Source organism: Nicotiana tabacum, chromosome 15, assembly GCF_000715075.1.
Source record: "Nicotiana tabacum cultivar K326 chromosome 15, ASM71507v2, whole genome shotgun sequence".
Taxonomy (NCBI): Eukaryota; Viridiplantae; Streptophyta; class Magnoliopsida; order Solanales; family Solanaceae; genus Nicotiana; species Nicotiana tabacum.
In genome coordinates this window covers 57,005,966-57,078,054 of record NC_134094.1, presented here as the reverse complement: position 1 = coordinate 57,078,054, position 72,089 = coordinate 57,005,966, and the positions used below count along the sequence as shown (strand labels likewise).

The 72,089-nt window shown below is 38.8% G+C and overlaps 1 long non-coding RNA gene across 1 annotated transcript; it reads right to left on the bottom strand.

Moving 5' to 3' along the window:
* Positions 1-57,357: 57,357 nt before the first annotated feature.
* On the bottom strand, positions 57,358-62,205 carry LOC107771635 (uncharacterized). Its single transcript, XR_012699272.1, has 3 exons — positions 61,816-62,205; positions 59,081-60,033; positions 57,358-57,689 (listed from the first exon to the last, which is right to left on the bottom strand). It is a non-coding gene; the product is annotated as an uncharacterized LOC107771635 (long non-coding RNA).
* Between the last annotated feature and the right edge of the window lie 9,884 nt (positions 62,206-72,089).

Here is a 72,089-nt window from a genome sequence, read left to right as displayed (position 1 = left end):
CCCCCCAGGATCGGTTCGAATCCAAAAAATCTCGGAGGAAATTACCAGATAATCGAGCACGACTAACAAAAGACTGTGATATCCATGACCAGCCGGATGTCAGGCGTGAATCTCGGCACATATCGACGGAGAACCGTTGATTAGTTAAATAGAAGATTTTTACCTTTTATGGAATTGTACTTAGGGTAAAACTCCCCTACTATATAAAGGGGTCTGATTATTCATTAGGGAGACTGTAACACGCATATCAAGGCAATACACTCTTATTTTCTCTATTATTCAAAGTACTTATTTTTGTTCATCAATCCATCATTAACGTGAGCCCAGGATCAAAGGCAGGCATTCCATTAAGCTGTCACTAAGTCCGGGATCACTCCTCTTGATTGGTTTGGCAATTTATTATGTCCTTTATCTGTTTAATCTAATGCAATTTATCATTTGTATCGAATTAACCCGCGTATCCTTAATTGTTACAAATTTAATTGTTATCCATTTTTTAGGGTAAAAAATGACAATAAAAGTAAACAACTCAAGAGATATCGTGTTCAACTCGTGCACAAATATGGAAAATTAGAAATGCTTTTCAAGTATAACAGTCAACCCCAATCTTACCATTGAAATCACTAAAACATGAGTTTATCAAGAAAACTTTGATTTCCAAATGTTCAACAATAGGTAAGACATTTCATTTACCACCTAGCATGAGGAAAATACATCTATATGCCTACATGTCAAATATACATGTCAAATCAATAACATCACAGCAAAGCCATCAGGTATACTCACACTCAGCACGCCTACGGTGCCTAGCACAAGTGCTCCTCACCATCACACACACAACCACACTCAACATTGTACGGGTGCCTGACACAAATGCTCATCACCAAAGAACATATATGACTCTATGCATACGCTCACTGTAAATATCAGACTCTAGAGGGGAGGATCCTTGCCCAAGAGGTGATCAAATATAAGCCAACAATCAATAATTGTTGCAGCCTGCAATTCGACCCAAATATCAATCCGTTGCGGCATTCATAAGTGTGGATTTAAACCACTTATTAGTAGCTTCTTGCTTTAGATTTAGTCCATAAGTAGTGATTTTTGTTTCCAAATCTAATAAAATTGTGTGAATTGCAGGCATGCTGGAGGATTGGGGCTCAATGAAAATCTAACTCAAAAAGGAGTATTCCTACTCAACAAGGCAAAAAGGAGAAATGCAAGCTGAAGTGCAGTCCACAGAAGTAATTCTGCGGCCGCAGATGATCATGCGGTCCGCAAAAATTGATGTGTGGCAGCAGATGAAGCCTTGAAGCCTCTAAGGAGTTTTGTAGAATGGTAGTCCGCACAACAAATTGTGCAACCGCAAAAGTTGGTCGCACTAATAAAGTTTGATAGGTTCACAAGACCAAGTATGAAGCCTCTTGAAAATGCAGTCCGCAATCAAAATGTGCGGCCGCAGAAGCTGAGTGAAGCTATAGAGATAAATGTGTGGCTGCAGATTTCCTCCTAATGCAAGAACAGAAGAAAAGTGCGGTCCGCACATGGAATTGTGCGGCCGCAGAACCTCCCAAAGGGCATTTTGTCAGTGAAATTCTGGACCCTATAAATAGACGGAAAACACTTTTTAGGGCAACTTTTATATTGTATCAGCAGCTAGCGGTTATATTTAGCTATTTTGGGATATTTGAAGGAACAATTAGAGAAGACCCACTAATTTTATACTTCAATTCTAGTTTTATGTCTTCATTTACATCTTCTCTTTATTTTCTATGTCAATTATTATGAGTAGCTAGATTTTATCTAGGGTTGTGACCCAACCCTAGTGTGTAAAACTTATGGTTTGTTAATACTAATGCTTGTTTATGATTAGGTGTTTGTTATTTAGCCTTTTTTATGCATTATTTCTAGAATTAATGTTTGAAAATATTGATTCATGTCTATTTGACTTAGTTCTTACTTGAGAAAGAGGAACCTAGTCTAGGAAAACTTGGATAACAAGAAATTGAGCTAGTTAGGGTTTTGACTAGTTTGATTAAAGGATTTGAACTAGATATAGGGATAATCCAACTTGGACTCATATCAATTGCTAGATTGCTACCCATTTGGTCTTGAGAAAGTCAATTTGTATATAATCACTCTATGACCGAGAGGTATTGAGAGGGTACTTGAGAATTGAGAGTCATAATACACCCCGATCTACCAAACAAGCATTAACTTAGTATACCCATTAGGCTTACACCTAGGTGAAGGTTACATCCCTAGGCTTTTCCTCAAGTGATAAGAACACCAAAAACAATTTATTCCCTAGTTGCTTTTACTTAGTCTAATTTCTTAGTGTTAACTTAGATAACAATCACCCTCTTGTTTGGAAGTATAATTTATCTATTTCACATTCTCTCTTCAAGTATTTACCTTAATACCGATTGTAAACTCCCTGGGAAATTCGACCCCGACTAAAGTTGGGTATTATAATTGCAATGACCATTTTTCACTTATTATTGAATGTGGATCGGATGTGATCAGGCATACAACCCGATACAAATATCAAGTATCATACTCCATAGGGTTAATGTCATGCCCCAACCCTATTCCAAAGTCTACCCGCATCATGAATTCCAAAGTCTATTCCAAGAAAACACGGAAATAACGAGGCATGATAGAAAACAAGTTTCATAGAATTCCAAAGTCTACCCGCATCATGAATTCCCCGGTATACGCACACATGCCCGTCACCTAGCACGTGTGTTACCCTTAACACATCTCAAGTATCATACTCCATAGGGTTAATGTCATGCCCCAACCTCGGGGAGCGCGACCGGCGCTCCACCGAGATACCATGGTCAAGCAAGCCTACTTAATGCCTTCTATCCAATCTTACCCATGACCAATATAAAATCAATACCAAAAGATATACATGAGGAGAGTAAAGTGTTCCACATTCTTTTCCCATTATTCAAAAGATATCCATTTATGATTTCCAAACTATTACGAGTTTATAGATATGATGAAAAACATGTTTGCCAAATACCAACACTTAGTAGTTTAATTCCCAACATAAAACATCACCCACAACATGTCTACGGAGCCTCTAAGTACAACAGGAGTGAAGAAAGAAAGCATCGGTGACAAAGCCCCGGCTATACCTCAAAATATAAAGTACAACGTCAACTGACATGAAGCCCAGAATAGAGTAGGGCTCACCAAAATCTACTGTGTAGAGAGTAACTACTAACAAGGATCAAAACCGCCCGCTAACGAACCACCTGCATCCATTGAAAATGCAGCGCCCCCGGCAAAAGGGACGTTAGTACATATGGAATAGTACTAATATATAAAGCTAAGTGTTCTCTTTCAAAATAGAATGCCAATATAAGAAAGGGAAAACCCATAGAAACAGCAAGTTACCATCAACAATATCCAAATGCCCAGTTAAAACATAAACATTTTCAAAATACGAAAATAATATATACTTTTGGTTAGGAGATCATTGGCACCAATATACCACCGTGTTTTTAGCACGGAGTCCGATCACGCCCGATCGGTGAGTCCATCTCCCTACAAAAAATGTGGTTTGGCATGTGATACGAAAAAAAGGTGTTAACAAGAGTAGTACCACCATGTGCGCAACATGTTGTCCGATCTCCACCCGATCGGCTAGGCCGCCTTCCCACATATGTCATGTGGGTTGACTTTAAATCCAGGGCTATCAACAATCTCATCCCAATTAAGGGGAATAATCACAATAACATCAATATTTAATTCTCATCCCAAATAAGGGGAATAATCACAATCCACTCCTGCACCGGCACGTGTAGTTTTGGGTGTGGGCCTTGCGACCCACCCTTCCTCAGTTTGCTAATGATACTGCCAAAAACATTTTTATTTTTGCACACAAGGTACACAAAAGTACAAATATATTTTATATTCACCTCTTAACCTTTAACACTAAATATATAGCTTCGTTAGTACTTTCAACCATTCACAACATCATTATTTCCTCGGCTCTCTTAGCCATACTTATGATTTTTCATTCATGGAACGGTGGTCGTATCTCATATTCCACACATTCATTTCTTTACTTTCATGGATCATCATCATAAATATCAACAAATAGAATATTCCAAAAATCACGACTTTAGGTTTATTAGTAATGAGGACTTTAAACACAATGGATTTCTTTCCAAGAAATAGAGTAAAATGATTGGCAATCGAAGCACAAGTTAAAATCATAAACGTGTAACGCATCATTTGTTCTTGAAATACTTTTCCCCAAAATGGGCAATACAAAATTTCAACTCATGAAGATATAAGAGCGCAAAACACATTGAAAATACTTACAAAGCATAGCATTAGTTAAAACAACCACACTTGGGCATGACTTGGGTACATAAGCTTTTAGGAAAATCTATTTTCGAAGTCAGTTTGGAAGGGTGAAATTCCTAAATGTCCAAGTAGCCTCCTCATAAGAAGGACTCTACTAGACACAGCTCCCAGACATCCCAGGACACTTAAAACCTTAGGCTCTAATACCAAGCTTGTCACGCCCCGACCTCGGGGAGTGCGACCGGCGCTCAACCGAGAAACCCCTATCAAGCAATCCTACTTGATGCCTTCTATCCAATCTTACCCATGACCAATCTAAAATCAATATCAAGATATATACATGAGGAGAATAAAGTGTTCCGCATTCTTTTCCCATTATTCAAAAGATATCCATTTATGATTTCCAGTATATTAAAAGTTTATAGATATGATGAAAAACATGTTTGCCAAATACCAACACTTACTAGTTTAATTCCCAACATCGAACACCACCCACAACCTGTCTACGGAGCCTCTATGTACAATAGGAGTGAAGACTGAAAGTGCAAGTGACAAGGCCCCAGCTATACCTCAAAACATAAAGTACAATGTCAACTAACATGAAGCCCGGAAGAGAGTAGGGCTCATCAAAATCTGCTGAGTAGAGAGTAATTGCTAATGAGGATCAAAACCGCCCCCTAACGAACCACCTGCATCCATTAAAGATGTAGCGCCCCCGGCAAAAGGGACGTTAGTACATAAGAAATAGTACTAGTATATAAAACTAAGTATCCTTTTTCAAAATAGAATGCCAATATAAGAAAAGGAAAAACCATAGAAATAGTAAGTTACCATCAACAATATCCAAATGCCCAGTTAAAACATAACAATTTTCAAAATACAAATAATATATATTTTCTATTGGGAGATCATTAGCACCGATATACCACCGTGTTTTTAGCACAGAGTCCAATCAAGCCCGATAGGCTAGGCCATCTCCCCACGAAAAATGTGGTTTGACATGTGATACAAAAAAAAAAGGTGTTACCAAGAGTAGTACCACCATGTGCGTAACATGGCGTCCGATCTTCACCCGATCGGCTAGGCCGCCTTCCTACATATACCATGTCGGTTGACTTTAAATCCAGGGCTATCAACAATATCATCCCAATTAAGGGGAATAATCACAATCACATCAATATTTGAATCGCATCCCAAATAAGGGGAATAATCACAATCCACTCCTACACCTACACGTGTAGTTTGGGTGTGGACCTTACGACCCACCCTTCCTCGGTTTGATAATGATACTCCCAAAAACCTTTTTATTTTTGAACACAAGGAACACAAAAGTACAAATATATTTTATATTCACCTCTTAACCTTTCACACTAAATATATAGCTTCGTTACTACTTTCAACCATTCACAACATCATTATTTCCTTGGCTTTCTTGGCCATACTTATGATTTTTCATTCATGGCACGTTGGCGTTATCTCATATTCCAAACTTTAATTTATTTACTTTCATGGATCATCATCATAAATATCAACAAATAGAATATTCCGAAAATCATGACTTTAGGTTTATTAGTAATGAAGACTTTAAACACAATGGATTTCTTTCCAAGAAATGGAGTAAAATGATTGGCAATCGAAGCACAAGTTAAAATCATAAATGTGTAACACATCATTTGTTCTTGAAATACTTTTCCCCAATAAGGGCAATACACAATTTCAACTCATGAAGATATAAGAGGTCAAAACACATTGAAAATACTTACAAAGCATAACATTAATTAAAACATCCAGATTTGGTTATGACTTGGGTACATAATCTTTTAAGCAAATCTACTTTCAAAGTAAGTTTGGACCAGTTGAATCAAGGCCTATTTCATAACCTTTCTCACATCATTTCATTTCCTCGGCACCATTGACCACAAGTATAACTTTCATTCTTGACACGTTCGCCACACTTTATATCTCCAACCCACTTCTTTCACTTTCAAGCATTCTTATAGATTATCAACAACAAGGCATTTCAAATCAAGACTTTAGGTACACATATAAGCAATTGGAGTTTAAGACGCATGGAGTATTCTTTCCAAGATAAGCATAATGGACTTTCATTTGAAACACGACTTAAGCCATAACATTTTAATACACATATCATTCTTGAACACATTCCCGAAGGATAACATAATGTGATAGGAACATTCGGAACACATTTTGAATACATAATTCTCGACACTTGCTTACTCGGGACGATTGAATTTATTGGGAACAACTCAGAACATGGGAATAAGAAACTTGAGCCAACCATACTTGAAACTTACGGGAGCATCATGGAATTAAATTCTAAGAGAGTAGTTTAGCCAACATACCTAGAATTCGCCCCTTACAATACTACGATGTTCCACCATACTAAACAACTTCAATCTACAAAAATGCAATACAATTGCACCAATATTAGCAAGATTTCTATAATTTAAGTCATTTAGACTTTTTATCAAACATCTAATGTGCATATCTTTCTACAACCTCCTTCAACGGAATTTCTTCACCTAACAACCACCTTCCACACCAATGATTCACTTCACAGTCGCCTCTAGGCCATCCACAACTTCTATTAGCACATGCATGCCCAACAATTCACTCCCAAACCATCAATCTCATCAATTAAACCATTTTACAATCTCTACAACACCAACACAACCTAGGTTAGGCACTTGTGGCTTCCAATCACCATCCCATAAGTCCTAATACATATTTCATACATAAATAATCACCACGAATTAGTTAGAGATGGTGGACATACCTCTTGTAGTGAGACTCTTAAAAATCCCAACTTGTAGTGTTCTTGACCAATTTGGGGATTTGAATGGAACTCTATGGATCTTCAACATTAATCCTAGTTAATATAAGTGTTTATGAGTAGTAATCAACTCAAAATTACTCTAAAAACATTAACTTGGTCCATGGGAGGGAAGTGTTGGACGGATTCCCCTTGATATGCAAGCCCTAGCTAAAAGAAATGACTTAGACCCACTCTCTACTAGTCTTGGGGTTATTTATAAGGCTCCTACATTTGCGAACGGCACCTGGGGAAGTGACCGTGCACCTGGCCATGCACACGAGGCAGAAACCCCCTTATATGCGCGGTCTGGTACAATGGTCATAACTGTCTGTATACATATCCAAATGACAAACGGTTTGCTATGTTGGATACTAGACTCAAAGGGCTTTAATTTGATAGGTATATCACCACCTAAGTCTTTATATTTTGGGAGTTGCGTTTGTTTGAAGTCGGGTATGATGCTAAGTGAGATATCCTTTCCACTCAATGTATCCAACTTATTCCACACAAATTCTTGCCATTCACAAAACTCCTTAGTACGTTTCCAACACACCTTAAACATATATTTTCATTTCAAAATGATGTGGCTATATCCCATAGTTCTCCTTTAATACTCGAATACGTTATTCCCAAATACCGCTGGCGCACTTTAAAATCTTAAGTCATTAGAAAAGTTTTACAGGGCCTTACAGTTAATTACCCTCAAATCAAGTTTATATATGTTACTTACATCAAACAAGCCAAATCCATACTCTAAAATGCCTTCCTGCACAAATCGACCATAGACCGGCTCAAATCTAGCCAAAGGCAACTCAAAAACATTCAAATAATACCATAGGAATCAAACCCAAATAATAAAGGTCAAATCTTTAATCAAATACTCAAAGTTGTCACGACCCAAAACCTAACCCGTCGTGATGGCGCCTATCGTGGTACTAGGCAAGCCGACACATTTCCAAAACACGTCGATATTTCATTTAAAAGATAAGTCAAAGCTTTACTTTACTAGAATCTTCATTAAAGAGTTCAAACCAAATTAAAAATAGAATGCGAAAAAGATAGCCCGACATCGGGGTGTCACTAAGTCATGAGCAACTACTACAAACTGTCTGATAAGACTAGCATAGTCTGGGAAAAACCAATACAACTAAGGGGAAGATAAGGAAGAAGAAAAATAGGGTTGCGATCGCTAGGCAGCTACCTTGCTATCTCCGATGATCCGCTACTAAATATATCAACAACCGCTACCGTGGCCAGAAATGCCTGGATCTTCACACAAGGTGCAGGGAGTAATGTGAGTACACCAACCCAGTAAGTAACAACAGTAAATAAAGGCTGAGAAGTAATGATGAGCTAGATGCAAGTATAGTTCATATCACAAAAATACCGTAAAGTACAGCATGCTTTAAAAACCAGTGTTAAAGTCAAATCAGCTTGTTTAAATCTAGTTCAGGTAAAACCAATAAAAATATCTTTCAACAGTTCTCAAACAAGGACTCAAAGCAGCTATGAGCACAAAGGATGAAATCATATACCACCCCTCGGGAAAAACATCACTCAGTCCTCCCAGTCACTCCAACCTCACAATCACTCAGCACTCGTCACTCGCACTCAGTAGGTACCTGCGCTCACTGGGGGTGTGTACAGACTCCAGAGGGGATCCTTCGGCCCAAGCACTATATCAATGCCCATCATGGCAGAATCAATGAAACATGCTGCAGTGTGCAGCCTGATCCCATAAATGTCCTCATAATCAGGCCCTCGGCCTCACTCAGTCATAATCTCTCCAGTCTCTCGGACTCTCAAAAATCAAGTAATCAGCCCAAACAACATTGATATGATGCATCAAATAAAGTAACAGAGACTGAGCTATGATGTAAAAATGCATGAACATGATTGAGTACAGATTATCAACCAAAAACAGTGAGAGGTTAGCAAGAAAAGACCTCCAAGGGTCCAAATAATACTGGCATAAGGCCTAGACATGGTATCTAGCATGATTTACAGCAAATCTTTCTAAAACACATCAGGAGCATATAGCTACAACATGTTGTTCAACTTTACAGTTGCAACGAGACGGACCAAGTCACAATCCCCCAGCGGTGCACGCCCACACGCCTGTCACCTAGCATGTGTGTCACCTCCAAATAGTCACATGACACACAAATCTGGGGTTTCATACCCTCAGGACTAGATTTACAACCGTTACTTACCTCAATCCGAGCAAATCACTACTCCGCAATGCCCTTGCCTCTCGAATCGTCCTCCAAGCGTCTCGAATCTAGCCACAAGCAGTACAATACCATTAATATATGCTAAAGGAATCAATTCCACAAGAAAACTACTAAATTAGACTCAAAACCCGAAATTGGCTCAAACTCGGCCTACAGGCCCACGTCTCGGAATCCGACAAAAGTAACAAAACCCGAAAGCCCATTCACTCACGAGTCTAACCATACCAAATTTACCAAAATCCAACTACAAAATCCCCTTCAAAACCTCAAAATTCCATCTCAAGAACTCTTCCACTTTTCCCCAATGTTTCACCCCAAATCACAATTTAGATGATAAAAATCAAGATATAATCATGGAATTTAACCAAAACAAAGTGAGAAACACTTACCCCAATCAACTCCGCGAAAATCCCTTCAAGAATCTCCCAAATCCGTGACCTCTAGCTCAAAATATAAAAAATGAGCTCAAACCCTCGATTTTTGAATTTAACATTGTCTGCCCATATTTCTTCTTCGCGAACGCGAACACCCTCTCGCGTTCGCGTAGACCAACTCAGACTGACTCTCCACTTTACTCTTCGCGAACGCGACAACTGCCTCGCGAACGCGATGCCTTACCAGCTCAAACCTTCGCGAACGCGACCCTCACCTCGCGAACACGTAGACCAATGACCTTGGGGTCCCCAACAGCCTTATTCCTCTTCGCGAACGCGACACCACTCACGCGTTCACGATGCACACAATGCCTTACCCTTCGCATTCGCGTCCTCACCTTCGCGAACGCGTCAAACAAAAATTCACTATCTCAGAAACACTATTCGCGAATGCGAGGCCCTTCTCGCGAACGCGTAAGAGGAAACCAAAACCAAAATACAGGAGTAGTCATATAACCCCATGCGAACTTAGTTGAACCTTCAAATCACTCAAAACAACATCAAAACACCAAATTTCCCTCGGATTCAAGCCTAAGAACTTCTGGACTTCCAAATTCCGCAAACGACGCCAAAACCTATCAAACTGCATACGAATGACCTCAAATTTTGCACACAAGTCAGAAATGATACCACGAACCTACCCCAACTTTCGGAAATCCAATCCGATTCAGATATCAAAATTTCCACTGCCGGCCAAAATCGCCGAAATTCTAGCTTTCGCCAATTCAAGCCTAATTCTACCACGGACCTCCAAATCACATTCCGGACATGCTCCTAAGTCTAAATTCACCTAATGGAGCTAATGGAACCATCAAAATTCAAATCCGAGGTTTTTTACACATAAGTCAATGTCCGGTTGACTTTTCCAACTTAAGCTTCTACTTTAGAGACTAAGTGTCTCAATTCATTCCGAAACAACTCCGGACCCGAACCAACTAACCTGATATATCATAATATAGCTGAAAAGCACAAAAGGAAGCAGAAATGGAGTAAATCGTGCTATAACTCTTGAAACGACCGGTCGGGTCGTTACATCCTCCCCCTATTAAACAACCGTCCGTCCTCGAATGGGTCTAGAAATATACCTGGAGTCTCAAATAGCTATGGATATCTGCTCTGCATCTCCTGCTTGGTCTCCCAGGTGGCCTCCTCCACAGGCTGACCTCTCCACTGCACCTTCACTAACGCTATGTCTTTTGACCTCAACTTCCGAACTTGCCGATCCAAAATGGCTATCAGCTCCACATCATAAGTCATATCACCCTCCAACTAAACCGTGTTCAAGTCCAAAACATGGGACGGATCGCCAACATACTTCCGGAGCATGGAAAAATGTAACACTGGATGCACACTCGACAAGCTGGGTGGCAAGGCAAGCTTATAAGCCACCTCCCCTAACCTCTGAAACACCTCAAAATGCCCAAAAAATCGGGGGCTCAACTTGCCCCTCTTCCGAAACCTCATAACACCCTTCATGGGTGATACCTTCAGCAAAACCTTCTCTCCAACCATAAAAGACACATCACGGACCTTCCTGTCCGCGTAGCTCTTCTGCCCAGACTGCGCCGTGCGAAGCTGCTCCTGAATCAATTTTACCTTATCTAATGCATCCTGGACCAAGTCTGTACCCAAGATCCTAGCCTCACCTGGTTCAAACCATCCTACTGGAGATCTATACCTCCTCCCACATAAAGCCTCGTACGGAGCCATCTGAATGCTCGACTGATAATTGTTGTTATATGCAAACTCTGCGAGCGGCAGAAACTGATCCCATGAACCCCTAAAGACAATGACACAAGCACGCAACATGTCCTCCAATATCTAAATAGTGCGCTCGGACTACCCATCCGTCTGAGGGTGAAAAGTTGTGCTTAACTCGACTTGGGTGCCCAACTCTCGTTGCACGGCCCTCTAAAACTGCAATGTAAACTGAGTACCCCTATCTGAAATGATGGAAAATGGGACACCATGCAGGCGAACAATCTCTTGGATATAAATCTCAGCCGACCACTCTAAAGTGTAAGTAGTACCAACTGGAATGAAGTGCGCGAACTTGGTTAGCCGATCCACAATAACGCAAATAGCATCGAACTTCTTCGAAGTCTGTGGGAGCCCAACTACGAAGTCCATGGTGATCCGCTCCCACTTCCACTCCGGGATCTCTAATCTCTGAAGCAATCCACCTGGTCTCTCATGCTCATACTTAACCTGCTGACAGTTGAGACACTGAGCCACAAACCCAACTATATCCTTCTTCATCTGCCTCCACCAATAGTGCTGCCTCAAATCCTGGTACTTCTTCGCGGCACCTAGATGGATAGAATACCGCGAGCTGTGGGCCTCCTCAAGAATCAACTCCCGAAGCCCATCTACATTAGGCACACATATCCGGCCCTGCATCCTCAATACGTTGTCATCACCAATAGTCACGTCCCTAGCATCACCTTGTCGGACCCTGTCCTGAAGAACGAGCAGGTGGGGGTCATTATACTGACGCTCCCTGATATGGTCATAAAGAGAAGACCTAGAGACCATGCAAGCCAATACCCGACTCGGCTCTGAAATATCCAGTCTAACAAGCTAGCTCGCTAAGGCCTGAACATCCAATGCCAAGGGTCTCTCTGTTGCCGGAAAATATGCTAAACTCCCCAAACTCTCCGCCCGGCGACTCAAAGCATCGGCCACCACATTGGCCTTCCCTCGATGGCACAAAATAGTGATATCATAGTCCTTAAGAAGCTCTAACCATCTCCGCTGATGCAAACTAAGACCCTTTTTCTTAAACAGATGCTGCAGACTCCGGTGATCGGTATAGATCTCACAATGAACCCCATACAAATAATGATGCCAAAATCTTCAAGGCGTGAACAATGGCTGCTAACTTAAGATCATGGACAGGATAGTTCTTCTCATGGGTCTTCAACTGATGCCGGGGCATAGGCAATCACCCTACCCTCCTGCATCAGAACACATCCAATACCTACCCTCAAGGCATCACAATACACGGTGTAAGAACCTAAAGCTGATGGTAGAACTAACACTGGAGTTGTGGTCAAAGCAGTCTTGAGCTTCTGAAAGCTCTCCTCGCACTCATCCGACCACCTGAATGGAGCACCCTTTTGGGTCAATTTGGTCTAGTGCTATACAATAGTTGAAAATCCCTCCACAAAGCGACGGTAATAGCCCGCCAAACCAAGGAAGCTCCTAATCTCCATGGCTGAGGACGGCCTAGGCCAACTCTGCACCTCCTCTATCTTCTTCGGATCCACCTGAATACACTCACTGGACACCACGTGCCCCAAGAATGCTACTGAACCGAGCCAAAAATCACACTTGGAGAACTTTGCATAAAGCTTCTCCTCCCTCAATCTCTGTAATACAATCCTCAGATGCTGAGCATGCTCCTCCTGGCTATGAGAGTACACCGGGATGTCATCAATGAATATAATAACGAATGAGTCCAACTAGGGCTGGAATACACTGTTCATCAAATGCATGAACGTTGTTGGGGCATTGGTCAGCCCAAAAGACATCACTAAGAACTCATAATGGCCATATCGGTTCCTGAAAGCTGTCTTAAGAATATCCGAATCCCGAATCTTCAGCTGGTGATACCCGGACCTCAAATCAATCTTGGAGAACACCCTCGCTCCCTGAAGTTAGTCAAATAAATCATCAATACGAGGCAAAGGATACTTGTTCTTGACTGTGACCTTGTTCAACTGCCTGTAATCAATGCACATCATCATGGAACTACCCTTCTTCTTTACAAATAGAATCGGTGCACCCCAAGGTGGCACGCTAGGCCGAATAAACCCCTTATCAAGGAGTTCCTGAAGTTGTTCCTTCAACTCTGCCGGTGTCATACGATACGGTGGAATAGAAATGGGTTGAGTGCCCGGCACCAAATCAACACCGAAGTCAATATCCCTGTCAGGCGGTATGCCTGGCAGGTCTACAAGAAACACATCCGGAAAATCACGTACCACCGGTACAGAATCAATGGCAGAAGTCTCTGCACTAACATCCCTTACAAACGCCAAATAAGATAGACAACCCTTCTCAACCATACGTTGAGCCTTCAAATATGAAATTACCCTACTAGGTGCATAATCTATAGAACCGCTCCACTCAACCCTCGAAAATCCCGGCATCTCCAACGTCACGGTCTTAACGTGACAATCTAGAAAAGCATGACATGGAGATAACCAATCCATACCCAATATCACATCAAAGTCAACCATACTAAGCAGCAAAAGGTCTACTTGGGTCTCCAGACTCCAAATAGTCACCACACATGACCGATAGACGCGGTCCACAACAATATTATCACCTACAGGAGTAGATACATGAATAGACGAAACTAAAGACTCACAGGGCATATCCAAAAAATGGGCAAAATACGAGGAAACATATGAATAAGTGGAACCAGGGTCAAATAATACAGAGGCATCTCTATGACAAACTGAGATAATACCTGTAATCACATCATCTGAAGCAATAGCATCTGGTCTGGCAAGGAGGGCATAGAAACTGGCCTGGCCACCCCCTGATCTGCCTCTCCCTCTAGGGCGACCCCTAGCTGACTGACCTCCACCCCGATCTGACCAGGCGGGTGGTGAAGTAACTGGTGCTGAAGTCGAAGGTTGACTCCTCTGCTGAGATAGACCTCCATGATGACGAGGACACTGCCTCCACATATGCTCAAACTCTCCACTCTCAAAACAACTCCCTGGTGCTGGTGGCGGGGACTGAAGGGAGCCCCAAGCACCGGAATAACTAGTAGAAGAACCTGGCATAGAGGAGCCCTGAACTGATGGAGCACGGGATGAACTCTGGGCTAGAAAGGCACTAAGTGATGAGTGGCCCTAATGAGAATTATGAGAACCATGGCCCGATGATGCACCACGGTGAACTAGGCGAGCTGACTGAGCATGCCTGAATGGACGGCCTCTACCATGCTGGAACTGACCCCCAGAAGGAGTACCACTAAATCCACCCTGTCCACGAGGCCTCTTGGCCTCCCTCTCAACCCTCTCCTGACCGCGAACCATCTCAATCTAGCGAACAATGTCGACAATCTCATCAAAAGTAGCACCAGACACTCTATCTCTGGTCATAAGCAATCGCAACTGATAAGTGAGGCCATCTATAAACCTCCTGATCCTCTCCCTGTCTCTGGGAACCAACCAGATAGCATGACGGGCCAACTCCGAGAATCGCATCTCATACTACGTCACAGACATATCACCCTGACGAAGCTGCTCAAACTGTCTGTGCAGCTCCTCTTTGCAGGACTGAGGCACGAACTTCTCCAAAAAGACCACGGAGAACTACTGCCAAGTAAGGGGTGTTTTGCCAATAGGCCTACACCTCTCGTAAGTCACCCACCATCTGAGTGCAGCCCCAGAAAACTAAAAAGTAGTGAATGAGACCCCACAAGTCTCCAGAATACTAGTTGTATGGAGTATCCTCTAACACCTGTCCAAGAAGTCCTTAGCATCCTCTCTCTCTCTCTGTGCCACTAAAAGGTGGAGGCTGGAGTCTCCCAAACCTCTCCAACCTACGCTGATCATCCTCAGGCATAGCAGGAACCACATAGTCCTGAGCAGCTACAACCGGCTGGGCTGGTGGTGCCCCTGGTGTCTGGAATCCCTGTACCACCTGCTCTAGTGTACGGGCAGAGGGAGTCTGAGCACCTCCCCCAGCCTGAGAAATAGCTGCTGCAGCTGGAACAGAAACTGGCTGAGCAAGGCTGGTGCACGCGGTCAGAATTTGAGTTATGGCCTCTTGAAGGCCTGGAATCACAATAGGCACAGGTGGTTCCTGAGCTGGTGCATCAACAACGGGAATCTGGTCCTGATCTGGGGCAACTGGTGGATCTGTAGGTACTGCCCCAGCTACTATGCGGGTTGCACCTCTACCCCTACCACGGCCTATACCATGGCCTCTACCTCTCGTGTCCCTGGCTGATGGTGCTGGTGGCTGGCCCTCCTGACCGGTAGTACGAGTCCTCACCATCTGTGAGAGAATGAAACAACAGATGTTTAATTACTAGAATCAACAGATTCGCACGACAAGAATTCAAGAATGTGGAATTTTTTTCCTAAAGGTTCTGCAGCCTCTCGAAGATAAGTGCAGACGTCTCTGTACTGATCCGCAAGACTCTACTAAACCCGCTCATGACTCGTGAAACCTATGTAACCTAGGCTCTGATACCAACTTGTCACGACCCAAAACCTAACTCGTCATGATGGCACCTATCGTGGTACTAGGCAAGCCGACACATTTCCAAAACACGTCGATATTTCATTTAAAAGATAAGTCAAAGTTTTACTTTACTAGAATCTTCATTAAAGAGTTCAAACCAAAATAAAAATAGAATGCGAAAAAGATAGCCCGACATCGGGGTGTCACTAAGTCATGAGCAACTACTACAAATTGTCTGATAAGACTAGCATAGTCTGGGAAAAACCAATACAACTAAGGGGAAGATAAGGAAGAAGAAAAACAGGGCTGCGATCGCCAGGAAGCTACCTTGCTATCTTCGATGATCCACTACTGAATATATCAACAACCGCTACCATGGCAAGAAATGCCTGGATCTGCACACAAGGTGCAGGGAGTAACGTGAGTACACCAACTCAGTAAGTAACAGCAGTAAATAATGACTGAGAAGTAATGACGAAATAGATGCAAGTATAGTTCATATCATAAAAATTTCATAAAGTACAACATGCTTTAATAACCAGTGTTTAAGTCAAATCAGCTTGTTTAAATCCAGTTCAGGTAAAACCAATAAAAATATCTTTCAACAGTTCTCAAACAAGGACTCAAAGCAGCTATGAGCACAAAGGATGAAATCATATACCACCCCTCGGGCAAAACATCACTCAGTCCTCCCAGTCACTCCAACCTCACAATCACTCATGCCTCCCAATCACTCAGCACTCGACACTCGCACTCAGTAGGTACCTGCGCTCACTGGGGGTGTGTACAGAATCCGGAGGGGCTCCTTCAGCCCAAGTGCTATATAAATGCCCATCATGTCAGAATCAATGAAACATGTTTTGTCGTGCAGCCCGATCCCATAAATGTCCTCACAATCAGGCCATCGGCCTCACTCAGTCATAATCTCTCCAGTCTCTCGGGCTCTCATAAATCAATTAATCAGCCCAAACAACATTAATATGATTCATCAAATAAAGTAACAGAGACTGAGCTATGATGTAAAATTGCATGAACACGTCTAAGTACAGATTATCAACCAAAACCAGTGAGAGGACAGCAAGAAAAGACCTCCAAGGGTACAAACAATACTGGCATAAGTCCTAGACATGGTATCTATCATGATTTACAGCAAATCTTTCTAAAACACATAAGGAGCATATAGCTACAACAGGTTGTTCAACTTTACAGTTGCTACGGTACGCACCAAATTACAATCCCCCAATGGTGCACGCCCATACGCCCATCACCTAGCATGTGCGTCACCTCCAAATAGTCACATGACACACAAATCCGGGATTTCATACCCTTAAGACTAGATTTACAATCGTTACTAACTTCAATCCGAGCAATTATCTACTCCGCAGTGCCCTTGCCTCTCGAATCGGCCTCCGAGCATCCCGAATCTAGCCACAAGCAGTACAATACCATTAATATATGCTAAAGGAATCAATTCCACAAGAAAACTACTAAATTAGACTCAAAACCCGAAATTGGCTCAAACCCGGCCCCCAGGCCTACGTCTCAGAATCCGACAAAAGTCACAAAACCCGAAAGCCCATTCACTCACGAGTCTAACCAAACCAAATTTACCAAAATCCAACCATAAAATCCCCTTCAAAACCTCAAAAATCCATCTCAAGAACTCTTCCACTTTTCCCCAATGTTTCACCCCAAATCACAATTTAGATGATAAAAATCAAGATATAATCATGGAATTTAACCAAAACAAAGTGAGAAACACTTACCCCAATCAACTCCGCAAAAATCCCTTCAAGAATTGCCCAAATCCGTGACCTCTAGCTCAAAATATGAAAAATGAGCTCAAACCCTCGATTTTTGAATTTAACATTGTCTGCTCATATTTCTTCTTCACGAACGCGAACGCCCTCTCGTGTTCTCATAGACCAACTCAGACTACCTCTCCACTTTACTCTTCGCGAACGCGACAACAGCCTCGCGAACGCGATGCCTTACCAGCTCAAACCTTCACGAACGCGACCCTCACCTCACGAATGCGTAGACCAAGGACCTTGGGGTCCCCAACAGCCTTACTCCTCTTCGCGAATGCGACACCACTCACACGTTCGCGATGCACACACTGCCCTACCCTTTGCGTTCGCGTTCGCGTCCTCACCTTCGCGAACGCGTAGAACAAAAATTCACCATCCCAGAAACACTCTTCGCGAACGCGAGGCCCTTCTCGCGAACGCGTAAGAGGAAACCAGAACCAAAATACAGCAGCAGATCAGCTATCTCACCAAGGCCAAAAATGATCTGTTAACCACCCGAAACTCACCCGAGGCGCTCGGGACCTCAACCAAACATGCCAACAAGTCATATAACCCCATCTGAACTTAGCCGAACCTTTGAATCACTCAAAACAACATCAAAATACCAAATTTCTCTTGGATTCAAGCCTAAGAACTTCTAGACTTCCAAATTCCGCAAACGACGCCGAAACCTATCAAACCGCATCCGAATGACCTTAAATTTTGCACACAAGTTTAAAATAAAACCATGAACCTACTCCAACTTTCGGAAATCCAATCCGATCCCGATATCAAAATTTCCACTGCCGGCCAAAATCGCCGAAATTCTAGCTTTCGCCAATTCAAGTCTAATTCTACCACGGACCTCCAAATCACATTCCAGACGCGCTCTTAAGTCCAAAATCACCTAACAGAGCTAACGGAACCATAAAAATTCAAATCTGAGGTCTTTTACACATAAGTCAACATCCGGTTGACTTTTCCAACTTAAGCTTCTACTTTAGAGACTAAGTGTCTCAATTCACTCTGAAACCACTCCGGACCCGAACCAACTAACCCGATATATCACAATATAGCTGAAAAGCACAAAAGGAAGCATAAATGGGGAAAATAGGGCTATAACTCTTGGAACGACCGGCCGGGTCGTTACAAGAGTAAACTAAAAAGTCAACTCAGTCTTGCACCCCAGAATCCGAAAAAACTCATAAATCTCGACAACCCATTTGAATACGAGTCCAACTATACAAGTTTCATCGAAATCCGTCTCCGAATCGATGTTTAAAACTCAATTATTTACTCTAAAAAAGTTTTGACAAAAATCCCAACTTCTCTTTTAGATTTATTAATAAAAAGCCAATATCAAAGATGGAATCATGTATAATTATCAAATCCAAGATAAAAATACTTACACAATTCAAGTGGAGAAAATTGCCTAAATAATCACTCAAATCCGAGCTCCCAATCTCAAAATATTATAAAATGAGCTCAAAGTTCGAAATTAACAACCTTTATGTACTGCTCAGTTATAAATATCAAGATAGCGGAATAGCCTTTGCGATTGCATAGAAGAAAGTAGCACTGCCCCGGAATAAGACTTCGCACTCGCGGCATCACCCACGCGAACTAGATGAACAACATATGCCAAGACTGCACAACATCGTGAACGCGACATCCAGACACGAATGTGTAGCACCAATTGTCCGACCATCGCAAACGCAACCCCCTATCGCGAACACGTAGTACAAACTCTCCAAGCTACAAAAATCACTTTGTGATCACGGTAAGTCCTTCGCGATTACGATGTCATCAGAAATAGTAGAAAACCAGCAACAATAACATCACCCACATGATCTGAAACTCACCTGAGCCCCTCGTGACCCTGTCTGAACATACCAATAAATCCCAAAATACAACACGGAACTACTCGAGGCATCAAATCATACATAACAACATCAAATTAATGAATCGCACCTCAATTCAAGCTTAATGAACTATTTCAAATTTCCAAATTCCAAACTTATGTCGAACACGTCTAAACAACTTGGAATCACATCAAATTTTGAACACAAGTTCCAAATTACATAACGAACCTATTCCAACTCTCGGAATCACAATCCGAACATGATAACATAGAAGTCAACTCTCGATCAAACTTATGAACTTTTCAAATCTTCAAATTGCTGACTTTCGCCAATTAGAGCCAAAACCTTCTAGAAATATCCAAATGCAAATCCGAGCAATTACCCATGTCCAAAATCATCATTTGGTCCGAAAGAAACCATCAAAATTTCAATCTGAGGTCAAATATACAAAAGTCAAATTTGGTCAATCCTTTCAACTTAAAGCTTCCAAATTCATTCTTACAAATCAATCCCGAACCACTCGAAAACTAAAATCGGCCACACACGCAAGTCAGAATACATTATATGAAGTTACGCATGACCTCAAACCACCAAATAGAATGCTAATGCTCAAAATGACCGGTCAGATCATTACACCTATCTACTCTTCTTGTCTTGAATCTTCCTTGGTCTTGTTGTGTATTTTCAACTGTTGACCCTGTTTCACCCTATTTTACACGAGTTAAAATAAAATGCGACTTATGGTACTCTACAAGGTTAAATAGAGTTCAGAGTCGCCACCTAGTATTTAAGGTACATTATGACACCTATATTATACTATGTAATGTACACTTTGATTATGATCTACGAAACTATTGAGATTCTGAATAAGGGTTCGAGTTATCTCAAAGGGAAGGGGTTAGGCATCACTCAAGATCCACAAAAAGTGATTCTCGATTAGACTTGATCAAATAAAAGAGGGATTAAGAAAAGAATAACTAACTTAATATTTACAAAAAAAATGTGAAAGTAATTTGAAATGAAGACTGATTAAAATGTGAGTGCTTCATGATACAAATGTAAATGCTCGTGTGTAATAGAATATGAACAATGGTGTGGATCAAAAAAGTATGCGAAAAGATTAGATTTTTGATGACTAGATAAAATGTGAAGAGAGTGTATTAACAAATAAAGTATATATAAATTAACCAAATAAACTTTGAGTTAAAAGGAATAATCTCGAAAGAATTTGGTCGTGATCAAGGTTAACTATTTTAAGTGAAAGACTAAAACGTAAGAAAACTTATCTAGAAAATGATTGATCCAAAGTAGAAAAAAGGAACTACCTTTGAATAGTTTTTGTATAATGAATAAAGGTAAAAGAGTTGATTTAATATTTGCAAAGAAATTATTGTTAGATCTAAGTTTCAATGATGAAAAATAACATCACTCTTATTTGCAGGCATATTCCAGAAGCAAAGTAAGGCGTTAACCCATGATGCTTCAAAGACGGCAAACTCAAGTCAATCGAAGATCTTGTCCGGCAGAAGATCATTTAAGAAAGCAATTCATGCGCTTCAAGAAAGGAGAGTCCAAAATTAAGGAAGATCACTGTTCTTGAAAATCCTCTTAGATTGTCAATCAAGCTGTTGAAGGAAAGATTGTATGCCTGAAGATCCGCTCATCTACTGAATCACATCATTAAAGGAAAGTTGTCACTCTCTATGATTGAAGGATTAATCGATGGAAGCTTCGCACTTATTCTTGGTAAGAATCATTAATCAAGATTCATTCCAAGGATCAATTCCATTGGGTTGCCAATATCTCAAGATCCACTTCAATCAAGAATCAAAGCATATCCCTCAAATTGTATATATAGTCGAAGGTCAAGGAGAAGATATATAATTTGATTGAACCAACCTCAAACTCTTTGTTCTACTCTAAACAAGCTTGAACCAACCTCAAACTCTTTGTTCTACTCTAAACAAGCAACGTAGTCTATAATAGACTTACTGTGTAACTTGTGAAGGGAAGAAAGAGAGAAAAAATATTTGTGAGGCATTGTATCAAAACATTGAGAATCAACATAAGTTCTGAGAGCAGTTGGTGTGTGCTCAATACATCAACTCACTACTAAGAAGAATTTCAAGTAGCTTTGAAGAGATAACCCTATTGCAATCCAAGGGGACTGGACTAAGATTCATATTGAATCCGAACTAGTATAAAAATAATCGGTGTCACTTACTTTCAGCATTTTACATTCTGCATTTACTTTTTACCCTCACACTAATTTCTAGTTGACTAACTGGTAAACTAGTCGACTAATTAGCTATAAACAAAAAAGGATGACAATTCACCCCCTCTTGTACTTTCAATTGGTATCAGAGCAGGTCACACACTTTCATTTGCTTAACAACTTGTGAGAAAAGATCATGTCGAATCAAGTAATTATCGGAGCACTATTCCAAGAAGGGAAATCACATGCAAGGCCTCTAAATTTCAATGGATAACACTTCTCATATTGGAAGGTTCACATGGAAATCTATTTGAAATTCTATGATGTCAAAGTGTGGTGTGTAATAAAAAAGGGAGATTATACAATTCCAGCAGCAAAGTTTGACAAGAAGACAGATGGACAGACATCTATCGATCCAGTGGATATAGATGACTATTCTGATGAGCAAATGGCAGTAATACAGGTAAATGCCAAAGCACGAAATCTTCTATACAACACTATAAATAGAGAAGAATATTAAAAGATCTCAAACTGTGATATGGCCAAAAAAATGTGGGATAAGCTAGAAGTCACTTATGAAGGGACAAGCAAAGTCAAGGAAACACGAATAAATCTGTTGATCCTTGACTATGAACTCTTTCATATGAAAGAAGGTGAATCCATTGAGGAAATGTTTATTCGGTTCAGTAAAATTATTAGAGATTTGAAGGCTTTTGGAAGACCATACTCATGTGGTGAACAGCTTCGAAAAATCCTAAGTTGCCTACTACACGGCAAACAAAAGTAGTTGCACTTGAGTCTCAAGATCTAGACAAATTATCCTATGATGGACTTCATGGAGATCTCATTGCATTCAAGAAAATGCATCTCAAAAAATGAGGACATGAGGAAAAGAAGAAAACAGTGGGCTTCAAAACCTCAATTGAAGGATCTGAAGATGATAATAATAATGAAGTGGAGGCTCTAGAAGAAGAAATCGCTATAGTATCCAAAACTATGAATGGACTGATGAGAAGGTAGAGGAACACCAAAAGGGGAATAATATCTTCCAGAAGAACCAGACAGTACAATGAACAAGATAAGAATGATGGAAAATATTTTGAATGTGGAAAATATAGTCATGTGCAAGCTGAATGCCCAGACCGCAAAAGAAAAGCCTCCATAGGATTTCACAAAAAATAAATCCTTTGGAAGTTGGAGTGATAAAGACAGTTCATAACATGAAGAAATCACCAATATCTGCTTCATGGCTATATTGGAAAAATATATGAACAAGTTTTCAGGTTGCTAGACCGGTGAAGACATATAAGATGATGATAGCAAGAACAGACAATTGCTTCATGGCCCGTGGTGAATCTAGCGAGGTAAGACCTTACGAATGTGATAGATGTAATGAATTACAAGATTTTCTTGATCTCACACTAAAAGAATCTAAAAAAATTCTAAATGAATTGAAGAGACTAAATCGTCACGACCCAAAAATCTACCACAGACATCGTGATGGCACCTAGTCCCTAAGATTAGGTAAACTGATTACTAACAATGATTAGGCAAATTTTTAACAATGATAATTTGAAATAGAGTCTAATATGAATACCGAAACAAAAGCGTAATAAGCCTACGCGGCAATAATCATAACAACCTCCCAAGATTTGGTAATATAGAGTCACGAACTCTAGCTAAATACATTGAAAGATCTCAAAGATCGAAATACAATACTGTTCAAATAACAAGCTGACAGTACAATGAAATGAAAGAACTCCAAGGGAATGCGACAACTAAGCATCTCTACCTTGAATCCTCGCGACCTATATGCTAACACTGCCCGAGTCCGATATCTCCAATACCTGGCTCTGCACAAAAATATGCAGAAGTGTAGTATGAGTACACCACGGTTGGTACCCAATAAGTATCAAGACTAACCTCGGTGGAGTAGTGACGAGGTACAAATCAAGACACTCACTAGACAAAATAACCTGTGCAATATAAAAGTATAAAGCTAATAATGAAAGCAGAAATAAGTAAATGGCAACAAGAATCAGCAAGTGATATAAATAGTAAAGCAATAAGAACACTGTGAAGTATCGTTAAAACAAAATAAGGAACACAAAGGACAACCAATTAATCAAGCCCTTCTAACACAAGTTTCACAACAAAATTACTCTGTGATACCTCATCTCATAATCACAAGTCACGGGTCTCAACCCACCATCCTTTGCTCATGGCACCTTGTGCCCAAATTTCAAATCACGACCGCACGGGCAACTCACGTGCCAATATCCCAATCCGCTCCGCTTGATCATAGGCTCACATTCACAATCTTCCCAGCGTGGTCACATGATCACAATCACAATCCGCCTGGTGTGGTCACAAGCTCACAATCACAGTCCGCCAGGCATGGTCATAGGCTCATAATCACAATCCACACGACAAGGTCACAGGCTCAATATTAACATGAAAACCAATAATACACGAACACATGGGCATGATTTATAAATGTCAAGTTTCATACTCATGAGCTAGTATAAGTGGAATGCTACAGTGTATGCTTATGCGAGTGTACTATTGTAGCCCAAGTCAACAAGTAATATCAAAGACATCGAGTAGCTCATCGAAGCAATACAACAAATCACGTAAGATGTATGAAAAGCACACCAACACACGAAAAACACCAACACAATGTGCCCAAGCCATCACACATCATCCCTGACATTGCCACCCTTATCTCTCCGATAGCCACATGTATCACTCCGCCCTGACAATATCATTAGCCACCTATATTACTCTGATAGCCACCCGTATTACTCCGATAGCTACCCGTAACACTCCTTATAATAGCCACCCGTATCACTCCGCCCTGACAATATCATTAGCTACCCGTATCACTCCGTACATTCAACAATAGTGAGATGTCACCCTTATTCCCCGCATAACAACAACAGTAAAATGCCACCCTTATACTCCGTATAACAACAACCAAACCACACAAAAATTCACATCACAACAACACGACATATCAACTCATATCACAACTGCCCATAGGCCATAACCTTTCCAAAGATCTAACAATATCAATATTTTCACAGGAAATAACCCACGGTTCAACACAATGTGTATAGAATCTCATAATAACAAAATGAACGGGAACGTAACTCAACAAGGAACAACACCCCTTTAAACACAACTTCAATTAAAATATATTAATGACTTTCGATAACCTCAATCCCAATTATATATTTAAGGATAAACTCAATAGTGAAAGTATTTCTATGAAATGGCAAACTTCGGATTCTAGTGTATGAATAGGCTAACAATGAAAGAGATGGCACAAACTAGAACTACGTCTAAATGCATGAGAATAACCCAACAATAAAAGGATACCATGTAACAACAATTTCAACTAAGAGTAACTCCACAATAAAATAAATCACATAATGATAAAAGTGATAATAACTTCAAATAAAGCATATAAGAGCAAACTCGACAAGTAAAGAATATGACATGTAATGACAACTTCAAATAAAGCATGTGATAGTAGACATGACCAATAAAAGATATAAAATGTGCGAACAATTCTAAATAAGTATATGAAAGAAGCCTAAGAGTCTAAGCTGGTTAATGTTTTACATATAAGCCCGAGTATGTACTCGTCACCTTGCGTACACGGTTTTCACATGACACAAATATCACAAATGACTCAAATCCTAATGGGTAGTTCCCCCACACAAAGTTAGGCAAGATACTTACCTCAAAGAAACTAAACTGATACTCTAAAATGACTTTATCGTGTGAAACAACCTCCGGACAGCTCAAATCTAGCCAAAATAACTTAATATCTTAAATAAAGACCATAGAAAATAATTCCGAATAATAAAGCTTCGATCTTTAATGAAAACTAAAAATTCAACCCTGGGCTAGCCTCGGAACCCGACAAAATTCACAAAATCCGAACACTCATTCCGATACGAATCCAACCATACCAAAATTATCCAATTCTGACATTAAATCGGCCTTTAAATCCTCATTTTATATTTTTGAAAGTTTATACAAAAATTCTCATTTTCTCCCATTCAAATCACTAATTTAATGTTAAAAATAAAGATGGAATCATGAAATATAATTAAATTCGGATAAAGAACACTTACCCCAATCCAATGTGTGAAAATTCCCTTCAAAATCGCCCAAATCCGAGCTCCATAGCTCAAAATATGATAAAATGACCAAGACATTCGAAATAGAGTACTTTAAACACTACTCCAGAGGTACCTTGAGAGCATCAAGGTCAAGGATAGAGTTCTTGAAGCTCCAAGAAGGCCATTTACAAGATCTCAAGCTAAAGAATTGCAGACGAAGGTTGCTGGACTTCAATGGTAAATAAAGAAGATTTTAATTTTAGAGGAATAACTCAAGCCCAAAGGAGATAAATTGTCCAAGTTTTACAATTATTTGGTGAACCAAATAAAAGTCCAAGAGGAGGAAGATTGGGTCCCAAATTCAGCCCTTGAAGTCCACCAAAAGAGCACCCAGAAGAGCTTAAAATGAGCTTAAAAGAGGTCCAAAAGGGAGTGTTTCAAAAGGAGTCCAATTGGAGTCCAAACCAATGGCCCAAACTAGTAGTTTTAAGGACCAAATCTGCCCCAAAGGGATTTGGCCGCCCACCCTCTTATTTTTATTAGTTTTTATTAGGTTTTGTAGTATTTAGCTGGCCTCCAAGTTAGGGTTTGCCTTGGCAGCCACCCTACCTAGTTTTAAGGACTTTTTACTCCTATAAATAGGAGTTCTTTTCATTCATTGTGAGACTTTATTATTAATTAATAATATGATACTTTGAGAGTTCTTTTGAACCTTTGTTACTTATGCTTTAAGATTTATCTTTCAACCTTTACTAGTTCATAGTTCAAGATAGTAAGATAACTTCTTTATTGTGATATCATTGATTCCTTATGGTATTCTTAGAAGGCGATTAATACTAGTTATTAATTGTTGTCTCAAGTTACTCGTAAAGCTGTCAAGATCCGAATCTATTGTTTTGATTTGTTTTTAAGTAAAGGCATTTGATTTCTTCAATAAATCAAAATACTGTTGCTTGGATCTTGTCAAGGCTATAGAACGTGCGTTCTTGGAAGTTCTTGGAATTCTTTCCCAAAATTTTTCCATATCCTTTATTTTCTGCACTTTAATTCTAGTTGTTCAATTCCTTATTGTTATTGCTCCGCATTTACTTCTCAAATTCTTACTCTATTTTAGATTCCCGACCTTGTTGTTATCAAGTGGTATCAGAACGGTTCTATCAAGATTTTGTTCTTGATAATTCTTGGGATTTCTCGAATACTAAGAGCAAAAAAACAAAAACAAAAAAAGTTAATGTAGCATCATGAATAGTAACTTGAAAAAGAAAAGATAAAAAAAAAAAATTTAAAAATTAAAATCAATTTTAAAAAAAAGAATCGCTTTCCCTCCAAGAAATTTCTTTTGAATTTAATTTGTTTCTAAAAATTAATAAAGGAAACATGAAGAGGGGATCCTAGATTTCAAAGATAAGAAAAAAAAATTAATTTTTCTTACTCTTTCTGATCTAAATATATAATCCTTTCCTTTTTGTTCATGTCTTATTTCAACCGAGCCTACTAGTTCTAGGATTTGGTTCTTCTTTCATTTGTTTTCCAAAAATCTATATTTTACTACTAAGAACTTCATACAAGTTGGGTTTAACTATAAATCTACAAAGTATTTTGTTCAAAGGTTATTTCGAGAGGAAAAAAGGCAAGTGTGTGTGAGAACAATTGAGGGAAAAAATAATGTGTGATACAGTTTAATTATTTTATATAAGATTCCGCGTACAGGTAGTGATGATGAATAAAGGGTCTCCAAGAAGCCAAAATCAAAGCAAGAAATGATTTTACCTTGCAAGCTATGCATCAACAATTCGAAAGGTGGAATTTGCAATTCCAAGAAATGAGGGACACCATTGCTAAGCAAAATGATACAATAGCTGAACTTAGGAGGGGAAATAATGTTAGGCCCAAAGCTAGGAGAAATGTACCCCTTGCTCCCATTGTAAATCAAGAAAATCCAATAGATAATTTTAATGATATTGATTTTGATAGGGTGGGAAGAGATAGGAAGGGACAAAGAGGTAGAGTAGAAGATGACAATATAAGTAGTATAAAGATGAAGATGCCATCTTTCAAGGTAACAAGGGATCCAGACTTATACCTTGATTGGGAGAGAAAGGTTGAAGTCATCTTTGACTGTCACAACTACTCTAAAGGTAAGAAGGTTAAACTTGTTGTTGTTGAGTTTCCTGACTATGCTGCTATTTGGTAGAAAAAGTTTACTAGGGACAGATTGCAAGAAGGACAAGCACCAATTTCTACTTGGGCTGAGATGAAGAGGGTGATGAGGAAGAGATTTGTGCCATCACACTTTCAAAGAGAGCAACAACAACGTCTTCAAATGTTGAAGCAAGGGTCCATGTCTGTGGATGAATACTTTAAGGCTCTGGATATGGCTATGATCCAAGCTAATTGTATGGAGGAAGAAGAGGCTACAATGGCTAGGTTTTTAAATGGTTTAAATAAGTAAATAGGTGATGTAGTATAATTACAACAATATGTAATAATAAATGAGTTAGTTGATTTGTCTGTAAAGGTAGAAAAGCAAAATAAAAGAAAGCAAACTAGCTCATGGAAAGGTCGGTCAAATACCATTTCCAAGAATCCATGGCCGAATCAAGAGATGATGAGCTCTTCTAGACCTCAAGAAGACAAGGGAAAAACCTTTAACCCTAAACCTTCTACACCTTCTAGTTCTATTCAATGTCATAAATGTAAAGGAAGAGGACATATGATACATGAATGTCCAAGTAGAAGAAACATCATTCTTAGAGAAGATGGAGGATATGAGAATGAAAAGAGTGAGGGAGAAGAAGAAGAGGGAGATGTGAGTGATGAAGATGATATAGAACTACCTCATACTGGTATGATTGAGGTGGCTAGGAAGATTCTGAGTGGAGAATACGAGAGTAAAAAATGTGATGAAGAGGAGAGAGGTGTGAGTGAATATGAAGATAAAGTAGAACTACCTTTTAATGATGGCATGATTGGGGTAGTTAGGAGGATTATGACTATCAATTTTGGAAGCAATAGTGAAGAACAAAGGGAAAATATATTCCATACTAGGTGTGGGATAAAGGGAAAATTTTGTTTTATGATCAATGATAGTGGTAGTTGTGCTAACGTGGTGATTTCATACTTTGTGGAAAAACTGGGAATTGCATGCATGAGACACCCTACTCCCTATAGACTCCAATGGTTAAATGATAGTGGTGAACTAAAGGTGAACAAACAATGCATGATTTTATTCAATGTTGGTAGATATGAGGATGATATTATTTGTGACATATCCCTATGCAAGCTTGTCATATCTTACAGGGTCATCCTTGGCAGTATGATAGGAATGTCTTTTATGATGGAAGGAAGAATAGATATTCTCTTGAGCTTAATGGTAGGAAATTTACTCTTGCACCTTTATCTTCTTCTCAAGTGTTTGAAGATGGAAAACAATGGGAAAACCAAGGGGAGGGATAAAAAGTGAGCTTGGGGGGAAAGAAAAGAAAGGAGGCCAAGAGTTAGAAAAAAGGAGAGATGGCCGAGAGAAAGAGAAAGAGAGGGCAGTAATTTGAGAGAAGAGATAAAAAAGAGTTTGAGTGAAAAAACAGAAAGTCTTGGTGAGAGGAAAGAGGCTAAGGAAAGAAAAAAGAGAGAGTTTCTATGTAAAACCCAAAGAGTATTTAAATGCAAGAAAAGAGGGGTTGCCCATAATACTACTTACTTATAAAGAAGCTTTGATTAATTCTGAGTTACTAACTTCTTCTTTGCCAAGTAGTATTTCTTCTCTTTTGTAGGATTTTGAAGATGTCTTTCCTAAAGATATTCCTAATGGATTTCCACCTTTACGTGGCATTGAGCATCTAATTGATTTTGTGCCTGGATCATAAATCCCAAATAGGCATGCTTATAGGAGTAATCTAGAAGAGACAAAGGAGCTTCAAAGGCAAGTTGAGGAGTTATTTAAGAAAGGCTTTGTGAGAGAGAGCATGAGTCCTTGCTCTGTTCCCGTCCTATTGGTACCCAAAAAGGATGGAACTTGGAGGATGTGAGTTGATTATAGAGTAATCAATAAGATAACGGTAAAGTATCGCCATCCTATTCCTCGTCTTGATGACATGTTGGATCAATTACATGGATCCAAAATCTTTTCTCAAATTGATCTAAAAAGTGGTTACCATTCGAATGAATCCTGGAGATGAATGGAAAACCGCTTTTTAGACCAAATATGAGCTTTGTGAGTTGTTAGTTATGCTTTTTGGCTTGACTAATGCACCTAGCACTTTGATGAGATTAATGAATCATATCTTTAAGGATTTTCATAGAAAATTTGTTGTGGTGCACTTCGATGATATCTTGATCTTTTCTAACACTTTAGAAGAGCATGTAGAACACCTAAAACATGTTTGAAGTTCTTAGAAAGCAACTTTTATTTGCTAATCTTAAAAAGTGTACTTTTTGTGTGGATCGTGTGATTTTTTTGGGTTTTGTAGATAGTTCTAAAGGAGTTGAGGTTGATGAAGAGAAAATCAAAGCAATAAAGGAATGGCCTAAACCTAAGAGTGTAACTAAAGTTAGGAGTTTTCATGGACTTGCTAGTTTTTATAGGAGGTTTGTGAGAGACTTTAGCACCATTGTTTCTCCTTTAAGTAAAGTTATTAAAAAGGATAAGATTTTTACATGGAGAAAAGAACAAAATGATGCTTTTAACTTGTTGAAAGAAAAGTTATGTTCTACTCCTTTGTTACAATTGCCTGATTTTTTCTAAATCTTTTGAAATTGAATGTGATGCTTCTAGCAAAGGAATAGGTGTTGTTTTGATGCAAGATTCTAAACCTATTGCCTACTTTAGTGAGAATGACTCCATGCATGCTCCGATTTGACAGAACACGAAGGAAATTCAGAGATTTGAAGTTGCATTTTTTAGTCTAGGGTTTCAGGATTTAGGTGTTTTGAATTTGAGTGATGAGATAGGAAATAGCCGGTTGGATTCGCAGATTTCAGAAAGCAAAGGGTGGTTTCAGTCTCGATCTTTGACTTATGAGAGAAAATCATATGATTTCCCTTTCGAGCTTAGGGTCTCGGATTAGGGGTCTCGAATTTGTGATCGAAAGAGGAAATTATCAGCAAGATTTATGGTGTAGCATGGACAAAAGGGATGATTTAGAGTGGTTTCAAGTGACCTTGCACGGATTTGTGCAAGGTTTTGGGAGATTGATGGTTGATGGAGATGAGAGATGAGAGAAAAGAGAGAGGAAAATGAAAGGAGGGGCGGCTGGTCTGATTAGGGTTTTGGGGGGAATAGGGGTTGGTCTCCGAATTAAAGTTAGGAGATAGAACCTGGACCGTTGATCTTTGAGATCAACGGTCCTAATAATTTGGTCATTAAAGATTTTTAGGGCGGAATTTCAGTGACCGTTAGATTAGGAGATTTTGGACGGTGGGGATGAGATCTCTGGGGTGGGTGTTTAAAATTAAGAGAAAATCGGAGATTGAATGTGAACCGTTAATCAGATAGACCAACAGCTCAGATGTGACTGTGTTTGTTCTATGAGTGGTGAGGGAGGGTGAAGTGGCGCGTAGTGATTGGTGCAAAGAGAGTGGCCTCGATTGCCATGTTGGAATGGAGATGGGGTGTTTGGACTGGGTATTTTCGTTTGGGCTTGATAGTTGGGCCAAAAATAATTTAAGGAATGGCCACTTTACCTTTGATTTGAGAATTACAATTGTAGCCTTTGTCTTTTAATACCCTTTTGAAATTAATTTAAATAAACTTAACAATTTTCAATAAAATGTGGTAAATTATAATCATTATATATACTACAAATTATTATAATTAATTATTTATAAAAATAATTTGTTTTCTAAATTGTAACACTAATTCTGAAATACCAACATAGTAACCTAATTTACTTGAAATTAAATAGTAATTCATTAAATTAATTATAGAACCTATGTATATATAAAAGAGTTATTTTAATAATTTTAAAATAGTAAATATATTTGTAATTACATAATATTAATATCACGTGATTAATTTTAAAATTAATGATTAATTAATTTGTAAAAATAAGTATTTATTACTAAAAAATATTTTAAAATATTTATTGTAAATTATTAAGTATAAATAAATTAATTTTAAAAGGTATGGTCAAAATTGGTCGTCAACAACTGTCCCTCTTTGAACGGAGACGATGAAAGAGTTTTCAGGCAAAGAAATTGAACCAAAACCAATTTTGTCTCGACTTTAGGCATGTATTGCAGGAGTGGCATGGAGATTATGAGTTGCAGGATTGAGTTAAGGAAGATTCTGGGAAGATTTTGGGAAAAAGCTTGGAGATATTGGGGCAGAATTCTGGCTTTGAATTGCTTACATACATCGGGCTTAACGAGGATCAGGCCTCATGTAGTTCTGGAGTAAAGATTTTGAGGAAGCGGCACTCGCAGGAATTGCCCCAGTATCGTATTATGACGATACGGCGAGATGGGGGATTGGGCACTCATGATAGCTTGAGTTTTGCGGCTTGATTTGAAAATTTTGAGCTTCACTGGTCATCTTGAACTTTGATTCTTGGCCCGCTAATGGATTTATTGTTCCCATAGCATTGTAGTTTGGTCTGTTGCTAAGAAACGTTCCAAGCTGCGGTGTTTGTTCCTGCAAAACAAGTGAAATACACGTATACCAATATATTGCAATGCAGAGTATATTAAGATATGATGTAAATGATGCAGGAATGATGACGCCTGGCTGTCGGCAAGCCATTATTTAGGATCGGGATGATGGGATACTTGATCTTGACTCGATTTGTTAGCCGGGCTGTGTACCATTCTGCAGTTGTCGGAGCATTTGAAAATTATCTATGCTTGTTGGGAGAGCTTAATTTGTAGGGTGCGTCTCCGCTTGTTGGGAGAGCTTTGCACTGAGAAATTTCTCCGCTTGTTGGGAGGGCTTTGATTTTGTAGAGTGCGTCTCCGCTTGTCGGGAGAGCTTTGCACTGAAATGTAAAGTAATCCGGCTTGGGAGTGATTGACTAAATCGTAATCAAGCCTAAAGCTTCATGAGAAAATCGTTAAACATTCAAAGTAATAGCAAAGGAAATAAAAGCATGCCCAAGAGATATTCTTGACTGCGAAGCTAAGTTGCAGCCATCGATTAGCAGAACATCGGTGACGAGGTTTGCGACTATCTATTCTGGCATCCGTTGCGACGGAGCAGCGATGCGAGTTGCTTTATAGGCAAAGTTTGCAATTTGCTATATACAAGTGATACGGAATCATATCTAAAATACGGATAATGCAAAAATACACTGAATCAAAAAGGGATAGAAGATTAGGGTTCAAAATAGAGAAGGACAAGAACCTAACTATGAACTAGTTAGACCCTTTGAATTCCTATAATAAACACTAATCTTGGAAGAATAAGAACAACTCGTACGGATTAAGTTAAGCATAGAATGCAATTCAAAGCCCTTAGAAGATATATCAACTAGAATAACGAATTAACATTCAAATACAAAAGATAATCCAAGAGTATGAACATGAACTCATACGTGATAAACCTAACATAGATAATCTAGAAAAATATGATAAATAAAGAGAAATAAAAGATATCCTAAACCCCTCAAGTTTTGGTCATTGTTTATCAATCCATCGTCAAAAGCTTCCTTTCAAAATGAGAGGAAGGGACTATTTATACTAGAGTGTTATTTAGGCTAAATAACCAAAATGCCCTTAGCTTTATAAGACTAGCCTAAATAGCTAAATTGCTAATATAGCCTTCTTAATCTTGACTCCTTTAAAGTACTCCAATGCTATGATGTTGACTTAAAAATCATCTTCGTTAAGTGTGTTCATGCGGCATGTATCATCCTTCCCCCTTGAAAGAAATCCGTCCTCTAATTTGGACCTTGCAAAATCAAGAAAGAGGCAAACATAAGTATCAAGTCAATCACAATCAAAACATTATTTATCCAAGCTAAAAGATCAAAGTTCTCAATCTTGCACTCAAAAGTAATACTCTTATGATATAGCCAAGTGTCATAATTTATAAAGAACACATCCTTAACATAAATGACACAAACTCGACTACAAAGAAAATAATACCCATGGGAAGAATCAAGAAAGTGTAAAGTTTCATGGTTCCAATAAAACCACAATCTTGTAAAATTCTCAACAAAGTGCACACTTTTATGGTATAACCAAGTGTCATAAGAAGCAATAAAAATCATACTCTCCAATCCACAGAAAGACACTTCACCACAATAAGAAATAATTCCGGGGTAAAAAAACAAACTTTAATCCTCGAGTATCCACATACTTTTCAACAACAACTTTACATGGCAACTTAAGAGATAGGCTAAGTTCATCATGAATCATCATACAAAGAATATCAAAATACTCAAAGTTATACATATTTACCTCAATGGCCTTAGATAAACACCAGATAAGCATAAAGTAGGCTGAACTTCATTTGATGGCTCATATATTGTGTAGGGAATTTTGTGTAGGTTGAACTTCATTAAGCATAAAGTAGGTTGAACTTTATTTAATGTATCTTGTGTAGAGAATTTTGGAGATGAGCCATCAAATGAAGTTCAACCTACTTTGAAGAGCTTAAAATATATCTTCACTCCTTCTATATTCTCCATTAGAAACTTGTTGGATGTCGTCCAACTCATGCAAGGTGGTCTCATGATTATGTTGAAAAGTGGGTTGTTAATCATTCGAGGCTCTTGAGGTAGTATGGGTGGTGGAGGAGAGAGATTGTCCCTCCTTGGTGGTGCTTGAGGCATATATTGTGAAGGTAGAGTTAGTGGTGGTCTAGGTTGTGGTAAAGGATGATAAGGTTGTAGTTGATGTACTTGTGGTGGTTGAAGTATGGTTGGGGGTTGTAGTTGGTGTTGGTAGTGGGGTGGTTGATAAGTGTAAGGTGCATTGTAACAAGCATCAAAATACACAACTTGGCTTGGCATAGTATAAGCATCATAATCTCCACTTGGACTAAGAGAAGGACTTGTGAATTGATTTGCACTCCAAACTCCATTTCCAATATCTTGCCTTGCCACCAACTCATCCTCAAAGTATCTATATATATATATATATATATAATTGAGGGTCATTGACCTGTGATGTGGCACGCTCTACAATCAGGAAGTTAAATTATCTTTTTCTTCAAAATACTGATATTTCCATAGTTTTTCATTTACTTTATTTAGTAAAACGTCAAACCGTTGCAACTTCTCATGTCTCCACTATTTCAACTTTCTCATTCCATTTAGTTACTGTTGTTGTGACTCGCAGCATTATAACTGTTGAAGGGTTTCTCTATTTGCCTTCAACAGATGTTTGTGTCTTCTTTGATTTCAATGGAAGTCTTAGCATGGCTTCTCTCTTTCATCACATTATGCCAATAATCATATCATGTTCTCTCTCAAAGGCTTTGTCTGTTACACATCAGAGCGTCAAATGTGCCCTTATTCCGTATCTTATAATGCCTGTGTAACTGTCCGAGAGAGGTTGAAGTGTATAATGGCAATTCCCACTTCTAATCTTTCTTTGATTCGATTCCTTCCGCTTCTTCAATTGTTGGTTGCATGCACTGTGCTTCTAACTTCTGCCAAATTGTGAACACTAATGACTCATTATTGTAGTTCTCTTTTAAGAATGTCTTCTTTTCCCTTAATTTTAGGTGTTTGATATTGACAATGTCTTCTTTAATCGTTACGATGGACTACAATTTATTTTATAATTGATTGCAATATAGGAGATTGACAGAACTACAAAATCTAAATAGCAAAGAGCATATTGCAATTAACAAGAGAAAATTTTTTGAATATAATATTTTGTTAGATAGTAGAACTTTTACTATCTAACAAAATATTATAATATAATATAATACTTAAACGCGAGTGTTAATATCATGTACACTAAAAGATTCATATTGTAAAAGATTATATATATATATATATATATATATATATATATATATATATATATATATATATATATATATATATATATATATATTGTAAATATGCTGCAAAAAATGTACTTCACCTTAGTTCTACTTCTAATACAAATATTTATATTTGTGATTAATCAAATATATAAACTAATTATCGTATATATAATTAAAAATTTAATCTATTCTATCTTAAATTAAATTTATAATAACATCAATTAATATAAATTTACTAATGTCGTTTACAACCGCGCGTAGCGCGGGTTATATCACTAGTTTAGGAATAAAAGAATGCCCCCTTTCATTTATATCAACCACATACCTATTCCATTCTACATCAATCGGAAGATTATGTTCAAGAAACCAAGGCTTTCCTAATCATACATGGCAATACTTCATAGGATATATATCACGCCAAACCACTTCTTTAAAATCTCCTTTGGTCATAGTAACCATCACACCTCTATCAACCCACGCACCACGAAATTTATAAGGCGACTCCCTTGGAATATAACTCAATCCCAACCATTCAACAAAGGAAGAAGCAATAAAGTTGGTCGCATAGTGATTACTTATAGCAACCAAACAACCCTCATAGCCTTCTACATTCACTACATAATGCTTCAAATTTATCTTTCTCCCACTTTCATCATAAAAGATTTCAACCCTTGGAGAAGCACAATTAGTTTCATAAGAAGAAGTCACATAACCATTCATACCTCCCTTTATGACTCCTTGTACCTACAAAAGAAAACTTAAAGCAAGAAAGTTGGTTAGTCAAAAATAGGACCTCACAATTTACTCCCTTAGTGTTTCACTCAATATATGTGTCACTCAACACTCGTGTTTACACTCAAAGGTCAAAGGCTTTTGCGACCTCGCTCAATTGAACTCACCACTCAAACCTTTTTCCGCACAAGGGTATCTAAAAATTCTCTTCACAACCAACGTTCCCAAATCAATCCAAATAGGTAATCAAGTATCGGTTCGGAATGGAATTTATGTGGCACCAAAGAAAGCACAATTAAAAGTTAAACGGACTTGATTCAAACAATTCGCAATGAAAGTAAAAGAGAAAAGCACGAAAAATTGGCACAAAATAAACAAAGCACACAAAGAAACTAGAAATAAACTCAATATGAACTAATATCAAGTTAATCTAGTTGAGAGTTTAGCTTACTACAAATTGGAAGAAAGAAAAGAAAAGAAACTACAAACTAGACACTTTTCAAAATTTTGGCCATATTCGCAAAAATAAAATTGGACAGATTTGTAAAATTGGTCATATTTGCAAAACTGGACACATCCGCAAATCTGGACAGTTTTGCACTCTACTGGAACTATTTTGGACCCACACCTCCAAACTTGTTCACGACTGGAGCCAATTCCCAAGATAAAACTCACAAAGACTGCCAGTAGAATACCTCAAAATTCAGCAGCAGCTAGCACACCTCAACAGTCCAGAACTAACTGGTTTTAGCAACAGCTGAACATCAACAACTCACTTTGAAGCTAACTGGGAACAAAAACAGTCCAGAACTAACAAAAGTTTCAGCAGCTTAACTGGACAGCAAACTCTGCAAAGAACTGCTGTAAAATACAGCTGCAACTGAAGGAAACTTGCAGCTCAAAACTGGTTCCAACTGCTGCAAATTCTAGTGTAAGGCTGTTGTCAAAATGTGCAGTAGCTGGAGCTATTTCTGGGCAGAAATTTGCAGCTACACTTGTGCAGAAATAGTGCAAACTAATGAGGTTCAACAACTTTCTGCTTCACTTGAAACTACAGCTCAAACTATGCAGTTTTTTTTTAGCCCAAAACTTCAGCTCAACTCTACTCACAGAGAACTGGTGAAAAGCTCTCTACCATGAATCCTCGCGATCAATAAGCTTACTCTGCTCGAGTCTGATATCTCCAATACATGGATTTGCACAAAAATGTATAGAAGTGTAGTATGAGTATACTACGGTTGGTACCCAGTAAGTATTAAGACTAACCTCAGTGGAGTAGTGACGAGGTACAAGTCAAGACACCTACTAGATAAAATAACATGTGCAATATAGAAGAATAAAGCTAATAATGAAAGCAGAAATCAGTAAATGGCAACAACAATCAACATGTGATATAAACAGTAAAGTAATAAGAACACCGTGAAAGTACCATTGAAACTAAATAAGGAAAATAAATAACAACCAATTAATCAAGCCGTTGTAACACAAGTTTCACAACGAAATCACTTAGAGATACCTCATCTCATAATTACAAGTCACGAGTCTCAACCCACAATCATATGCTCACGTCACCTTTTGCCCATATTTTTAATCACAACCGCACGGACAACTCACATGCCAATATCTCAATCTGCCCAGCATGATCACAGGCTCACAATCATAATCCGCCCGGCGTGGTCACAAGCTCACTATCACAATCCGCTCGGCATGGTCACATGCTCAATATCAACATGAAGCAGATAATACAAGAATACATGGACATGATCAATAAATATTAAGTTTCATACTCATGAACTAGTATAAGTGACATGCTACGGTGTATGCTTGTGCGAATGTACTATTACAGCCCAAATCAACAAGTAATATCAAAGCCATCGAGTAGCTTATTGAAAACAACACAACAAGTCACGAAAGGTGTATGACATACACAAGGAAAAATACACTGTCACACAAATATCACCAACAAAATTCCCCCAGGCCATCACACATCCCTGACATTGCCACCCTTATCTCTCCGATAGTCACCCGTATTACTCCACCATGACAATATCATTAGCCATCCGTATCACTCCGCATAATAGCTACTCTCGTCACTCTGCCCGAACAATAACACAATAACCACCTGTATCACTCCGAACAATCAACCACAGTGAGATGCCACCCTTATGCCCTGCATAACAATAACAATGAGATGCCACCCTTATGCTCCACATAACCACAACCAATCTACACAATAATTCATGCGTACTAACATCACAACAACACGACATATCAACTCGTACAACAAATGTCCATAGGCCACAACCTTTACAAAAGAACCAACAATATTAATATTTCCACAACAAATAGTCCACGGCTCAAACACAATGTGTATATAACAAAATGAACGGGAAAGTAACTCAACGATGAACAACACCCCCTTTAAACACAACTTCAATTAAAATAGATTAATGATTTAAATAACTTCAACTTCAATTAATTGCTTAAGGATAAAATCGATAATGAGGGTATTTCTATGAAATGAAAAACTTCAGATTCTAGTGTATGAAATAGGCTAGCAATGAAAGAGATGGCACAAACTAGTAACTACGTCTAATGCATAAGAATAACCCGGCAACAAGAGGGTATCATGTAACAACAATTTTAATTAAGAATAACTCGACAATAAAGGAAGTCACATAATGATAAAAGAGGTAACAACTTCAAATGAAACATATAAGAGTAAACTTGACAAGTAAAGGATGTGACATGTAACGACAACTTCAAATAAAGCATGTGATAGTAAACATGACGAATAAAAGATATAACATGTGCTAACAATTCCAAAAAAATACATGAAAGAAGCCTAAGAATCTAAACCGGTCAATTTTTACATATAAGCCCGAGTACGCACTCGTCACCTCGCATACACGGTCTTTATATAACAAATACCACAAATAACTCAAATCCTAAAGGGTAGTTCCCCCGCACAAAGTTAATCAAGATACTTACCTCAAAGAAGCCAAATCAATACTCTAAAATGACCCTCTTGTGTGAAACAACCTCCGGACGGCTCGAATCTAGCCAGAATAACTCAAAACATCTAATAATGCCTCAGGAAACATTCCTAAATGATAGAGGTCGAGTCTTTATACATTTACTCAAAGTCAACCAAAAAGTCAAACCCGAGTCCGCACCTCGGAACTCGATAAAACTCACAAAATTCGATAAGTCATTTAATTACGAGTCCAATCATACTAATTTCACTCAAATCTGACTCCAAATCGATGTTCAAAACTCAATTATTCACTTTAGGAAAGTTTAGACAAAACCCCCCAATTTCTTCTCTTCAAATTCTTAATTTAGGTGTAATAATCCATGGATAAACAAAATATATAATCAAAACAAAGATACAATTACTTACCCTTAAGATTTGGGTGTTTATCTCCTCCAAAATTGCCTTACTTGTGCTTCAAGAACTCAATAAGTGAAGAAAATGAACTCAAAATCCTGAAATTTGATGTTTATTACACTGCCAGGGGTCCTTCTATGATCGCGGTTTCCAACCTTGCGATCACGATTAAAAAAAAATCCCAACTCCATATTTTACCCTTCGCGATCGCGGGGCATGTCCCCGCGATCGCGATGAACAAATTCCAGCAAGCTTGCCCAACTCTTCCGGACAGACTCTAGTATAATGGCCATAACGTTTCATACAAAACTCCAAATGACAAAAGGTTTACTTTTCTGCAGACTAGACACTAAAGGACTACAACTTCTATTTTTGGATCATTTCCAAATTCCTTATAGATTGCATGATATAAGCTTCCAAAGTCAGTCCTGTGACAGCAGAAATTTCTTCTACGCGATCGCGAAAAGGCTTCCGCGATCGCGATTCACAGTGCCCAAACGACAATTTGCTCTTCCCGAATGCGACCCAAAGTTCACGATCGCGATGCACACCCCTGTGGCCAAAACCAGCAACTAAAAATGGCCTCGAAATGGTCTGAAACCACCCCGAAACTCACCCGAGCCCCTAGGGACTTCGTCTGAATATACCAACAAGTCCCAAAATATATTACGAACCTACTCGAGGCCTCAAATTACACATTATAACACCAAAACTACAAATCGTCGATCAAGATCGATCTCTTAAGTTCATAAGCTTCAAACCAAGCGTCCGATTCAAGCCTAACCAATCTCGGAATAAATCCAAATTTTGCATAGAAGTTCCAAAGGACATATCGAACCTATTCCAATTTCCGAAACAATAATCCGAACCCGATAACATCGAAGTCAACTTCCGGTCAAACTTATGAATATTCCAAACCTTCAAATTTCCAACTTTCACCAAAATGCATCAAATGAACCTACGGACCACCAAATTCAAATCCGGACATACACCTAAGTCCAAAATTACCATACGAAGCTATTGGAATCATCAAAACATCATTCTAGAGTCGTCTTCACAAAAGTCAAACTTCAGTCAACTCTTACCACTTAAGCTTCTAAAACAAGAATCATTCTTCAAAATTAATCCCGATCGAACCCGACCACACACGCAAGTCACAATACATAATACGAAGCAACTCAAGACCTTAAGCCACTAAACGGGATGCTAATTCTCAAACGACCGGTTGAATCATTAGTCTATGCATTTACGATATTGGGCATGCGTTCGCGAAGCCTTGACGTCTCAGTTCATCGCGATCGCATGAAGGTTCACACGTTCGTGTATTGGAGTGATCATCCGGAGAGTCAGGTTTTAAGCCTATGCGATGGCGTAGTGTTGCCCGCATTCGCGAAGGGGCAGGTTGGTTTAGCATCGCATTCGCGATAGTGTTTCCGCGGTCGCATAGACCATTGTGGTGGGTAGTGAACTTTTGTTCTTCGCGATCGCGAGGGGATTTTTGCGATCACGAAGAGGAACAACTGGGCAGAAGATATTTAATTCCAAATCGAGGGTTAGAGTACTATTTTTATATTTTGAGTTGTAGAGATCGGTTTTGGGCGATCTTGGAGGGGATTTTCATGTCTTGGATCATGGTAAGTGTTTTTGACTCGGATTTGTCATTATATCATGATTCCATCTTTGTTTTAGCATTTAAATTAGTGGATTAAAGTGGAAAAATGAAGGATTTTGTGGAAACTTTTCAAAAATTAAAAATGGAGGTTTGAAGGTTGATTTGAGGTCGGAATTGGATAATTTTGGTATGGTTGGACTCGTAATTAAATGGGTGTATGGAATTTGTAAATTTTGTCGGGTTCCGAGGAGCGAGTCCGGGGTTGACTTTTCGATTTTGATAAAGATCGAAACTTTAATGTTTGAAGTTGTTTCATATATCATTATTTGTTGATATTAAGTTGTTTGTGACTAGATTCGAGTCGTTTGGAAGCTGATACGCGAGGGAAGGGCTTGTTGGAGTTGTGATTTACGCAGTTTGAGGTAAGTAATACTTCTAAACTTGGATTTGAGTGTATTTAACCCTATGGACTATGTTATGTGAAAGATATTGGGTTGACGTACACGCTTGGTGACAGGCGTGTGTGCGTGCACCGGTTTGTTCATGGTTTGGGGAGGATTTTAGGCTAATACCGGGCTTGTGTTGCTATCGTATCATGTTGTCCCCGCGTCCCCTCTACTTGTTTGATTATTTGAAGTGTAAATCATGTTAGACATCATGTTTAGGCTATGTGCTAACTGCTTGAGACTTGATAGGGCTATTCTTGCTATTTCTGAGTTATATAACTTATTTGTACACATGTTCTCAATCATGATACTATATCCGTGTATGATATTTCTGTCTTAGTACTTCTTATTTGATTCCTCACATGTTACTAATATCATTTAAGGGTAAAACTATTTTATCGACTATTTGAGATGAGTTCATCTAAGACTTGAACGGTAAATGACTGAGTTTGGGCCTTATAGCCGGTTTGGTACTGATTTTGAGGTAATGCTTACGCCAGGCCCATATTGGGGCTGAGTGTTATTGTTTTGAGGTGACGCGTGCACCATGCCTCATTATTGGTCTAAGTGATTATAATTAGCATTTGGATAGGATCACTCCTCCGGAGTCTGACATGCCAGTAGTGGGCGCATGCACAATGTTTCATATATGTGCTTGATGATGGGCAGTTATGCCACGCACTCGTATAGTGCTAAGTGTAAATGCTAATGATGGATCCACTGTGATACTGTTGATTTACGTGTATACTTGACATGTAAGCATAGAGATGTACTTTCCTAATGCTAACTGGTAATCGACCTGTGTTATCTGTGTGGAGTTTTAAACCATTATACTTGATAGCATGGCTAAATTTCTGAAATGAGAACGAGTTGTACTTGATATCATTGTTCTCCTGTTTCTATGGTTTATCATTTGTATTTTAAATTGTACTGGCACTTGACTAATATTCTGAGCTCGTCACTGCTTTCAAACCAAGGTTAATATTGTTACTTATTGAGTACATTGAGTCGGTTGTACTCATACTACACTCTGCAATTTGTGTGCAGATCCAGGTACATCCGGTCGAGGTGATTTTCCGGTTTGAGTTGTGCTAGATTGCTTGGGAGTCTACAAGTTAGCTGTCATTCCGTCCGTAGTCCTTGAAGCTCTCTTCCTGTTATCTTTATCTTCACTGTTTCTTATGTTCAGATAGTTGTATCAGAGGATTTATTCCGTACTTTATTATTCGGTAGTGCTCATGTACGTGTTGACACCAGATTCTTGGGCTTGGGTTGTAGTAGCATTTTGACTATATTCTTGGTTATTTTATGAAATTCTTTCGTTGTTGAGTTATTTGACCATATTATCTAATTTTTATTGTTAATCATGTGATTGTTGACTTACCTAACGGGTTGGGTTAGGTGTCATCATAACTTCTGAATTTTTGGATCGAGACACACATTTAGACCTTCCCCATCAGATTTTATAATCTAGCTAACCCTAATTTATAATTCTCTCATCTTCTTCTCTCATTGAGAGACCGAGCAGTCGCCATGGCTCTTTCTCCCATCTCTATCGCCGCTAGAGTTGGCCGGCCGGCCATATTCCGGCCTCCCCCTTAACCCCTACTCTCTCTTCTCTCATTTGCTTTCTCTCCATCAACGACCAGCAGCAGCAAAGAGTAGTAGCAGTAGTCGACAATGATGCCGGATAAAATAAACTTGTAGATCTACCAGTTAAGACCAGATCTGTGAAGATCTCCGCCCCAAAAAAATATCGCGACGATGATGAGTTGTGGCTGCTCGTTTGTTGCTCTGCTGTAGTCGTTCCGGTGTTAACACCGTTGTAGCAGCGTCCTTGGCTCAGGTCGATGTGGCTTCATTTGTGTGTGCTTTGACCAGAAAACGTCTTTCTGACAATCTCTTGCGCTCTGCTGCCCGGTTCAAAATTTTCCGGCGGCTCGCGTGCTTCTTCGGCGACCCTCTTGTTCCCTGTCACTGTCTTATTTCTTCCTTACAGGCTATAAAAATGCGGTAGCTCTAACTTCTTCACTGATCGGAACATGGAAAGATTTTGCTTATGTTTTCTGACAGCCTTTAGCTATAAATTGACATAGTTTACTAGTATTTATTTATTGCTTGAAATCTTTCTATTGCATAACTTGAATTTTTTGTTCGAGGCTGCTTGCTGGTTCACCGTTAATGTCGCCTCGCTGATTCCTTCTCGCGTTGCTATGGCGTTGTCATTGGTCCTTGCAATCGTTTGGCTGATTTAATATCTGATTTTGCTGGTTTACTGTTATTCTGTTCACTCTTTGGGTATCATTTCCCTTTTGGGAACAACCCGTTCTTCAATTTGGGCTTCATCTCTGATGATACTCCAAGACTGTGTAGTAGTTGATTTGATACCTTAACTATGACGTTACAATGTATTAATCTAACTTGGTGCCTCTTTCGTTTGGTCAGATTTACTGATGGTTTGTGAACATGGAAGCCCCTGTAATTTTGTATCGACTGTTCTTTTGAACAAATATTACACACTAAGGCCAGGGGCCTATAATAAAGAGGCGATGATGATAAACATCGAAAAATAAAAAACGAGAATGCGATGAACCAATAATTTTTGGAGGGTGATACGGTCGGCCGTCGTAGTCGCAACCAAGGCGGTTTCCGTTCTTATGTCTAGTTGAAAATCAAAAGCACATATCTGAGCCTCCTATATTATTTTTAAATTATTTTCAAAACCTTTTCCAAAATATTTAAATCATTTCCACAAATAATTTATAAAAAAAATATATTTTAAAACCAAAAACCATTTCAGAAAACATGTCATTTAATTTATTTCACCTTATGTTATTTTACTAACAATTTTATTTCTCTTATCTTACGAGGTATTATCGTATGGAGTCGCTTTCGGAAGATAACACTCGGAGATGAAACCTACCCGTCAAATCCCTGCTTCGTACTTCCCATTCTCGTATTTACCCAAAACGTAAAGTATAGTAAAGTAGTAAATAGATGTTGTGTTTGATTGCTTGCTTTGATGTTTATCTATTTGCCGAACACTTAGGTTAAATGCTTTAGTTAATAATACGGTTAACTTACAATGTTGTGCATTAGGTAATTTGTGAGAGTTGTATGTACACTTAGGGTGTCAAACATTTCTTTAACTTGGTTGATTAATTAGGATTGACATGCATATAATCAATTAGGTTGGCTGTATACCCGAAATAAAAACATTTCATCCTCTATTCATAAAAATAAAAAACAAATCATTTTATTATATTTTCTTAAAGTTATACTAGCATGCTTCTCGAGCCTCTCTATATGTAAATTATTCTTTAATTAACACACTTTGGGGTAGATATAATTTGTAAAAAAAATTGTAACTGAATTATTGTACTTTCTCTGAGAGACTTGGACCTCGTAGTTATTCGGGTTTGGTTCACATAATTTGTGTTCCAAGATCATGACTCTAAAATGGTCTTTAGTTACTTATTGGATGATAACTCATTGTTAGCACAAACGTTTCCTTCTATTGATACAATAATTTCTTATGTCATAAGCATTTTGATACATTTTTTCTATACCACACTCATTCTATTCATCAAATTAATTCTTTTAGTTTATCCATTATCTATTAAGATTGTTTGAAGATTATTCTTTTTCACTTTTACCAATCATTTAGAGTATTTTTTTTTTTTTTTTTTTTTTACATTTTTGCTTTACACTTAAATAGTTAATCTTTGTACATCAATCAAATTCTTTCAAAGTGTATTCTTTAATTAATGTTCATTTAGTCAATTCGTAAATATTTCACTTACAGCTATATATTCTCTTATATTCTCATTTCTCTTGTAACTTCCTATACTTGTCCATACAGTTTAAACGAAATTCATTCATATTTTATTTATTAAATTAAAGTGTAAGACATAATGTTTGTATATCATTTAACATTGTCTTGTTTATTGTTATTGTTCTTTATTATATTTTATACTTTTGTTAAATACAGACATAATCCCCTCTCACATAACTAATTCTTTAAATACCAAATTATTCTTTTTAGGTCTTGTGCACCGATTTCAAAGAATATAAATTATTTCATACACTTTGTTCGATTACTTTTACTATATGTGCATGTAAATATAAATATTCTATTATTCGCTTGCTATAACTAATTGTCCTCTATTTAATTTAACTTTTTAATTATTCTTGTAAATATAAAATCAACTCATTTCTTACCCTATTTACTATATAAAACTATTCAAAGATAATTCTTTCCCATTTTTTGCCGGTCACTTCAAAGTGAGTATTCTTTTTCCTTTTACATTTAGCCTATCACTCAAAATAACTTATCTTTGGTTATAAATTAAATTCTTCCATGTGCATTCTTTAACTACAATTTATCTAATTAATTTATAAATACTCTATTTGTTACTTCATATTTTCTTTACCTTTTACCAAGTCATCAAAAATATAATTTTCACATACTTATTTCACACAATTTGTATATAATCTATTATTTTGACACTCATGTTTAATCATTCTTCATTTGAACTACTTTTAATATTCCTTGCATATATTAAATTAATCATTACTTTGGACCTTCCCAGCTTTATTTGATTGAGTCCATCGGAACCACATTTTGTGGATCTTGAGGGATGCCTAACACCTTCCCCTCGAGATAACTTGAACCTTTACCTAGAATCTCAATGGTTTCGCAAGTGTATATCACATAGTGAAGTATAGGTATCCTAGTATACCTTAAATACTAGATGGCGACTCTAAACTCCATTAACCTTGTAGAGTACTATAAGTTGTACGTTGTTTTGACTTGCGCAAATAGGGTGCAACAACATGGCGACTCTGTTGGAGATACTTCAGGTTCTAACCACAGCGGACTTGATCAATTACTTGAGCGATTACAGTTTCTCCCATACTCCAACTTCCATTTTTTCTGTCACGGGTTTCAAGTCGTATATTCTCTGCTTCAGGTCGTATATTCTTAGCTTTAAAGTTGTATATTATTTGCTTCAAGGTGTATATTATTTTTCATACGCTTCAAGCGGTATATTCTTTATCATATTTTCCAAGTCATATATTCTTTATTACATGTCTCAAGCTGTATATCTTTTGTTACATATTTTAAGATATCTTTTTGTCTATGCATATGTTGTATATTCTTTGTATATGCATGGGTTGTGTATTCTTTTACACATGACTATGTTGTATATTCTTCGTCACATGCTAGTGGTATTGTCTTATTAATTATCATCACTTTTCTATCGACTCTTGGTCGTACACAATCACACACAAGTCACGCGAGGGTTGTCTTTTCACCCCTCCGAACCTTCTTTCAAAACTCCTTAGTTTCGAAGATTGCCGGACGAGGTTAACTACATCCCATCTCGCAGTTGTCCTTAACTCATTCTCAAATCTAGATAAATGTACTCTTAGAATTCCTAGGTCATTGTACACAGAATCTTGCAGCTTGCTTTAGCTGGACTACTCTTTGCATATCCTTTACTTGCTTCATATCGGTTGTATATTTCTTATATATTCTTTGTCTACCATTGTTATGTATTCTTTATCTATTACATATACATTCTATTTGTTATCCACTAGGTTCTCTTTGTCTGACTATTATGGTTGACTTGTGTTCAACCTTGGACCTTTTAAATACACATGCACATTCCGGTCTTCATGACCATCCACCATAATAACACCATTACTTGGACTCCTCCATCCTTCTCAAAGACACGTCAATGTAGTTCGGTACATGTTCCACCGATTTGACATATTCTTCTCAATCAGACTTCACATCTTCACTCACTTCCGTCATTTGAGACTGATCCATGTGCTATACTACCATCTATCTCTTATTCAGAAGCTACCAGTCTCCACCCACCCACCCAAGAATTCTCATTCATAATCACACTTGTTTTCAAGAAACAATCACTCATTCATGATAACAGTACAGATCTTATAATCCTAGTAGTTGGCCCGAACTACGTTGTAACCTGATTCTTGCTCCAGCAAGATACGTAGGCAACCCTATATAAGGGTTCTGTCTCCCCACTATTTCAAAATAATTTCCTCAGTACGGAAAAGTGTGACAGTTCTTTTGGAACAGTGCAATGATGCTCTCAACCCAAAAATCTCCGAGAGCGTCAACCAAAACTCCACCCAAAAAAATCCAAATCTCAAAATACCATACCAGTCTTAACCCAACCCTCACTCGACTTGAAATCCAAAATATGGGATGCAAGTCATTTCTTCACACATCTGGCTATGGAGCTATGGTGTTCACTCTCACTTTCCAAAATTTAAAGATTCAATACAATTCAACCCATTTTGTTACAGGGCCAGGTTGGTACCCCACCTTCGAGGAGTGTCGTGCTCGCAAGGATCGGACAACAAAAGAAGAACGAGATCATCGCAATTGCGAACCTAGCCCATCCTAGATGTCCTTCGCAAATGCGAACACTGGGTTTGCAATTGCGAACCCAGTAGACTTAGCCTACCTTCGCAATTGCGATCAAGAATCTCGCAAATGCGAGATCTGAGGGCCTGTGCAGCAAACCAGCAATTCAATTCTAACAACACTCCACTAAGCGTCCGAAACTCAGCCAAGCCCTCGGGGATCCAAACCAAACGTCCACACAAGTCTAAAAATATCATACAAACTCGCTCGTGTGATCAGAACACAAAAATAACATTTAAAACTACGAAATGAATCTCTTAAATTCATGATTTTCAAAGAGATTTTCAAGAACATCTAAAATTTTAACTAAGCGTCCAAATCCTATCAAGTAAACTCCAAACGATGCCAAATTTTGCAAACAAGTTCTAAATGCCACAACGGGCCTATTCTAAGTCCCAAATCAAATTCCGAGCTCAATAGCTAAAAGTCAACCTACGGTCAAACTTTTCAACTTAAAATTGTCAAATTTTGGCAAATCAACACAAATCTACCTACGGACATGGGGTTTTGTCTAAAATTTCATAAAGTGAATTTTTGAGTTTTGAGCATCGATTCGGAGTTGGATATGGATGAAAATAGTATGGTTGGACTCATAATTGAATGGGTTGTCGGATTTTGTGAGTTTCGTCGGATTTTGAGGTGTGCGCCCGAGTTTGACTTTTTGGTTGACTTTGGGACTTTTGAATAAAGATTTAACCTTTATCGATTGGGTTTATTTCCTTATGCATTATTTGATGTATTTGTGTTACTTTTGGCTAGTTTCGATCCGTTCAGAGGTTGATACGCGCGGGATGGCATTTTTAGAGTATTGTTTGGCTTGCTAGGTATTGGATTTGGCTTGTTCGAGGTAAGTAACACTTCTAAACTTGGTGCTGAGGGTATGAACCCCTTAATATACGTGTTATGTGTGTGGTGTAGAGGTAACTCACATGCTAGATGACGGGCGTGTGAACGTGCATCGTGTGAATTATGACTCGGATGATTCTATGGTACTGTATAGCTACCTAATTTTGTTTTTATCCATGAAATTTCTACGTGCTAGAGTAATTGAGTTGTGATCCATGTTAAAAACCATGTTTAGGCTATATGCTTATCCTATTGGGACTCATTGAGGTCAATTCTGCTGTTGAGTTATTTGCTTAAATTGCAATTACATACTCAGTCATATTCATTCATTTGCATATCATATCTCAGTCTCTGTTATCATTTGTTGTCACATCATGTTATCATTGTTTGGGCTGATTGGCATGAGATTTGTGAGCCCGAGAGACTAGAGAAATTGATGACTGAGTGAGGTCGAGGGCTATTTGTGAGTGATATTGATGGGATCAGGCTGCGCGCCGCAGCAGGTACTATTGACTCATGATGGGATAGGGTTGCATGTCGCAACAGGTATTATTGATTCATGATGGGATCGAGTTGCGCGCCGCAACAGGTTTTATTAGTGCTTGGGCAGGATCCGCCCTTCCAGAGTCTGACATACCAGCAGTGAGCGCAGTATTCATTGATTCATGATGGGATAGGGCTGCATGCCGCAGCTGGTACCGTATAGTGCTGAGTGACTGAGTGTGCTGAGGGATTGAGCATGATAAGTGGGAGTGTGAGATAGTGAGATTGAGTACTCTGAGAGTATAAGTACATGAGTTCAACATTGTGACGCATTGCATTTGACATGCATACTTGACATACAGGCTTAGAGATGCATTTCCTCATGCTACACAGTTTTGTGACATTCATGATTTCACATGCACATTGACATGTAGGCATAAAGATGTACTTTCCTCATGCTATATGAGATTTAAACATCCTATCTGTTGTTGAAAGTTTTTGGAAAAAATCAAAGATTTCTGACTCACTCATATTTTGGTGATTTCGGTGAAAGATTTGCGTTTTACTGTTATACTTGAAAAGCATGCCTATTTTTTGTAACTGTGAATGAGCTGGGCATCATATCTTTGAGTTATTTCTTGTACAACTTGTATTATATTGTTTTGAGCTGTTGTTGGCTATTGGTCTTGGACTCTGACCCAACTGTCCAAGCTTGTCACTACTTTCAACCGAAGGTCAGGCTTGTTACTTATAGAGTACATGAGGTCGGTTGTACTCATACTACACTTCTGCACCTTGCGTAGAGTTTGGATGTTAATGTTGCTGTGTATGGCGGGAGCTGGCATTGAAGATGCAACTACGTTCCGGTCAAAGCTGCCACTTGTTCTTGGTAGCTTTAGAATTATTAATATGTTCATGTATATTTCAATCAGATGATGTATTTATTTTATACCATCTTTGTAAACTCTAAATCTTAGAAGCTCATGATTTGTACTACCAGTCCTTGGGAAGTGTATAAAAATTCAGTTATTTCATCATTTATTTTCTTAGTAAATCTTGTTTAAATTGGATTGTTGCTAATTGGCTTACCTAGAGGGTTGGGTTAGGTGTCATCACGACTAGTTGGACTTTGGGTTGTGACAAGTTGGTAGAGATCTAGGTTCATAGGTTGTACGAGTCATGAGCAAGTGTCTAGTAGAGTCTTGCGGATCGGTATGATGACGTCCATACCTATCTTCGAAAGGCTACATGGCATTTAGGATAAACTTCCCATCTTTCTTTCCTTATCGTGCGGCATTAATTCAGCTTGAAGTGTATCTCTTTGAATTCCTTCCACTCACCCGTATGCGTACGTGATCGCTCGGTACCAACTGTGCATCGACGGCTTGTAATTCTGTGGATGAGGTACGAGATGTGTTCTTTGTGTTTTGGTGATGGGCCAGTCTAGAGAACTTGAGGTCGGGTTTAGACCACAACTTAAGCTCGGTAGTTTCAATTATGTGGGCATGTGCCTTTGGACTTATATGTCCGGTGGTATTCCTATGAGTGGAATTTATGGTTCGATGGGTGGTTGGATGGCTATATGATGAGTAGGATGTGACCGCGGGAAGTGTTCAGATGGTTTAAATGTGTTGCGAAGAGTTTGCTTGAGATGTGAAAAGGAGTATTGGGTGCTTGATTTTTGTCTTGATGTGTTGTACAGTCTCGAGTTATGATCGTATTGAGGGATCTTTCATGTCATTTATTTGTGGAACGAAGTAGATTCTCATGTCTTGTTAATGAGTTCAGAGTCAGGAAGATTAAGTGATTACATAATAGTTGTGGTTATGAAAAGGGTACAGAGAGATGTCAGTTTGAGACTAAGCATGTGGGTTATCACATGCGGGGTGATCTACGGATGTGAGATCCTTATAGTGTTGTGTAGGGGCTTTCTTTTCTACCAGTGGGTATAGGTGTTGCGAATTGAGTTTGGATTGGTTGAGAAAGTTGACCTGACCGTCACAAAAATAAATGCGAGATTAACAGATGATTTGAGGTATTATATGGTTTGTGTTACATGAGCTTATGAAGGATTTAGTTGAATCTCACTGCGATAATATGGCAGCAATAGAGTATGGGTATTGTGAGTTATCGGGTGTTATGTTCTATGGATTTGAGCCAAGTGGGGGGAGTTTGCCATCAGTGATTTGATTGCATGATTATGTGTTGTATTGGTTTCGGTCTAAGGCATACTTGTGGATCGGTTATGACTTGCAGAGGCTGGTTTTGAGGATGACTTAAGCAAGGAAATTTCTGGATGCATGGTGTATTACACTTTACGGATATATAGTAATCTTGGAATGATTCGGGTTTGTTGTTCGTGGTAGATGTGATGTGCTAAGGAAAGGGGTTCACTCGATTTCTTAGAGGTATACATTACTCCTTTGGGTGTTATCGTGCTAATGGGGCACAGACCATTCGGCTGTTTGGGCGGTGCAATTGAGATTTGAGCAAAGTGGATGACTCTCGAGAAGGTTCTAATGGATCTAAGATTTATATGTAGCAATTGAGATTTTTTTTCGGATTTGTATATGGCTAGAATCTGGGATTTGCATTGGATGGTGTGGGGATTCGTGGTATTTCTATATTATTATGGATTTTACATTTCAGTATCAGGAAGGTGAAGGAAACTACTTTAGATTCGCAGAAGGTCTCCTCAGAGGGGGCGTCTCGATTGTGGTACTTTTGGGGTGCTTAAGAGGGAATACAACGGCTTATGGGCCTTAGGGAGGTGTGGTTTTATGCTAGGATCTCTTGTGGTGAGCTTTGGTAAGGATTGTGGTGTTTTGACAAGGAGAAGTGTCAACCTGAGGTTAATTCTGAAGGAACTCGGAGAAATATGACAGCTTGGTAGTAGATTGGATCAACACGGTAATGGATATGATCAGTTCTTTGGGTACTTATGATGTGGTGAGTCTTTACAGGTGTTTTGTGGCAATACTCTTGGGTTTTGCGACCTGTATGGCTTGGTTAAGTTAGAGAGATTCAGTTTTGATGGCTTGGTTATGTGCAAATGGGTTTCGAAGAGTTCTCGATGTTTTCTACCACGGTTTAAGATGGATATTTCCTACTGGCGTGAGGAGCATATTGCGTATTGTGATTTTCTCATGGATGGGATCAGATAGAAGGTTTCTGACTGATCGGGTATGTATTCTGCTGGTGACTAAGAGTTGATTGTAATATTCTTGTGCTTTTCATATGATAGCATGATAGATGCAGTGCGTTGTGTGGGATTGAGATTTGCATGTGCAAGGTCATGGTCCAGTTTTGAAGGGAAGTTCATGAATTCTTAAACAACATGGATTACTTCAGATGACTAGATGAATGTTATTACTACTTGGTATCGCCTGAGAAGGGTGCGCATCTCAGAAGGTGCACTGTGTTTTGCCTTATGAATGTTTCATTGGTATTGCGGTGCTCATCTGGTTGATCGATTGCTGATGTTCAGAGTTTGCTATGTGGCATGGAAGAATTTTGGAAGTATTTCTCGTGGGATGATTATATGAGAGATGTGTTAGTCATTCGAGTGGTGGATTTGGGATCGGCTAAGGTGATTCATGTGTTCTATGGATTTGGAGACTGGGAGTTCTCAAAAGCAGATTGTCTCAAGGTTACGGACTGTGAAGATGTGACCAAATTTAGTTAGTTGGTGGTACGAGTTATGGTTAGATCATTGTGGACTTTTGGAGGGCTATTTATCTATTTGAGGGATGACCGGAGTTCATTTGGGGGCCCACTGGTAGGTCCGAGGAGGATGTGTATTTTACACCAGGTTGGATTTATTGACTCAGCACTGTTATTGATAAAAGGTGTATATGGTCGAGAATTATTACTACGAGTATGCGAGTTGTGTGATATATCATGTGATTACGTTTTGAGTTATGGTTATGGCTTGATACAACTTGTTCAGACTTATACAGTGTATTGATGCGAGATTCCGCTCTTACCAGGAATTCCGGATGTTGGAAATTAGGTTGTAAGGCTTATGAGCTAAGATTGAATTAAGGATCTTCAGTTATGTTGTGTTGTCAGGCTTATATGGGTTGGGGTGACGTGGGATCACCCTCGGGTATGTGCATGTTAATGTTTCACGGCGATTTGATGGCTTTGGAACGACTCTAGGCATGTTCAAGGATGAACATATGTTTAAGTAGGGGAGAATGTAATGACCCGACCGGTTGTTTTGAGCATTTACTCTTCGCTCGGTGGTTTGAGGGCATGAGAAACTTCATATGATTTATTATGACTTGTGTGTATCGTCCATTTTGGTTTTCAGGTATTTCGAAATTAGTTTGGAAGAATGAATTTCATGTTTGAAGCTTTAAGTTGGAAGAGTTGACCAAGTTTGACTTTTGAGTATTTGACCTCGGATCAAAGTTTTGACGGTTCCTTTAGGTCCGGATGGTGATTTTGGACTTGGGCGTATGCCCGGATTTGCATTTGGATGTTCCGAGAAGGTTTCGGTACTAATTGGCGAAAGTTAAAAATTTGAAGGTTTGGAATGTTCATAAGTTTGATCGGGAGTTGACTTTGATGATATCGTGTTCGGATTGTGATTCCGAGAATTTCAATAGCTTCGTTATGTCATTTGGGCCTTGTGCGCAAAAGTTGAGTTCATTCCAAGTTGATTTGATATGGTTCGACACGAAAGTTGAAACTTCAAAAGTTCATTAAGTTTGATCTGAGGTGCGATTCGTCGTTTCGATGTTGTTATGCGTTATTTGAGGCCTCAAGTTGGTCTGTGTTAGGTTATGGGACTTGTTGGTATGTTCGGACGGGGTCCCGAGGGGCTCGGGCGTGTTTCAGATTGATTTTCGACCATTTTCCTCCATATTTTAATTGCTGGTTTCTGATGCCTCGATTGTCCTTCGCGATCGCGAAGATGGGGATGCGATCGCGTAGGGGAAAATCTGGAGTTGAGTGTTTCTTCTTCGCGTTCGCGTAGGTTGCTGGAGGTTCAGCATCGCGTTCGTGCAAGTGTGTACGCGTTCGCGCAGTGTAGAGCTAAGATGGGCAGGTCTTTATGACTTCTTCATTGCGTTCGCGAGCCTGGGGCCGCATTAGCGTAGAGATTTTTTGAGGCAGAGCTTTTTGTGCTTCGCAATCGCGTAGAGTCTTTCAGGGGCAGTTGCATTTTCTTCTTCGCGATCACGATAGTATTTCCGCGATCATGATTCATTATATCATCCAGTGATTATAAGTACTCTATTTTGGGGGGTTTCGGCCATTTTAGCATATTTGGAGCTATGGAACTCGGATTGAGACAATTTTTGAAGCGATTTTCACTATATAGATTGGGGTAAGTGTTCTCTAATCAGTTTTTATTATATTTCATAAATCTATCCTCATTTTTGGCATTTGGTTGATGATTTCAAAAATGAAATTGGGGGGTTTTTGTCCAAAATTTTAATAAAGTGAATTTTCAAGTTTTGAGCGTAGATTCGAAGTCGAATTTGAGTGAAAATAGTATGATTGGACTCGTAATTGAATGGGTTGTCGGACTTTTGGAGTTTCGTCGGAGTTCGAGGTGCGAGCCTAGGTTTGACTTTTTGGTTGTCTTTGGGGCTTTTGAATAAAGATTCAACTTTTATCAATTGGGTTTGTTGCCTTAGACATTATTTGATGTATTTGAGTTGCTTTGGCTAGTTTCGAGCCGTTCGGAAGTTGATACACGCGGGATGGCATTTCTAGAGTATTGTTTGGCTTGCTCGGTATTGGATTCGGCTTTTTCGAGGTAAGTAACACTTCTAAACTTGATGCTGAGGGTATTAACCCCTGAATATACGTGTCATGTATTTGGTGTTGAGGTGACGCACATGCTAGATGACGGGCGTGTGAGCATGCACCATGTGAATTATGACTCAGATGATTCTATGGTACGGTGTAGCTACCTAATCTTGTTTTAATCCATGAAATGTCTACGTGCTATAGTAATTAAGCTGTGATCCATGTTAGAAACCATGTTTAGGCTATATGATTATTGTGTTGGGACTCATTGAGGTCATTTCTGATGTTGAGTTATTTGCTTAAATTGCAATCACATACTTAGTCATATTCATTCATTTGCATATCATATCTCAATCTCTTTTATCATTTGTTGTCACATCAAGTTATCATTGTTTGGGTTGATTGGCATGAGATTTGTGAGCCCGAGAGAGTAGAGAGATTGATGACTGAGTGAGGCCGAGGGCCTATTTGTGAGTGATATTGATGGGATCGGGTTGCGCGCCGCAGCGGGTACTATTGACTCATGATAGGATCGGGCTGCACGCCACAACATGTATTATTGATTCATGATGGGATCGGGTTGCGCATCGCAACATGTTTTATTAGCGCTTGGGCAGGATCCGCCCCTCCGAAGTCTGACATACCAGCAGTGAGCGCAGTATTTATTGATTCATGATGGGATCGGGCTGCGTGCCGCAGAAGGTATCGTACAGTGCTGAGTGACTGAGTGTGCTGAGGGATTGAGCATGATGAGTGGGAGTGTGAGATAGTGAGATTGAGTACTCTGAGAGTATGAGTACATGAGTTCAACCCTGTGACGCATTACATTTGACATGCATACGTGACATACATACATAGAGATGCATTTCCTCATGCTACACGATTTTGTGACATTCATGATTTCACATGCAAATTGGCATGTAGGCATAAAGATACACTTTCCTCATGCTATATGAGATTTAAACATACTATCTGTTATTAAAAGTTTTTGGAAAAAAATCAAAGATTTCTGACTCACTCATACTTTGGTGATTTCGGTGAAAGATTTGGGTTTTACTGCTATACTTGAAAAGCATGCCTATTTTCCGTAACTGTGAACGAGCTGAGCATTGTATCTTTGAGTTATTTCTTGTACAACTTGTATTATATTGTTATGAGCTGTTGTTGGCTATTGGTGTTGGGCTCTGACCATTGTCCAAGCTCGTCACTGCTTTCAACCTAAGGTTAGGTTTTTTATTTATTGAGTACATGGCGTCGGTTGTACTCATACTACACTTTTGCACCTTGCGTACATATTTTGGATGCTGATGTTGCTGTGTATGGCGGGAGCTGGCATTGAAGACGCACCTGCATTCCGTCTGATACAGACTATGAACAAAAATACGGATATAGCAAAATATGCGAAATCAAAAATAAGAGCTAGACCTACAATTGATTGGAAGAACAAGAACCAATTAGGATATGAAGCCTAATTACCTCTATGAACACAACCAATTGTAACCCTAAGCTATGAAAACTCTCAATAAATTAGCAACTCTTGAAAATTCGGATAAAGTAATTAAGCAATTAAGTATTCACTACTAATTGCTCACCAACTAAGACTAATTTAGCACTAATGAAAGAACAAATAAAGTAATAAAGGAATTAAAGATATAAACATAAATGCATTAAATAAAAGATAAGAATACAGTGTGAGACTTGCATGTCTTCAAGTTTATCATTCATCAAGTCTACCTAAAATAAAATCCTTAAAGGCTATTTATACTAGAGTGGGTATTTGGCTGCAAATGACCCAAATATCCCTAAGCTAATTCTAATGAGCTAAGTGTAGTCAATTATTACAAGTATAGCCTTCTTGATCTTGACTCCTTTAAAACACTCCAATTCTATGATGTAGACTTGAAAATCATTAGGCATGGTCATCCAGCATGTATCATCCTCCCCCTCTTGAAAGAAATTCGTCCTCGAATTTGGACCTTGCAAAACCAAGAAAGTGACAAATATAAGTACCAAGCCAATCAAAATCAAAGCATTATATGTCCAAGCTAAAAGATCAAAGATCACAATCTTGGACTCAAAAGTGACACTCTTATGATATAGCCAAGTGTCATAATCTATAAAGAACACATCTCCAACACAAATTTGACAATAAGAAAAATAATACTCACGAGAATAATCAAGAGAGTGTAAAGTTTCATGCTTCCAACAAAACCACAATCTTGTAAAATTCTCAACAAAGTGCACACTTTTATGGTATAACCAAGTGTCATAAGAAGCAATAAAAATCATACTCTCCAATCCAAAGAAAGACACTTCACCATGATAAGAAACAACTCCGGGGTCAAACACAAATTTTAATCCCCAAATATCTACACACTTTCCAACAACTTCACATGACAACTTAAGAGATATGCGAAGCTCATCATGAATCATCATATAAAGAATATCACAATACTCAAAGTTAAGAGTCTTTACCTCAACAGCCTTAGATAAACACAAGATAAGCATAAGCCAAACGTACATACCATTCTCGCTTTTGGGCAAAAGAAAAAGCTCTTGACAAAAAGTATGCCAAAATATTAGTTCAAGACCTTTCTTACCCTTAGCAACTTTCTCTTGTTGAACCTTCACAAAATAATCAATAAAGTTAGGTTCTTTTTACTCAAAATGGTCACTCAAAACACGAAAAGAAGCATTGCTACCTTTTCTCATAGAAGCATTAGCAAAATCCAATGAGAATGTTCTTTCAAAAGTAGGAATAAAATAAGTAAAGCAATTAATACTAGTGCTAGCATCAAAAACTTTCCTTTCCTTTTCATACTCAACAAATTCATCACATAAATATGCGTAAGAGTCATCAAGATCAAATACAAGAGAAGTCAACTCATTAGAATACAAATGATTTTCTTCTTCTATATTTATGTCATTCTAAGTAACTTGTTCACTCTCCAACAAGGCATCTCCACACTCACATTTGCTCACTTCACCATAAAAATTGAATTTTTTTGCCAAAGGAATGACAATAGAATCAAAAGAATCATCAACACATTCTTCTTGACTCATTTCTTCATAAAGGTCAAAAATTTCTTCCAACAAAGTTAAAGTTGAGTCAAATGAATCATCACATGCATCATCCCATAAAGGTGGGGTATCATAAGACTCAACATCATCACTAGCTAAAGAGTCACTAAACAAAGAACTAGAATCATCCAATAATGCACAAGAACTCTTAGCTAGTTACAAGTCACATTTATTGTCCTCATCACAAGATAAAGTAATATCAAACTCATCAATGTCATAGCTATCTTTCAAACTCAAAAGTGTCACCACAATCAACTAAAGTATCATAGGTAGAAGGATACGCTACCTTGCACTTCCTCATTTAATTTCATAAGTCCTCTTGAAAAGGTAAATTGATCTTCTTCCAGGCTATTCAAAGTGGATTGAACTTCACTTGATGGTTCGTCTCCAAAAGTCCCTACACAAGTTACAAAACAAGTAGAGAAAGAAGAAAGATTAGCATTAGAATAAGGAAAATCCTCACTCTCCTTTTGTTTTCCCTCTTTCTTTTCTCTCTTTTTCTTTTCAAGCTCTTCACTCTTTTCTTGTGACAACTAGAGTTGTCATTTTTCTCTCCCTCACTTCTATCTTTCTTTTGTCTCTCATCCTTATTTTGTCTCTTTGCATTTTTCAAGGATGTTCTCAACTTCATTTGGCCTCTTCCCCTTTGATTTACTTCATCCCCCCTATATTCGTCATTGAAAACTTGTTGGATGTTGTCCAACTCATTCAAGGTGGTCTCACGATTATGTTGAAAAAATGGGTTGTTCATCATCCGAGGCTCTTGACAAGTTACTTGTGGCCTAGGTAGTGGCGAAGTTTGATAAGGTTGTAGTTGAGGTACTCATGGTGGTTGATGTGTGATTAGGGGTTGTAGTTGGTGTTGGTAGTAGGTAGGTGGTCGGTAGTTTGGTGGAGGAAAATAAGGCCCCTTTGGTGATTGTGGTTGCTTTGGTAGGTTTTGTGGTATTTGGATATGTTGGTTATGTTGCGTTTTTCCTCTTTGAAGCATTTGTCGTACTTGTGAATGAGAAGGTGTATCAGAGGAATTAGTAAGCGTCATAGTGCTCTCCCTTCCTTGTTGCCTCAAGTGAGATTCCCCCAATATGGAATTCAACCTTGCATTCGTTTTGTGTTGCCATATGGTAAAATTGGTAACCTTCTCACTTATGTCATAAAGCATAGAGACAACTTCATGCATCGGAGTCTCACTCCTTGGATCACAATTAGGACTAGAAGTTTGTCCGTACTCCATGATACCTGCAAAACGAGCAAACAAATTAGTAGTAAAGTCCTCACCAAGCTCACTCGATGTCGCTCAACCCTCGTGTATCACACCTTGCACCAATTGGCTTTTGCGTGCTCAAAGTCCTATTCACTCTTGCCTTTTTCCGCTCAAGTAGTGAATGTCAAAATTGCTAGCAAACTTAAGTTCCAAGGTTTCACAAGAAGTTCCAACCGTCTATGGGGTGTAGTGGAAGTTGTGTATTCACAAGGACGGACAATTAAAAGCAAACGGACTTGAACCAAGCAATTCACAACGAAATCAAAAGATAAAAGCACGAAACAATTGGCACGAAACAAAATTAAGCACATAAAGAACTAGGTTAAACTTAATATGAACTAATATCAAGTTTACACTAGTTTAGAATTAACAAACAAGAAGAAAAAGATTAACAACTGGAAAGAAAAAGAAAACTAGACAGAAAAATCTCTGAACTTCTGAACTTTGAACTCTCTGGACTTGTTATAATTTTCTGGGATTGATACTATGCCCAAGGTTTCACCCTAACCAACTGATGCAATTGATATGCAGATGCTCACACAACAAATGCAAAACCTTTCAGTCTAGAGCAGAAACAAACTCAGCAATTTTGGAACCAAACAGAGAAGAAACAGGGCAGGTTTACTGCTGCAGCTATGCAGACTTGCAACCTGCAGAAAAACAGTCAAACAATGGCAGCGAAACTGTGTAGCTGATGCTCAAAACTAAACTCAAAACTGCAGATTTTTCTCAGCTCTATTAGTAGTCCAAAACTACAGGTTTTCAGCAGCTAACAGATGCAGAAGTTTCAATTTTCTGCTGGTGCACAAGTATTGGAAACAATGAGTGCAGAAAATCCCTTCTAAAACTGTGCAGATCATGTTCAAAAGTGCAGAAAAAGATAGGAAAATGCACTAGCAAAGCAGACAGATTCAGTAGCTATCTCAAATGGGCAACAATCAGTTGTGGAACTGTGCAGAAATGCTTCCTCAAACTGTTCTCAATATTCTCCCAGAAAACTAGAAATCAATAACTACTTTGGACCCCTGCGAACAACCTAAAATTCTTACAGGTTTACTAGCTGAACTGGTTCTGGAATGCAGCTGCAGAAAATCAGTTTAAACAGCACAGAAATGTAGCTGAATGTTACAGAAACTGTCTTCCAAATACTGATGCAAACAGACTAGTAAAACTAATTGCAGCCTCAATTTCCAACTGCCTGGCCACAACAGATGCAAAACAGTGTTGAACTAGTTCCAATAGATGCAACTCACTTCAGCTGATTTCATCAGATTTTGAAACACTCACTCAATCAATTTCCAATAAGAACCTCGAGTCGACTTAGGAATTCAAACTCGATCACAATCAACAAGAAACTCGAGACAAACTCACTGATTCAAATCCACCACTACCTTCAAAATTTAAAGAATTTCAGCCAAAAGAGACTCACAACTAATTCTGAACAGTCAGCTAGTTCACAAGATCTTCAGCAACAACGCAATTCAGATTACTCTCCTAGATTCAAAGCAACTACAATTGACGACTCAATGAATCAAACTCAGGATCGAACAGAACTCTTACAAATAACAGTCACAAATCCCAGAAGATATAGATGAAATTTCAGCTCAAACAATCAAGTTTTCAAACTTAGAAGTTCATGAACTTAGAAAACTCAAACATGCTTTCAAACCTTCAGGAGTTAGAGAATTTGAACCTGGAGTTTTCTTCTGAATTCTATCGACACTGTAATTGGAAAGTTCAATCGTCGAGGCGATTACCTTCGTGGAGCCAAATCAGTTGCAAATGAATCTCAGAAAAAAAATGAAGAACACAGCTGTTGTTCTTCGTCTTCTTGAGAGAATCGACTCCGGATCAACCTAAAATATCAATTCGAATCAGCTCTACAGGTTTTCCTCTTCGATTTACCAGCTGCTCGAATCAGTTCGGGGAGTTCTTCAATCGAAACAAGTGTTCTTCGACTGATTCAAGCTCAGCTAAAAAATTCTCAGTTCAATCTCACTCAAATATTCACAGAACGAGTTCAAATTTGATATACGAGCTCCATTCAACACAAAAAAAAAAAATCCCCAGTGATTAATTTCTAGACACGACAATGAAATCAGAAGAACCCAGCCTGTAGTGTCAACTCTTGATAACCCGGTTAGAGTAATTAACCAATTAAGTATTCACTACTAATTCTCACCAACTAACTCTAATTTAGCACTAATGAAAGTATAAATAAAGCAATAAAGTAATTAAAGGCATAAACATAAATGCATTAAATAAAAGATAAGGATATAGTATGAGACTTGGATGTTGTCAAGTTTATCTTCATCAAGCCTACCTAAAATAAAAGTCTTAAGGGCTATTTAGAGTAGAGTGGGTATTTGGCTGCAAATGACCCAAATACCCCTAAGCTAATTCTAATGAGCTAAGTGTAGTTAATTATTACAAGTATAACCTTCTTGATTTTGACTCCTTTAAAATACTCCAATGCTATGATGTTGACTTCAAAATCATTAGGCATGGTCATCCGGTATGTATCACGGTCATAGCTGTCACTTGTTCTTGGTAGCTTTAGAATTATTAATCTGTTCATGTATATTTCAAACACATGATGTATTTATTTCATACAAACTTTGTAAATTCTAAATCTTAGAAGTTCATGATTTGTACTACCAGTCCTTGGGAAGTGTATAAAGGTTCAGTTATTTCATCATTTATTTTCTTAGTAAATCTTATTTGAATTGGATTGTTGCTAATTGGTTTACCTTGCGGGTTGGGTTAGATGTCATTATGAGTAGTTGGACTTTGGGTTGTGACAAAATCTATATGCAACTCCTTCCTGCGGGTATGGGGAAACAACTTCTCTAATGGGAGAATGGAGAACTCATGCCATGAAAGTGGTGCTGCGCCAACTAGCTTGCTCAACTCATAGGCCTGCCATGATCGGTAGGCTGCCCCAGTCAACTAGAAAGTGGTAAATATAACTCCACTAGTCCCCAAAATACCTGTTGTGCGAAGAATCCCCTGACACCAATCTAGAAAATTCTGAGCATTCTCTGACTCTTCCCCGCTGAACGTTGGGGGCTTAAGCCTTCCTGTCACGACCCAAAATCCAACTAGTCGTGATGGCACCTAACCCAACCCGCTAGGTAAGCCAACTTTCAATTATCCAATTTCAATAATAATTATTATAGCAATTTAAGTGAATAAAGATCTTAATCTTATACAACCCCCAAGAACTGGTAGTACAAATCATGAGCTTCTAAGAATAGAGTATACAAAGCGGAAATCAAATAAATACATAGTCTGTTTGAATAATACATAAACAAAGCTTTTGTAAATCTAAGGCAACCCTGAATAAGAGGCAACTACAACAGGAACGCAGGTACATCTTCAAGTCCCGCAACCATCGAGTACAGCAACAACAACATCCAAAATCTGAACGCAATGTGAAGAAGTATAGTATCAGTACAACCGAACACATGTACTGAGTAAGTAACAAACCTAACCGTAGGTTGAAAGTAGTGACGAGCTTCTACCAAGGTCGGGTCCATAACCAATAGTCCACAACAGTCCATAACAACATAGCAAATAATACCAGAAGTAGTTCAGAGATCAAATGCTCAACTAAATCATGATTTCAAAAAGATAATAGTTCTTCCTTTCAAATACATCAGTGAAAACCCAAATCGTTTGCCGAAGTTTCCAAAAATATGAATAATTTGAAAACAATAATTTTTCCTAAAATCTTTTCAATAATAAATAAGATGTTTTATTTTCCTTCCGGATAACCTGTGTAAAAAAAAATGCATCACTATGCCCAACTGTAAAAATGTGTGAGAAATCATGAATGATGTGATGTTGTACAGCATGAGAAAAATACATCTCTATGCCTGTATATCATGTGTGCATGCCAATGCGATGCAACTCAGTGATAAAATCATAAACAGCCCCTCGGGTAGAACGACACTCATATACAACCCCTCGGGCAAATCTCACAGTCACTCATGCCTCTCGGGCATACCTCACAGTCACTCATGCTACTCGGGCATACCTCACAATCACTCATGCCACTCGGGCATACCTCACAATCACTCATGCCTCCCAGTCACTCAGCACTCGGCACTCGAAACTCGGCACTCACACTCAGTAGGTACCTGCACTCACTGGGAGTGTGTACAAACTCCGGAGGGGCTCCTTCAGTCCAAGCGCTATAATCTGCACGGACAACTCACGTGCTATAATAATAAAGTATATAAAACATGCTGCAGGCGGGCAGCCCCGATCCACATAATAATCCTCACCATCAAGCCCTCGGCCTCACTCAGTCATCAATCTCTCCAGTCTCTCGGACTCACAATGTCATGAAAATAGCCCAAAAATGATGATATAATGTATTAATAATAACAACAGAGACTGAGATATGATATGCAATGAAATGAATATGATTGAGTATAAATTTTCAATTTAAAACAAATAATTCACAGCAATATGACCTATGTGGGTCCCAATAATACTGGCATATAGCCTCAACATGATTTATAATATACTTTTCATCTCAATATCCTTAACTCATAAAACTGCGTGGAAAATGCCAAGATCATTTAACTACAAAATTTCACAGAAATAATTATGTCACAATTTCTATAGTGCACGCCCACACGCCCGTCACCTAGCATGTGCTTCACCTCCCAACAATTCACGAAATACATATATTCAGGGTTCATACCCTCAACTCCAAGATTAGAAGAGTTACTTACCTCGAACAAGCTGAATCTAATGTCGAGCAAGCTAAACAATGCTCCAGAAATCCCAGTATGCGTGTATCAACTCCCGAACGGCTCGAATCTACCACAATTAATTTGATTCAGTCCACACAATTTATAGGAATTAATTCCATATCAAAATGCTAATATTTTCCACAAAAATCCAAAATTACGCCCCCAAAAATATCTGTGGGGCCCACGTCTCGAAATCTAAAGAAACTCATAAAATACGACAACCCATCCAATTACAAGTTCAACCATACTAATTTCACTCAAATCTGACTCCAAATCGGTATTCAAACTTGAAAAATTCATTTTTGTGACATTATAGAAATTTCCTTCTATTTCTCTTGAAGATTCAATAATCTTACACAAAAAATGAAGATTAATTCATGAAATATAATCACAAGGAAGTCAAGAACACTTACCTCAAGTTGTGTGGAAAATTTCCTCACCAAAATCGCCCAACCCGAGCTCCAAAATCCGAAAATGGGTGAAAATGTCGAACTCTTGAATTTAAGGTTCTGCCCCAGCGATTTCCGCATCTGCGGACAAGCCTCTGCTTGTGCGAGCAAAACATCGCATGTGCGGACTTCACTTGCCTGCCCAGTTTGCGCATCTGCGAGGAAACCATCGCATTTGCAAGGCCGTATCTGCGGGAAAGACATCGCATATGCGAAACTCCTCAGCTTCAAGCCATCTCGCTTTTGCGCACAATCTTCCGCATCTGCGCTCACGCAAGTGCGGAATTTCGCTCGCACCTCCGACCAATGCCTCACAGTCCCTGCCCGCATCTACGCTTGCCAGGCTCGCTTCTACGAGCTCGCACCTGCGATGGAATTTTTGCAGGTGCGATTGCATCAGATGGCAGAAACTTCAGCTTTTTCTCCTAAGTCCGAATTGATCCGTTAGCCATCCGAAACTCGCCCGAGCCCCTTGGGACAACCGTCTGAACATACCAACAAGTCCCATAACATAATACGGACCTACTCGAGGCATTAAAATACACATAACAACATCGAAACAACGAATCACACCTCAATTCGTAATCATTGAACTTTGAAACTTCAAATTCTATAACTTGTGCCGAAACACATCAAATCACGTCCGATTGACCTCAAATTTTGCACACAAGTCACATTTCACATTACGGACCTATTCAAATTTCCAGAATTGGATTTCAATCCCGATATCAAAAAGTCAACCTCCCGGTCAAACTTCATAAAAATTCATCTTTCGGCATTTTAAGCCTAATTCCACTACGGACCTCCAAATAATTTTACGGACACGCTCCTAAGTCCAAAATCATCATACAGAGCTATTGGAATCATCAAAACTCTATTCCGGGGTCGTTTACACATAAGTCGACATCACCGGGTCCGAACCAATTACCCCGGCAATTCATATAACAACTATAAGGTACAATTTGAGCAGTAAATGGGGAAACGGGGTTGTAATACTCAAAACGACCGTTCGGGTCATTACATTCTCCCCCACTTAAACATACATTTGTCCTCGAATGTGCCAAGAGTTGTTCTTAACCTTCAAATCTCTATTCCACCTTACCACGCACATACCCGGGGGTGATCTCACGTCACCCTATTCTATATAGACCTGCAATATAATACAACTAAAAATCCTTAATTTAACCTTAACCCAAAAACCTTGGGATTCAATTCCCAACCTTCAGAATTTCTTTCAAGACACGAATCTTACTTTTACACACTGTATGAGTTTGAACAAACTGTATCAAGCCATAACTATCACCGTAACCACTGACATAATCACCTAACATATTATACAACTCGCATGCTCGTAGCACCATTCCTGATCACAGTGACTACTCCAAAACCAACCACATACTAGAAGAAGAACAATTTCAAATTCACATAAGGTATTCTCAGAGTGAGTGTTATAGTTGTGGTATTTTTGAAGGTGCTTAAGAAGAATAAAATTGCTTATGGGTCGTAGGGCGTTGTGGTTCTATGCTAGGTTTGTGGGGTGAGCTGTGGCTAAAGATCGTGGCATTTTAGCAAGGAGAATTATTAATCTGAAGACAGATTCGGAAGAAACTCGGAGAAAATAGGACAACTGGGTAGTAGGTTGGATCAGTATGGTAATGGATATGATCGGTTCTTTGGGTGCTTATGATGTGGGGGTTTTCTACAGGTACTTTGTGGCAATACACCTGGACTTGGCGTCCTGCGTGACTTGGTCGAGTTAGAGGAATTTAGTTTTAAGGGCTTGATTATGTGCAAATGGATTCCAAAGTATTCTTGATGGTTTCTACCGGTGTGGAGAACGTGTTGTGTATTGTGCCTGGAAAGAAGCAAGAGAAAGGTTCTAACTAAAATGGTATGTAAATTATCGGTGACTCAAAGTTGATAATAAAATTCTTGTGCTTTTCACATGATGGCAAGATAGATGTTATGTGTTGTACGAAAGCTAGATTTTCATGTACAAGGTGGCAGTACAGTCTTGAAGAGAAGGTAACGAATGTTGGACAACATGGACGGTTTCAAATAACTAGATGAATACTATTACTACTTGATGTTGTATGAGAAAGGGGAGGACTTCAGAAGGTGCATTGTATTTTTACTTACGGATGTATAAATTAGTATTGCGGTACTCACATGGTGGATAGACTGCTGATATTCAAATTTTGCCCAGCGGCACGGAAGAACTTTTAAAGTATTTCTCGTGGGATGATCGTGTAAGAGAGAGGTGTTAGGCATTCGGGCGGTGGAGATGGAATCAAATATGGTGGTTCGCGTGTTCTATGGATTTGGAGACTAGGAGTTGTCAGGAGCAGATTGTTTTATGGTTGTGGACTGTGAAGTTGTGGTCGGAGCTAGTCAGATGATAGAATGTGTTATGATTCAGTCATTATAGATTTTCGGAGGGAAATTTTTTATCTATTTGTGGGTAACCCGAGTTAATTTGGGGTCCATAGGTAGGCCCAATTAAGATGTGTATTCTACACCGAGCCGGAATGGTTGGCTCCATACTGCTATTGTTGAGGGATGTGTCATTCGGTTGATGTTACACTTATTCGTGTTCTGAAATAATCTGTGAGTTACTCCCTTATGCTACGAGGAGTTGTGATTCACTGGTTATGTGCACAGATGGTGCGGTTTTATTTGAGCCTTATAACGGAATTTGAGCGTGATGAGTATTTGGGTATTGGATGATAGATAACGTAATGGTTATGTCTTTTCAGGTTTCGTGTGGCATTTTTGTCATTTTCCTCTCCGTCGTTATTAATTTGGAGCAGGGTGGCTCGGGGTATATAATATGGACCAACGTTTGGATGGGGTCACGCATTGCAGCGGAGTTATGTTAAGATATGAACCTTGTGTTAGAATCGGGTGAGGGTTCTATGGTGTATGATGAATTTTCAGCGTTTCGTTGTGGCGGTACTTGTTAATCTGGCGGGGCAGTTCTCTCATTTGAGTCATTTTCCATGACTGGGTACATTTGAATTGTTGCGTATTGGTGCACGAATGTCACGGGTTATGGATCTGAGTTATATTGGTGCGGCATGTCTGTGGAACAGTTATGTTTAGTAATATAAGGTCATTGGACCTGGAATGGGTACTATCAGGTTTGATTTCGGTACATTCGAGAGTATAATATTGAAAGTCGGCTCAGAAAGTGATTATCGTCCTGGTTGGGGCGAGAGAGCTCCGTGACTTGTTGATCTGGTAAGTGGTCATGAAATTTTGCATTTTTATTTTATTATCAACAGTGTACGAAGGTTTTAGGATGAGGTTTGGTTCGATATGGGTTTAATTTCCTTATACAAAAATGTAGAATCCATAGTCATATAGAATTTTCGCAAGTCCAAGCACCATCAAATGCAAATCTCGGATTTTATCCACACACAAGTCTGAAAACATTCTCAATTGCTATATATATTTCTCAAACCCACTGGAATTTCTTGGGAGTCACCCACTTTGCTCAATATAATTGCACCGTCCAAATGGGCCAAAAGACACGTGCCCCATTAGCACCACAATACTCAAAGAAGTAACTCTACTTTAACACTATATATCAAATTCATACTCCGTGCGCACTACATTATTCACCAATAACAACTTACTCACCCCACGATTTTCATATACTCATCCGTGCAATATAATCCGTAACCAAGAATTTTCCTTATTCGAGTCATCTTCGATCTCAACTTCTGCAAGTCATCACTGATTCCCAAGCATATTTCAGATCAAAACAAAAATTTGACACATACCTATGAATTGATTTGTCCATAGCAGACTCCCCCACTTGGCTCAAAGCCATAGATTTTAAACACTCCATAACTCATAATACCCATACTTTGTTACTGCCATAATACTGCAGTCGGTCCAATGAAATTTCTTCCCAAGTTCATACAACGCCAACCATAAAAATACCTCAATCATCCGCTAAGCTCGTATTCATCCTCTTAACACACAAGTCAACTTTCTCAACCAGATTCAGATTTAAATCTCCACCCATACACCCCGTCGGCAGAAAAGAAACTCTCTACTCACATCATAAGGAACACACCTACGTAGATTACTCCGCAGGGGATAACCCACATGCTTAGCCTCAAACTGCTATCTTGTTATACCATTTACCAGTGACAATTACTATGCAATCACTTAGTCTATCTGAGTCCAAACTCATTAACCAGACATGAGAGTTTGGTCTGTCCCAAAATTTAACAATGTGAAAGATCCTTCAAAACATTCATTACTCGAGACTGTTCGTCACATCAAATCGAAAATCAAGCACCCAATGGCCTTTCCTTTACATTCCAAGAAAACACTTCTCGTCATATTCCAATCATCTTAACACATCCCGCGGTTACATCATACCCATCACACTGCCATTCCACGGTTCATCGAGCCACAAATTTCTACTGTAGGGTCATTACCGGACATATAAGTCTAATTGTACGAGTTACAACTAAAGCTACCGAGCTTAAGCTGCGGTCTAAACCTAGCCTCAAGTCCTCCAGACTTGCCCATCACCAAAACATAGAATACTCATCTCGAGCTTCGTCCATGGAATCACAAGCTGGCGATGCACAGCTGATACCGAGCGCTCATGTGCGCATACGAATACGTGGAAGGAATTCAAAGAGTTATGTCCTAAGCTGAATCAATCCCGCACAATAAGGAAAGAAAGATGGGAAGTATGTATCCTAAATGCCCTGTAGCCTCTCGAAGATAAGTATGGGTGTCATCATACCAATCCGCAAGACTCTACTAGACACTAGCTCATGACTTGTAGAACCTATGAAGCTAGAGCTCTGATACCAACTTGTCACGACCCAAAATCCAACTAGTCGTGATGGCACCTAACCCAACCCGCTAGGTAAGCCAACTTTCAATTATCAAATTCCAAAAATAATTATTATAGCAATTTAAGTGAATAAAGATCTTAATCTTATACAACCCCCAAGAACTGGTAGTACAAATCATGAGCTTCTAAGAATAGAGTATACAAAGCGGAAATGAAATAAATACATAGTCTGTTTGAATAATACATAAACAGAGCTTTTATAAATCTAAGGCTACCCTGAACAAGAGGCAGCTACAACAGGAACGCAGGTACATCTTCAAGTCCCGCAACCATCAAGCATAGCAACAACAACAGCCAACATCTGCACGCAATGTGCAGAAGTGTAGTATCAGTACAACCGACCCCATGTACTGAGTAAGTAATAAACCTAGCCGTAGGTTGAAAGTAGTGACGAGCTTCTACCAAGGTCGGGTCCATAACCAATAGTCCACAACAGTCCATAATAACATAAAGCAAATAGTACCAGAAGTAGCTTAGAGATAAAATGCTCAGCCTAATCATGATTTCAAAAAAATAATAGTTCTTCCTTTCAAATACATCAGTGAAAACCAAAATCGTTTGCCGAAGTTTCCAAAAATATGAATAATTTGAAAACAATAATTTCTCCCAAAATCTTTTCAATAATAAATAAGATGTTTCATTTTCCTTTCGGATAACCCGTGTAAAACAAATGCATCACTATGCCCATCTGTAAAAATTTGTGAGAAATCATAAATGATGTGATGTTGTACATCATGAGAAAAATACATCTCTATGCCTGTATGTCATGTGTGCATGCCAATGCAATACAACTCAGTGATAAAATCATAAACAGCCCCTCGGGCAGAACATCACTCATATACAGCCCCTCGGGCAAACCTCACAGTCACTCATGCCTCTCGAGCATACCTCACTATCACTCATGCCACTCGGGCATACCTCACAATCACTCATGCCACTCGGGCATACCTCATAATCACTCATGCCTCCCAATCATTTAGCACTCAGCACTCTCACTCAGTAGGTACCTGCGCTCACTGGGGGTGTGTACAGACTCCGGAGGGGCTCATTCAGCCCCAACGCTATAATCTGCACAAACAACTCACGTGCTGCACGGAAAACTCACGTTCTGCACGAAAAACTCACGTGCTATAATAATAAAGTATATAAAGCATGCTGCATGCGGGCAGCCCCGATCCACATAATAATCCTCACCATCAGGCCCTCAGCCTCACTCAGTCATCAATCTCTCCAGTCTCTCGGGCTCACAATGTCATGAACATAGCCCAAAAATGATGATATGATGTATTAATAAATAACAACAGAGACTGAGATATGATATGCAATGAAATGAATATGACTGAGTATAAATTTTCAATTTAAAACAAATAATTCATAGTAATATGACCTCTGTGGGTCCCAATAATACTGACACATAGCCTCAACATGATTTTTAATATACTTTTCATCTCAATATTCTTAGCTCATAAAACCGCATGGAAAATGCCAAGATCATTTAACTACAAAATTCCACAGAAATAATTATGTCACAATTTCTATAGTGCACGCCCACACGCCCGTCACCTAGCATGTGCGTCACCTCCCAACAATTCATGAAATACATATATTCAAGGTTTATACCCTCAACTCCAAGATTAGAAGAGTTACTTACCTCGAACAAGCCGAATCCAATGTCGAGCAAGCTAAACAATGCTCCAGAAATCCCATTATGCGCGTATCAACTCCCGAACGGCTCAAATCTACCACAATTAATTTGATTCAGTCCATACAATTTATAGGAATTAATTCCGTATCAAAATGCTAATATTTTTCACAAAAATTTGAAATTACGCCCCCAAAAATACCTGTGGGGCCCACATCTTGAAATCTGACAAAACTTACAAAATACGATAACCCATCCAATTACAAGTTCAACCATACTAATTTCACTC